At 34.7% G+C, this 61,103-nt stretch overlaps 2 protein-coding genes and 1 pseudogene across 3 annotated transcripts; all 3 read left to right on the top strand.

Annotated features, from left to right (window-relative positions):
• The first annotated feature begins 5,295 nt into the window (after positions 1-5,295).
• LOC105474197 (olfactory receptor 6C1) lies at positions 5,296-60,571 on the top strand. Of its 2 annotated transcripts, XM_071071632.1 has the most exons (3): positions 5,296-5,322; positions 18,130-18,238; positions 58,754-59,725. In XM_071071632.1, exon 3 carries the CDS (start codon positions 58,787-58,789, stop codon positions 59,723-59,725), a length of 939 nt encoding a protein of 312 aa, XP_070927733.1. In that variant the 5' UTR covers positions 5,296-5,322; positions 18,130-18,238; positions 58,754-58,786. The 2 variants fall into 2 exon arrangements, with proteins under 2 accessions (XP_070927733.1, XP_070927734.1); XM_071071633.1 differs by lacking the exons at positions 5,296-5,322; positions 18,130-18,238 and adding an exon at positions 52,624-52,881 and having other exon boundaries at positions 58,754-60,571.
• LOC112425262 (olfactory receptor 6C6-like) lies at positions 5,302-29,307 on the top strand. The gene is made up of 3 exons (XM_071071631.1): positions 5,302-5,322; positions 18,130-18,238; positions 28,263-29,307. The coding sequence occupies exon 3, from the start codon at positions 28,284-28,286 to the stop codon at positions 29,238-29,240; it is 957 nt and encodes a 318-aa protein (XP_070927732.1). The 5' UTR covers positions 5,302-5,322; positions 18,130-18,238; positions 28,263-28,283; the 3' UTR covers positions 29,241-29,307.
• Positions 50,089-51,012, top strand: LOC105474198 (olfactory receptor 6C3-like; annotated as a pseudogene).
• Positions 60,572-61,103: the final 532 nt, after the last annotated feature.

Genomic DNA, 61,103 nt, shown 5'->3' with positions numbered 1-61,103 from the left:
AAGATACCTGAAAATATGGAAGGGACTTTGAAACTAGGTAACAGACAGGGGTTGGAACAGTTTGGAGGGCTCAGAAAAAGACAGGAAAATGTGGGAAAGTTTGGAACTTCCTAGAGACTTGTTGGATGGCTTTGCCCAAAATGCTGACAGTGATATGGACAATAAAGTCCAGGCTGAGGTGGTCTCAGATGGAGATGAGGAACTTGTTGGGAACTGGAGCAAAGGTGAGTCTTGTTATATTTTAGCAAAGACTGGCAGCATTTGCCCCTGCCCTAGAGATTTGTGGAACTTTGAACTTGAGAGAGATCATTTACAGTATCTGGCAGAAGAAATTTCTAATCAGTAAAGCATTCAAGATGTGACTTGGGTGCTGTTAAAGGCATTCAGTTTTATAAGGGAAAGAGAGCATAAAAGTTTGGAAAATTTGCAGCCTGACAATGCAACAGAAAAGAAAAGTCCCTTTTCTGGGGAGAAATCCAAACTGGCAGAAATTTGCATAAGTAATAAGGAGCTGAATAAAACAATGGGGAAAATGTCTCCAGGGCATGTCAGAGGTCTTCATGGCAGTCCCTTATATCAAAGGCCTGGAGGCCTAGGAGGAAAAAGTGTTTTTGTTGGCTGGGCCCGGGGTGTTCTTGTTGTGTGCAGCCTAGGGATTTGGTGCCTTGTGTCCCAGCTGTGCCAGCCATGGCTGAAAGAGGCCAATGTAGAGCTTGGGCTGTGGTTTCACAGAAGCCTTGGCAGCTTCTGTGTTATGTTGAGCCTGCAAGTACACCAATATCAAGAATTGGAGTTTGGGAGCCTCTGCCTAGATTTCAGAGGATGTATACAAATGCCTGGATGTCCAGGCAGAAGTTTGCTACAGGGGTGAGGCCCTCATGGAGAACCTCTGTAGGGCAGTGTGGAAGGGAAATGTGTTGTGGGAGCCCCCACACAGAATCCCTTCTGGGGCACTGCCTAGTGGAGCTGTGAGAAGTAGGCCAGCATCCTCCAGACTCCAGAATGGTAGAGCCACCAACAGCTTGCACCATTCACCTGGAAAAGCCACAGTAACTCAATGCCAGCCTGTGAAAGCAGCCGGGAGAGAGGCTGTACCCTGCAAAGTCACAGGGGTGGAGCTGCCCAAGACCATGGGAACCCACCTTTTGTATCAACATGACCTGGATGTGAGATATGGAGTCAAACATCATTTTGGAGCTTTAACATTTGACTTCCTTGCTGGATTTCAAACTTATATGGGTGCTGTACCCCCTTTGTTTTGGCCAATTTCTCCCATTTGGAGCTGCTGTATTTACCCAATGCCTGTACCCCCACTGTATCTAGGAAGTAACTATCTTGCTTTGGTTTTACAGGCTCATAGGCTGAAGGGACTTGCCTTGTCTCAGATAAGACTTTGGACTGTGGACTTTTGAGTTAATGCTGAAATGAGTTAAGACTTTGGGAGACTGTTGAGAAGGCATGATTGGGACATGAGATATGGGAGGACATGAGATTTGGGAGGGGTCGGGGCAGAATGATATTATTTGACTGTGTCCCCACCCAAATCTCATCTTGAATTCCCATGTGTTGTGGGAGGGACCTAGTGGGAGGTAATTGAATCATGGAGGCAGGTCTTTCCCATGCTGTTCTCATGATAGTGAATAAGTCTCATGAGATCTGATGATTTCATAAGGAGGAGTTTCCCTGCACAACCTCTCTGTCTCTTTCTACCTGCTGCCATTTAAGATGTGACTTTCTCCTCCTTGCCTTACACCATGATTGTGAGACCTTCCCAGTAATATGGAACTGTAAGTCCATTAAACCTCTTTCTTTTGTAAATTGCCCAGTCCTGTCTATGTCTTTATCAGCAGTGTGAAAACAGGCTAATACAACACCACACCTAAAAAGAGTATAGTGAAACTGTTTTTAACATAACATACACAGAGATCTTTGTTGAAAAATCCTCATTGAGAACAGTAAGATTGACAGCTCAATTTTCAACAGGAAAGTGAATGATACAGTATCAAGAGAAGTTTGAAAGATATTTAGAAATGGAACACACAACAATGCAAAATAAAAGTATTAAATGAATAAAGGCAAGAATGATAGCTCAAGAACATTAAAATTGACCCAAAATAGTTTTGAAAAATGGATTGTGTATATTATTTATTTGTAAACTGACAAAGACAGTGCAACAACAAAAACAACAACAAAACCCAGAGATCAATATATAACATAGATGTGTATGCAAAAAGTCTAAATAAAATTTTAGTAAAAACATTCAAAAACAAGATAAATAAAATAAACCAAAGAGAACTTATTACTAGACATAAACTAAAACTCATATTATTATTCACATGGAGGCTTAAAAGGGTCTTAACAGTTTGAAACATTATTTCTGATGAATAGAAAACAATAAAGAAAATGTAAATTGATTATATTTTTCATAACAAGTGTACACTCACACACACACACACACACGCCCGTGTATTAAAACTAGATTTTTACTGATTATGCAAATGGTCGATACATTTTCACTAAAATGGCAAACAAGGAAAGAATATCTTCTATATCCACTTTTATTTATCATGGTGTAAAAAGGTAAAATTACAACAAATTTAGTTCAAAGATCTTAACTGGCTTTCTTGCAGTTCTAGAATCTGGCAACACTTCATTTCATAAAACAAAATACGAGTTCCAATGAGACCAGTGGAGAAGATTGACTTTCTAAACAGAAAAAGGGCTGAGGAAAACAGAAACAAAGAACAGAAAGCAGATTGGTCATTTCAGAGCCTTTCCTCGTAAGTTGGGGACAGGGAGACAGAACAGTAGAAAGATTACTGACTGACTAACATCAGGTTACTTCAGGTTACTTTTTGTTGTAAAGACTAAAACAGAGGGAACTTAATTATCATCCGAATCAAAGATTAAACCTGGACTGTTTGGAAAACTCGCTGTTATCTCTCTCTCCTAATTTCATAAAGTCAAGTAACAACTTAGGTTCCCTTTGTTGATTTGGATCTTTAGCATGAATGACAGCAGTCTGATTTGTAGTGTGTTGTGTTAGGGCCTAGGGCAAAGCTTAATCTAAAAAAGTAACTTCCTGTAATTTTTAGTTAACAATTGTAACAGAAGTATTAGCCACTGCTATTAGACAAGTGAACTTAATCAGAGGATATATTATTAAATAAGAAGTATTTTTAAAAATTTATTTTTATTGTATATATTAAATACATACAACAGGATGTTTTTATACATATAGATAGTGAAATGATTACTAAAGGCAAGAAAATTAAAATATACATCACCTTTCACAGTTATCTCTTGTTTGTGGTAAGACCACCTAAAATCTACTGTCTCCACAAATTTTCAATATACTTTACAATATTATTAACCATAGTCCTGCTGCCCCTTAGACCTCTAGATTTATTCAATCTACATAACTGCAAGTTTGTACCCTTTGACCTACGTTTCTCCATTTCCTTACCCTCACCATCCCTGGTAGCCATTGTTCTATTCCATAGTAAGTATTAATAATATCATGCAGTATTTTTCTCTCTATGTCTGGCTAATTTCACTTAGCATAATGTCCTCTAGGTTTCTCCATGTCATCACAAATGACAGTATTATTTCTGTGTGTGTGTGTGTGTGTGTGTCTAACAAATTTCCTTATCCATTCATCCATTCATATTCACTTAGGCTGCTTCCTAGCTATTGTGAATAGTGTGGGAATGAACATGAGAGTGTAGATATTTCTATGAGGTGTTTATTTTATGTCCTTTCATTATATACCCAGAAGAGAGAATGCTGGATTATGTGGCAATTCTACTTTTAAATTTTTGAATATCCTCCCTACAGGTTTTTATAATGGTTGCACCAATGTACATTCCCACAAACAATGTACAAGGGTTCTCTTTTCTCCATACCTTCACCGACACTTGTTATCTCTTGTCTTTTTGATAGCAGACATCTTAACAGGTGTGAGGTAATGTATCATTGGTGTTTGGTTTTACACTTACCTGATGATTAGTGATGCTGAACACCTTTTCATATACATGTTGGTCATGTTTACGTCTTATGGGAAATGTCTATTCAAGTATTTTGCCCATTTTTAAATTATTTGTTTTCTTTCTATCGTTACATTTCTTTATAGATTTTTTATATTAACTCCTTATCAATATATAGTTTGCAAATATTTTTCTCATTCTGTATGTTGTCTTTTCATTCTGTAAATTGTTTCTTTTGTGGTACAGAAGCTGTTTAGTTTAATTAGATCCCACTTGTCTAGTTTTGCTTTTGTTGGCTGTGCTTTTGGTGTCGTATCTAAAAATATTATTGCCAATGCCAATATAAAAGTGATTTTCTCCTATGTTTTCTTCTAGAAATTTAAGATTTAAGGTTTTTCATTTAGGTCTTTATCCATTTTGAGTCTTTTTTGTGTGTGTTGCAGGATAAGGGTTGAGATTTTTTAAAGATCTGTACACTGAATACTATAAAATATTGATAATAGAAACTAAAGAAGAGACAAATAAATAAAGATATCTCCTGTTCATGGACTGAAAGAATTCATATTGTAAAAATGTCCATAATACTCAAAGCAACAAACAGATTCAATGAAGTCTTTATCAAAATTCCAAAGGTATTTTTCATGGAAGTAGAAAAACTGTTCTAAAATTCTTATGGAATCATAAAAGAAACTTTGTACATTCTCAGAAAGGACTACGCAGCTGTAAAATATTTAGGAATATCTCCATAAATTGATATGTAGTGCTTGATTGGATATATTGTTAAGTGAATAAACAAAAAGGAAATAGGTATTTATAGTATAGCACATTCAGCTTTAGGTCAATTGGTCTTCATATTTAGGAAAGTATACAATATTTAATATTAGTAAATTGTATAAAAAAGTTATTTGATAAGCTTTCCTAATAATATACAATAAATTATTTTAAAATAATATTTATAAGATAATCATTTAAGCTGATCATATTTTGGGGTAGAATGAAATATCAATTTTTCCTCTTCACCAGGATTATTAGTTTAAGTATTGAAGTACAGAAGATTTGCCTGAATCTGTGTATATAACTTATTAAAGAAAGTGGTTAACCTATTAAGGAGTTAGTCTTTTTACCTCCTTTTACATTTTAACTTGTAGATAATGATGAAAAATTATAAATAAAAAACAATAATTACTTAGATTTGAAAGTTTTAAAATTATTGATAATTTATGTTACAATATTTAACAAAAGTAAATATAATTGCATTTATTTGTCTGTGTTATCTTGATTTCATAATGTGATTTTTGTGTGTGTTCTTTTACAGTGCATGTTGGATGGATAGATGGTATGTATGATTGTTGAAATGGAACAAATCAATGGTTTGATATGATAAAATTCTAGTTTATGAAGCATATCACTGTGCATTTGTATTAATGTTGTCAGTAGCATGATTCGTATAAATGAAAAACATTTCATAATTCATTTTTTTACAATTACCTGAATGTGCTAGATTAGAAAACTCCAGGAGGTAAGGCCACTTTTCTTTCAACTAGTTTAGGGGTTTATCAGAGATTACTAAGTAGAACTCTATTTTTTTCTAACTACATCATGATTGAGCCATTCTTTTTACTTTTGCTTATGCTACTTTGTCTGCCTTCAATATTTTGTCTCATCTCTTTGTCTTTTCGTAGGACTTATGAGATCATTGCATAGAGCAGGGTCATATGATGAGATAGGGTCATGATAACTAAGTGGTACACAGTTACTTTTAAGGTGATGAAAATGTTCTAAGATTGACTGTATACCTGTGAACATACTAAATGCCTTTGGATTGTACACTTTAAATGTATGGATTGTATAGTATATGTACAGTATCTCAATAAGCCTGTTTTAGGTTTTATATAGTTGTTCATTGAGCAGTGCACTTTTGTTTTCAGCACTAGTGAAAATGCTATATGGATCTGTATCCACTACATCAAAGTATGGTCTTTGTAAATAGTTTCCTTTTGTAATAAAAAGTATGATAAAAAATATGACATACGGTTTAAATGGTTGCCTAAATTAAAGGGTGGAAATGGGCTGTGTTTTTTTCTAGGGATAAAAAAATAATAATTTTCAATTATTTCAAGTTATTTAATTTTGTACCCCTATCAATTAAATTTCCTCAAATATGTAGATATCCCTCATCAGCCCATACTTTTAAAAACAAAAACACCAGAGATCACTCCATATTTTTTAAAGGTGCACCATTTCATTATTAATTAAATACATTACAAATTAGGACACAAATAACGCTTACCAGCAAACAGATTGAACTCTTGCTTAAGACAATTTATTGCAAAATCATTTTTATTAATCACTTCTTAAAATGCTGAATAATGTGGGGAGGTGGAGGAGTGAATAGAGAAAGTTGCCTGCCTGGGCAACACAGCCCAGCTGGTAAATTCACAAAATGCCCAGAATTTCAGACAGTTGATGTTTTTGTTACCTCATTTGTAATTTTTAATCATTCACAATGCTCTTTTAAGAAAGTTATGACTTCTCAACCTTCATTAAAAGCAGTGTACAGAATTGCAATTATTTTTTCTCAATGCTAGTCTCAAGAAAATATTCTTTTCCTTTATTCTTTGTACTTTGGTTGATTCCTTTAAGTTTTAGTGTGAAAAAATGAGAAAGCATATTGGCATCATGACATTTCTTTATATGTCCCAAAACATTCTTCTCTTACATCTTTGTTATAGTATCAAATTGCATAGAAATTATAATATAGTTTCTAAGTTTTAGGTAATATTAATCTCAGATTGAATTTCTCTGGATTTTTTTTTATTTTTACAAAAGAAAAGATTAGAAGATATAACAATTATTGCATAAGTTAGACTATCCCAATAGATTTTTTTAAACACCTGTGTCCTGAAGTTTTTAGGTGACTGAACTTGTATGTGGGTAGAAAATATTTACAGAGGTACAAGTTTCGTTTATAAATCTTTGCTTGTAATCCCTTCCATGAAAATCATGAGAATTCAGTTTTTTCCTCTAAAAATTTAATAAAGTGAGTAAAATTATAAACGTTTGTTACAATTATTTTGATATTATCTCAATCATGTTTTCATAAATTAAACAGAATAGCTGCAGATACTTCATGAAAGGTACATTTAATGTATAAAATTTGATGAGTTTTTACACACATATACAACTGTAATACTATCCCCAGAATCAAGTAATAAATATAACCATCACATCCAAAAGTTTTGTTGTGTCTTTTTGCAATTATTCATGTGTGGTTGCATATATGTGGTAATAACATAACACAAAATCTACCTTTCTAATGAACTTTAAGGGCACCATACCATGTTAACTATAGTCACACTGTTGTACAGAAGATCTTTAGAACTTTATTCATCTTGCATAACTGTTTAATTTGTGAAAATTGAACAACTCCTCATTTTCCCCTACTCTTAATTTTTGCCAACCACCATTCTATTATCTGTTTCAGTGAGTTTGGCTATTGTAAATAACTCATATATGTGGAATCATGTAGTAATTGTCTTTCTGTGACTGGATTATTTCACTTAGCAAGATATCTTCTAGGTATATTCATATTGTTGCAAAGGGCGGAATTTTCTTCTTTTTAAATAATAATATTACACTGTATGTATAAACTACCTTTTCTGTACTCATTTGTTTGTCAGTGAGCATTTGGGTCAACTTCATATCTTGGCTGTTGTAAATAATGCTGCAATGACCATGGGAGTGCAGACATCACTTCGAGATCCTAATTTTAATTCTTGTATATATATGATGAAAAATGGGATTGCTGGATCATGCAGTAGTCCTATTTTTAATTTTTTGAGGAACCTCCATACTATTTGCCATAGATGTTGTACCATTTTATATTCCCACCAACTGTGTGTAAGAGTTCTGATTTCTCCACAAAGTTGCCAACACTTATTATCTTTATAAATTTTTTTACGACAACCATCCTAAGAGGTGTAAGGTCATGTCTCAAATGGTACAGGAAAAACAGAATAGGCACATGAAAAAGAATAAAATTAGACCTCTATCTTACACCATACACTCAAATCAACTCAAGATGGGTTAAAGATGTAAATCTAAGACCTGAAACCATAAAACTCCCAAAAGAAACCATATGCTTGAAAAAACTTTATGACATTGGTCTTGGTAACGATTTCATAGACATGACACCAAAATCATAGGCAACAAAAGCAAAAGTAGGCAAGTGGTACTACATTAAATTAAAAGTGTCTGCACAGAAAAGGAAACAATCAACAGAGTGAAAGGCAATCTACAGAAATGGATACAATATTTTCAAATCTTATATCTGATATGAGATTTATTTCCAAAGTGTATAAGAAATTCCTACAACTCAACAGCCAAAAACAAAAATCAAAAAAGGACAAAGGACTTGAATAGATATTTCTGCAGGGAAGACATAAAAAAGAATAAAAGGTAATGTAAAGGTGCTCAACATCACTAAATGTAAATCAAAATCACAATGAGATTTCATCTTACACCAGGATGGTTTTAATTATGTGGTTTTGATAAGGTTCACTAAAGGGTAATAATAACCAGTTAATGAAGATGAAGTTCATTGGACTTAGACTGACAAATGATCTTTGATAATATACTGTGATTTTTCTGTTTGAATTTCTCAAGTACATGTTGAGTATGATGCAAAGCTTATTGTCTTCTTCACCCAGCTGAACCCTGCCTCAAAATGCCAATGTATTTCTTCTTTCAAATCTTTTTCTTGAAAATCTTTGTATTCCTAAATTTCTTGTATTAGTCCATTTTTATGTTGCTAATAAAGACATACATGAGACTGATAATTTATACAGGAAAAAGGATTAATGGACTCACATTTCCACATGGCTGGGGAGGCCTCACAATCATGGTGGAAAGCAAGGAGGAGCAAGTCACATCTTACATGGGTGGCAGCAGGCAAAGAGAGAGCTTGTGCAGGGAAAGTCTCCCTTATAAAACCATCAGACTTTATGAGACTTATTGACTATTGCGAGAACAGCATGGGAAAGACCTGCCCCCACGATTCAATTACCTCCCACCAAGTCCCTCCCACAACATGTGGGAATTCAAGATGAGATTTGGGTAGGAACACAGCCAAACCATATCATTTCTATATTCCTAACTTAAAACATTTCGTACCAGGGTTACACAACTCAGTTATTTTTGTTTTCATCTTTTTGAGAGCTTCAGAATTTTTTATTCTTTGTCCTATGACTACCGTGTTGCCATCTGCAAACCTCTAGAATATCCAATCATTATAAGCAACAAATTTTGCTACCAACTTATATTTAGCTCTTGGTAATGGTATTATTAATTATTTTTTCATGATTGTTTGTAGAACTCAATCTGGATTGCAGTGTTTGTAAAACTATTTTGCACTTCATGTGCAAAACTTCTTCCTGCAAATCCCTTGCACGGATTTCCTGGGGTTGATATATTCTGTTTTGCTTTGTTGTGACCACTTGTGGTCACTTTGGTGTATATGATTCTCTCTTATACATATATCATCAGGATTATTTTGAAATTCTTTTTTCCAGCTAAGATCAAAAGTTTGTCAGCACTTAATCATCTCATATCATTACAATTTCTTTTCCTTAGAGTAGCTGTTTTATTATTTGTATTAACCTGTCAGAAAAAAAGAGAATGACATTAACAAAAGGTGCAGTTGTGCTCACTACCTCTGTTCTTCCTCTACCAAACCCCTTTATTTATACTTTAGCAAATCAAAGAGTGAAATTAGTCTTCATTAATATATTCTAGTTTATTTCAATATATAAAATAAAACTGATGTTAATTTCAAACCTGAAATAAAAGTGAATTATATTTTAGTCATTTTCCTGATAATTTTTATTAATAAGTCTTTGATAATTCATTTTAAAATATCAGATTTGCCAATTCTCCTATATTTGTGTTTTATCTTTGCTATGCCATCTTTAATTTTAGTTTTCTCACTCAGTAGTTATAAAGCCCCTTTCTTTGTTCCTAAAAGAGCATGTAAGTCAATTTTATCTCTGCCAAAGTGTATTACTTTCTACATATTGTGACTTTGTTCTATTTATGTTTTGTACAAGTATATTTTGCTTTTCATAATTACTGAATTACTTCAATCAACATATTATGAAGCCTATCATATCCCAGTCACTATGCTAGATATATGCTACAAAGCTGCTGTTAATGTTTGTATTATTTATACTGTGCAAGACTGCGTGGAATCCATTTTAACTCTGTGATCCCAAGGAAATTCCTCATAGTGTTGTAGAGAAGACTAAATTTTTCAAAATACGCATGGCAAGTTAAATGTCCTGGCTAATAGTGAATTCTTTTTTTTTTTTCTTTTTTTTTAAATTTATTTATTATTATTACACTTTAAGTTGTAGGGTACATGTGCATAACATGCAGGTTTGTTACATATGTATACTTGTGCCTTGTTGGTGTGCTGCACCCATCAACTCGTCATTTACATCAGGTATAACTCCCAATGCAATCCCTCCCCCTTCCCCCCTCCCCATGATAGGCCCCGGTGTGTGATGTTCCCCTTCCTGAGTCCAAGTGATCTCATTGTTCAGTTCCCACCTATGAGTGAGAACATGCGGTGTTTGGTTTTCTGTTCTTGTGATAGTTTGCTAAGAATGATGGTTTCCAGCTGCATCCATGTCCCTACAAAGGACACAAACTCATCCTTTTTGATGGCTGCATAGTATTCCATGGTGTATATGTGCCACATTTTCTTAATCCAATCTGTCACTGATGGACATTTGGGTTGATTCCAAGTCTTTGCTATTGTGAATAGTGCTGCAATAAACATACGTGTGCATGTGTCTTTATAGCAGCATGGTTTATAATCCTTTGGGTATATACCCAGTAATGGGATGGCTGGGTCATATGGTACATCTAGTTCTAGATCCTTGAGGAATCGCCATACTGTTTTCCATAATGGTTGAACTAGTTTACAATCCCACCAACAGTGTAAAAGTGTTCCTATTTCTCCACATCCTCTCCAGCACCTGTTGTTTCCTGACTTTTTAATGATCGCCATTCTAACTGGTGTGAGATGGTATCTCATTGTGGTTTTGATTTGCATTTCTCTGATGGCCAGTGGTGATGAGCATTTTTTCATGTGTCTGTTGGCTGTATGAATGTCTTCTTTTGAGAAATGTCTGTTCATATCCTTTGCTTCAGAATAGTGAATTCTTAATAAATGTTAAGAACTCTGACATCAGAATCCAATTTGTCATACATTTCCGGGAAACACAAACCTTATCCAGCAATAAGCATTACTCATTCTTTTAAGGGTATAGGAAAGATGCCAGTAGCCATTTGTGCCACAACATCTATATCAGTGGGTAGGATCCACAAATCCTTCAGATGCTGCTCTCCATTTCCCTGTTTTCCATATAGGAAAACACCTTGGGTTTCCATATGACAAGTACTATTTTTGTGTGACAGAAGATTTAAAACAGGTGGTGCACTAAGTTATCCTTTCCCCAGTGTTTACTTTCTCTTGTTAGATAACTAGAGAGGTTATGTGACTAATTTTTACAGTGAAGTTGAGACTGATCAAATCATAAATGTTAGGTTTAATTCTGAAAATATCCACACTGATCTGACAAAAGGATCTCTTATATTAAAAAATAATCAATACATAGTCCCCAGAAAACCCTCATTTTACCTTCTAACTAGTAAAGTATATCAATATGTTCCTGAAAATTCTAGTAGTGGTAAAAGTGCCTCAGGTGGTCATTAGAGAAAGAGAAAATGCCTATTAATAAACATTTTCTTCTCTGCCAAGATCAGCTCCATCGTGGAGACCCTCACTCAGTGGTGCTAGAGGAATTAAAGACACACACGCAAAAATATAGAGGTGTGGAGTGGGAAATCAGGGGTCTTACAGCCTCCAGAGCTGAGAGCCTCGAACAGAGATTTACCCACGTATTTATTAACAGCAAGCCAGTGATAAGCATTGTTTCTGTAGATTATAGATTAACTAAAAGTATCCCTTATGGGAAACAATGGGATGGGCTGAAATAAAGGGATGAGTTTGGCTAGTTATCTGCAGCAGGAGCATGTCCTTAAGGCACAGATCACTCATGTTATTGTTTGTGGTTTAAGAATGCCTTTAAGCGGTTTTCCGCCCTGGGTGGGCCAGGTGTTCCTTGCCCTCATTCCAGTAAACCGACAACCTTCCAGCGTGGGCGTCCTGGCCATCACGAACATGTCACAGTGCTGCAGAGATTTTGTTTATGGCCAGTTTTTGGGTCAGTTTATGGGCAGATTTTTTGGGGGGCTGTTCCCAACACTTCTCCTTTTGGTTTAAAGAAAAACAGGTCATTTAGTGTAACTAATATAGGAGGTTCCTATGTAGCTATACTAGTTAATAGTATAGATAGCATAGGCTAAGACAAAAAGGCCTTATGTTGTCTGGAGAAACTGCTTGGATTTAATTTAGGTTAGTAGTTCTCAAAATTTAGTGTACATAGGAATTACTTCAGGACAGCCTAGGCACGAATTCCAAGATTTCTATCGCTAGGAATCCTAGTTTATTATATTATTATGACTGTGAGCAGTCCACATGTCTTTACTAGTTTGATGGTTCATGCATCATATATACATACAACTTGATTTAAATTAAGGGTTTCTTCCCCTTAAGCTGGGGAGTTATCCTATATTTATTTTTAGAGACAATTTCTTAGTCAATAATTATAAAGGTAATTTGTAGCTATTTGGAGTCAGGAAGTCAATTGAAGGTATATTATGTTAATCTATTTTAGACATTTTGAAGATTGAAAGTCAAGTAAATGCAAGATATCTGATGCATATGGAAGAAAATTCCAAAAACATTGAGGAAACAAATAACTTTGAAAATATTGGAATTTAGGAATAATGGAGAAGGAGTACTTGCGGAGGGGGGCAATCATGTCCCTATGCTGCTCTCCACTTATAACCATTAATCTATACACACCATACAAATATGCATTGATGTGTTTCATAAAACAGAGTTATCATTATTGCTGGGGAGATTGAATCATATTATCAGCCTGATATTCTTAAAAAGGCAAATTACCCCCAAAATGGAAATAAGGCAGAATAACCAAGAAATGGAGATACACAAAATTGTTTGATTGGTTCAAGTATTAACCACTGTGTTCCTGGGTGGAAGCAATTGAAGCCTAGGCTTATCTGGTATTCTTTGTTGGTTTGTTTTAAATATCACAAGCCTTTGCAGGATGACATCACAAATGTCTTTAGAAAAAAAAAAAAATTGTCATGAATCAGTTCTGAAATGCCGTTTCTTACCCCTACTCCAATTTACTTCTTAGTATATTTAGGATGTTCCTTGAAACATGTATTAACACATGGATTTGAATTGAAAAATTAAGTTAACATTTTTACCTGAAAATAATTCTGATTTTGTTGTAACTCTGATTTTGATAAAAATTCAGCCTATAGAAAAGCATTTTATTAAAATATGTACTTGCAAAGATGCAATGACATTATGCTTTGATTTTTCCAAATTGTGTATATATATGTCTAGTTAAATATGGCACTTCTAAATCCCATGAGTAAAATTAGAAGTTTCATTAATGTTGGTAAAGTCTTTTTCAATACAAATAACAGAAACTAAGACACGAAGTGCATTAATATTTGGTTAACATATGCCTTCTTACAACAGGTGATTTCCAGGTTTGTTTTAATTAAAAATTTGGTAAATGCCATGTGAGTTTAACAAGTTAACTCAAAAAAAGTTCAAATAACTGTTATACTCCTATACTAAAAATTTCCTCCATCCTAATCTATTTACTCATGTATCCAAGATATTACAAGTTATGTATCTTAAATAGTAAAATAGGAATAAAATTAATGTTGAATTCCTTCTTATTCTATAAGCGATACACTATCATGTTAAGAAATATGTATTGAATATAATTTGATTGATTCTATGATGTTTCTGTATATTTATTTTGAACTGGCAAATTATAAACCAATAATAATCTTCATAAAGCATCAGCCCAGGTGAAAAATTTTAACACTTAGAGAATTATGGTCACAGAAAATAAAACAAAGTTTTAAAATACAGTTTTATGTGTGTATATATGTATACATACACACACATAATAAGAAACCCTAGTTTTGGTTATATATACATATATATGTTGTTAGACAGAAATATGCTAGCATGAGCAATACAATCTTTTCATCCATAAGATAAAAAGATAAATTATACAAAAAGAAAAGCCTGGAAGATGTTGAATAGAAATATTAGTGCAAGGGAAAAGCATAGAATTTGAACATTAAAAAAATGCATGTATACATATTTCTAAAAATATTGACATTAGGTATGAAATCATTGTTATTAAATTTCATTTTATGGCATAATAATTATTTTTAAAGGATAATATTAAAATTTGTCAAAAGTTATATTAGTAAATTTTTTTAAAACTTATGGTAACAATTTCAAATAATTTAAATGTTTAAATGTGCACAAGAAGAAAAGAGGGACTCCCCCCTCAAAAAAATTTATGAAATACAAGAAAAATAGTTTTTTAATCTGGCTATGTAGAGGACCTGAAAGGAAAAACTGGAAACTCCCATGTTATTTCTCTCAAGGTCATTAAAAGGGACAGATCTAACATCAGTGGTTCTTGGGTCTCTGCAAAAACTTACAAGAAAATTGAAAAGCTGCAAGAACTCCAGAGTTGCAAACTGTTAGAACATATCACCTTTAAAGAGTATTGGTGAAGTTGTCATCAAATGTAGATGATAATCCATTTCTTAAGGGTTCTTCGGATATACACAAGATCCAGGAAGAAGGTAGATACTAGGTAGAGTTAGTGATTTGAATTGTTCACAGACTACTATATTAGCAGAGCCTTGGCATTGCTATATCATCCATGTAGTGAGAAGCCTGGAGTCTAAATCTCTGAGGAAGGCGTAAGAAAGCAACAGAATTCTCAGAGCAATTCATATTGTTTTGAATGTCGGAGACACAAATTATTTTAATAAATAAAGTCTAACATATCCAAAGACTCAGCTTAATTAAATATAACAAAACATAGTGAAACATGACAGGTTGAGTGCCATCATTAAAATGGAGACCGGGGAATGACTGGGAAAAAGTGATTAGTGAATGGTACAAAGAGGCACTATGGAAGCACTTTGACCTGCGTCACAGCAACTAACATGACAGGCGGAATAATTAGATTTATCACACAGGAAAAAAATTCTTACCTTGTCCCACATCAGAGGAGATGTGAAAAGATGCCATTTGAATCAGAAAGAAGGGAGAGGGCACTCAGGAAAGCCTGAGGGATAGTATTTTTATTTTCTTTCTCAAGTAGCCAATTATACCTTCACAACTTATGAAAAAGCATCCTCTCTTCACCTATTTGAAATGCTAACTTTATCAAATATTAGTTTTGTAAGTTTTTTGGGTGTATGAATAGCAATCAATGTATCTATTGATAGATCCATCATGTATAATCTATCTACCATCTATTTGTAAAATTTTGAAAACTTTTACCTTATTCATCTTCATTTCTCATTCTTTTTCAGTATCTTCTTTTCTTTCACTACATCACTTACTTTTAATGCAATCTTTATGAAAATAAAATTGGTTATTTATTTCATTATTCAACTTCTTTAAATTATTTTTCTTTTTTTATAATGAAGTATGAATTATCTTAGAATAAACCAAAATCCTTTAATGGTTATTTCGTGTCATATGAATATCCACTTATTTCAGCACTGTTAGCTGATATAAAAACTAAAAATTTATTTAAACAGTCATAGATAATAATATCATATATCCAGTAAATCAGCAGAATAGGATTCCATAAGACAAAAAGCAAACAAATAAAACAAATTTAAACCAAAAACCAACAATAATAAAGAACAATGAAGGCAAAAAGCAATTCTTTGAGGTGGTAAATATAATTGATATAGCTCTAGTTAGAATGATCAGGGAAAAATGAAAAGGAACAAATTACTAATTTTAGAATTGAGAAAGATGGCATTACTACATATCCTACAGATATTAAAATAATGTTGATACTATGAACAACTTTATGCCAAATAATAGACAATTTAGATGAAATTGACAAAATCCTTGAAAAACACTAACTGCCAAAGGTCACCCAAAAAGAAATACATAAGTTGAATAGTCTTCTATCTGTTAAAGTAATTGATTTGTATTTTAAAAGCTTCACATAGGAAAAAAAAGATCTAGGACTGAATAGCTTTCCTGGTGAGTTATGCAACAAATTTTTAAAAATATCAATTATATACAAATTCTTCTAAAAACTTGAAGAGGAGAAAATATTTTCCAATTCATCTTCAGGCAGTGTTACTCTGACACCAAAAATGGACAAACACATTAAAAAATACAACCACAGTTAATATTCCTCATAAGTATACATACAAAAATTCTAAAAACCAACCAAAATGTATTTAATAATATTACTATATAAAATGGTAATATATAATGAAAAAAGTGAGTTGTAGCTCAAGAATAAAGATAATGTTTAGTTTAACATTAGGAAAAAACTAATGCAATTTACTGTGTGTTAGAAAAAACTAAAAATTTATTTAAACATAGATAAATAATTTGATAAAATTCAATATTTATTGCTAAGAAAAACTCCAAGCAAGCTAGGCCTAGAAGGGAACTGCTGCAATTTGATGAAGGGTGACCAAATAACCTACAGCTGACACTGAAGCCAAAAAACTGAATGTGGCCAAGCATGGTGCCTCATGCCTGCAATCCCAGCACTTTGGAAAGCCAAGACAGGAGGACTGCTTGAGCCCAGGAGTTTGAGACCAGTCTGGGCAACATAGAGAGATTCCCATCTCTACAAATAATAAAAACCAAATTAACCTGGCATGGTAGCATGCTCCTGTGGTCTCAGCTACTTGGGAGGCTGAGGTAGGAGGATCACTTTAGTCCAGGAAGTCGAGGCTTCAGTGAGCGAAGCCATGATCACAGTACTGCACTCCACTGTGGGTGACAAAGAGAATGTATCTTAAAATACAAAACAAAACAAAAAACCTGATAGCTTTCCCACTAAGATCAGGAAAAAGACAAGGATATTCACTCTCCTCATTTCTATTCAACTTGATACTGGGAGTTCTAGTCACTGAAATAAGTCTAGAAAAATAAATAAAAGATAGCCAGATTGAAAAATAAGAAATAAAACTATCTTTATGTGCAGACAGCATCATCATGAAAGTAGAAAATCCAATGAAATCTACAAAAATTGTACTAGATTTAGTAAATGAGTATAGAGAGTTTATAAGATATAGTATCAATCCAAAAATTAATCATATTCCTGCACACTCTAAATTTAAAAAAAAAGTCAAATACCATCTTAAATTTTAAAACCCTACATATTTAGAGACAAATTTGACAAAAGATGTGTATGATGTGTACACTGAAAACTATACAACATTGTCAAAATAAATTAAGAAGATCTTTAAAAATGAAGAGATACAGTGTGTTCATGGGTCAAAATGCTGAATATTCTTCCGTTGTCTATTCTTCTGAAATTGATATATAGGTTCAATGCAATATCAAATCAAAACTCCTGGGGCTTTTTTTTTTGGAGAAGTTGACAAATTGATTCTTTTTTTTTTTTTTCTTGAAGTCTGTTTATTTTTTTCAAAAGGAGAAAATAAAAAATGAGTCCTTATGCACCCATTATCCCATCTCACTAATTATCAACTTATGTTCCATCTTGTTTTCTATCTCTATTCACAACATCCTGCTCACATAATTTTGAATAAAATACCAGACATAGTTTTGGTATCATTAAATATAAACAATCAAGTGTGTAAGTTTTTCATAATTATTTTTTAAATTAAACTGGAATTCAAATAAGGTAATATATTGCAATTTGGTTGATTTGGTTCTTAGTCTTATGAATTACCTTTTTATCTCTTTTTTTGTTAATGCAGTTTATTTCTGGAAGAAATGGAATCATTTGACTTGTAGAGTTCCCATAGTTTGTATTTTATTTTTTACAACCCTATTGTGTTCAATATGTCCATCTGTCCCTACTTTTGCCTATTATATGTTAGTTCTAGAGGTATGATCAGATTCAAATTCTATTTCTCTAAGAATACTTCTCGGGGGGGCGGAGCAAGATGGCCGAATAGGAACAGCTCCAGTCTCCAACTCCCAGCGCGAGCGACACAGAAGACCCGTGATTTCTGCATTTTCAACTGAGGTACTGGGTTCATCTCACTAGGGAGTGCCGGACAATCGGTGCTGGTCAGCTGCTGCAGCCCGACCAGCGAGAGCTGAAGCAGGGCGAGGCATCGCCTCACCTGGGAAGCGCAAGGGGGAAGGGAATCCCTTTTCCTAGCCAGGGGAACTGAGACACACAAAACCTGGAAAACTGGGTAACTCCCACCCCAATACTGCGCTTTAAGCTAACGGGCACACCAGGAGATTATATCCCACACCTGGCCGGGCGGGTCCAACGCCCACGGAGCCTCCCTCATTGCTAGCACAGCAGTCTGTGATCTACTGGCAAGGCAGCAGCGAGGCTGGGGGAGGGGCGCCCGCCATTGCTGAGGCTTAAGTAGGTAAACAAAGCTGCTGGGAAGCTCGAACTGGGTGGAGCTCACAGCAGCTCAAGGAAACCTGCCTGTCTCTGTAGACTCCACCTCTGGGGATAGGGCACAGTAAACAATAACAAATGCAGCAGAAACCCCTGCATATGAAAACGACTCTGTCTGACAGCTTTGAAGAGAGCAGTGGATCTCCCAACACGGAGGTTGAGAGCTGAGAAGGGACAGACTGCCTGCTCAAGTGGGTCCCTGACCCCTGAGTAGCCTAACTGGGAGACATCCCCCACTAGGGGCAGTCTGACACCCCACACCTCACAGGGTGGAGTACCCCCCTGAGAGGAAGCTTCCAAAGCAAGAATCAGACAGGTACACTCGCTGTTCAGCAATATTCTATCTTCTGCAGCCTCTGCTGCTGATACCCAGGCAAACAGGGTCTGGAGTGGACCTCAAGCAATCTCCAACAGACCCACAGCTGAGGGTCCTGACTGTTAGAAGGAAAACTATCAAACAGGAAGGACACCTACACCAAATCCCCATCAGTATGTCACCATCATCAAAGACCAGAGGCAGATAAAACCACAAAGATGGGGAAAAAGCAGGGCAGAAAAGCTGGAAATTCAAAAAATAAGAGCACATCTCCCCCGGCAAAGGAGCGCAGCTCATCGCCAGCAACAGATCAAAGCTGGATGGAGAATGACTTTGACAAGATAAGAGAAGAAGGCTTCAGTCCATCAAACTTCTCAGAGCTAAAGGAGGAATTACGTACCCAGAGCAAAGAAACTAAAAATCTTGAAAAAAAGTGGAAGAATTGATGGCTAGAGTAATTAATGCAGAGAAGGTCATAAACGAAATGAAAGAGATGAAAACCATGACACGAGAAATACGTGACAAATGCACAAGCTTCAGTAACCGACTCGATCAACTGGAAGAAAGAGTATCAGCGATTGAGGATCAAATGAATGAAATGAAGCGAGAAGAGAAACCAAAAGAAAAAAGAAGAAAAAGAAATGAACAAAGCCTGCAAGAAGTATGGGATTATGTAAAAAGACCAAATCTACGTCTGATTGGGGTGCCTGAAAGTGAGGGGGAAGATGGAACCAAGTTGGAAAACACTCTTCAGGATATCATCCAGGAGAACTTCCCCAACCTAGTAGGGCAGGCCAACATTCAAATCCAGGAAATACAGAGAACGCCACAAAGATACTCCTTGAGAAGAGCAACTCCATACATACATAATTGCCAGATTCACCAAAGTTGAAATGAAGGAAAAAATCTTAAGGGCAGCCAGAGAGAAAGGTCGGGTTACCCACAAAGGGAAGCCCATCAGACTAACAGCAGATCTCTCGGCAGAAACTCTACAAGCCAGAAGAGAGTGGGGGCCAATATTCAACATTCTTAAAGAAAAGAATTTTAAACCCAGAATTTCATATCCAGCCAAACTAAGTTTCATAAGTGAAGAAGAAATAAAATCCTTTACAGATAAGCAAATGCTTAGAGATTTTGTCACCACTAGGCCTGCCTTAAAAGAGACCCTGAAGGAAGCACTCAACATGGAAAGGAACAACCGGTACCAGCCATTGCAAAAACATGCCAAAATGTAAAGACCATCGAGGCCAGGAAGAAACTGCATCAACTAACGAGCAAAATAACCAGTTAATATCATAATGGCAGGATCAAGGTCACACATAACAATATTAACCTTAAATGTAAATGGACTAAATGCTCCAATTAAAAGACACAGACTGGCAAACTGGATAAAGAGTCAAGACCCATCAGTCTGCTGTATTCAGGAGACCCATCTCACACGCAGAGACATACATAGGCTCAAAATAAAGGGATGGAGGAAGATTTACCAAGCAAATGGAGAACAAAAAAAAGCAGGGGTTGCAATCCTAATCTCTGATAAAACAGACTTTAAACCATCAAAGATCAAAAGAGACAAAGAAGGCCATTACATAATGGTAAAAGGATCAATTCAACAGGAAGAGCTAACTATCCTAAATATATATGCACCCAATACAGGAGCACCCAGATTCATAAAGCAAGTCCTTAGAGACTTACAAAGAGACTTAGACTCCCATACAGTAATAATGGGAGACTTCAACACTCCACTGTCAACATTAGCCAGATCAACGAGACAGAAAGTTAACAAGGATATCCAGGAATTGAACTCATCTCTGCAGCAAGCAGACCTAACAGACATCTAGAGAACTCTCCACCCCAAATCAACAGAATATACATTCTTCTCAGCACCACATCGCACTTACTCCAAAATTGACCACATAATTGGAAGTAAAGCACTCCTCAGCAAATGTACAAGAACAGAAATTATAACAAACTGTCTCTCAGACCACAGTGCAATCAAACTAGAACTCAGGACTAAGAAACTCAATCAAAACCGCTCAACTACATGGAAACTGAACAACCTGCTCCTGAATGACTACTGGGTACATAACGAAATGAAGGCAGAAATAAAGAAGTTCTTTGAAACCAATGAGAACAAAGATACAACATACCAGAATCTCTGGGACACATTTAAAGCAGTGTGTAGAGGGAAATTTATAGCACTAAATGCCCACAAGAGAAAGCAGGAAAGATCTAAAATTGACACTCTAACATCGCAATTAAAAGAACTAGAGAAGCAAGAGCAAACACATTCGAAAGCTAGCAGAAGGCAAGAAATAACTAAAATCAGAGCAGAACTGAAGGAGATAGAGACACAAAAAAACCCTCCAAAAAATCAATGAATCCAGGAGTTGGTTTTTTGAAAAGATCAACAAAATTGACAGACCGCTAGCAAGACTAATAAAGAAGAAAAGAGAGAAGAATCAAATTGATGCAATAAAAAATGATAAAGGGGATATCACCACTGACCCCACAGAAATACAAACTACCATCAGAGAATACTATAAACACCTCTATGCAAATAAACTTGAAAATCTAGAAGAAATGGATAATTTCCTGGACACTTACACTCTTCCAAGACTAAACCAGGAAGAAGTTGAATCCCTGAATAGACCAATAGCAGGCTCTGAAATTGAGGCAATAATTAATAGCCTTCCAACCAAAAAAAGTCCAGGACCAGATGGATTCACAGCTGAATTCTACCAGAGGTACAAGGAGGAGCTGGTACCATTCCTTCTGAAACTATTCCAATCAATAGAAAAAGAGGGAATCCTCCCTAACTCATTTTATGAGGCCAACATCATCCTGATACCAAAGACTGGCAGAGACACAACAAAAAAAGAGAATTTTAGACCAATATCCCTGATGAACATCGATGCAAAAATCCTCAATAAAATACTGGCAAACCGGATTCAGCAACACATAAAAAAGCTTATCCACCATGATCAAGTGGGCTTCATCCCTGGGATGCAAGGCTGGTTCAACATTCGCAAATCAATAAACATAATCCAGCATATAAACAGAACCAAAGACAAGAACCACATGATTATCTCAATAGATGCAGAAAAGGCTTTTGACAAAATTCAACAGCCCTTCATGCAAAAAACGCTCAATAAATTCGGTATTGATGGAACGTACCTCAAAATAATAAGAGCTATTTATGACAAACCCACAGCCAATATCATACTGAATGGGCAAAGACTGGAAAAATTCCCTTTGAAAAATGGCACAAGACAGGGATGCCCTCTCTCACCACTCCTATTCAACATAGTGTTGGAAGTTCTGGCTAGGGCAATCAGGCAAGAGAAAGAAATCAAGGGTATTCAGTTAGGAAAAGAAGAAGCCAAATTGTCCCTGTTTGCAGATGACATGATTGTATATTTAGAAAACCCCATTGTCTCAGCCCAAAATCTCCTTAAGCTGATAAGCAACTTCAGCAAAGTCTCAGGATACAAAATTAATGTGCAAAAATCACAAGCATTCTTATACACCAGTAACAGACAAACAGAGAGCCAAATCATGAATGAACTTCCATTCACAATTGCTCCAAAGAGAATAAAATACCTAGGAATCCAACTTACAAGGGATGTAAAGGACCTCTTCAAGGAGAACTACAAACCACTGCTCAGTGAAATAAAAGAGGACACAAACAAATGGAAGAACATACCATGCTCATGGATAGGAAGAATCAATATCGTGAAAATGGCCATACTGCCCAAGGTTATTTATAGATTCAATGCCATCCCCATCAAGCTACCAATGAGTTTCTTCACAGAATTGGAAAAAACTGCTTTAAAGTTCATATGGAACCAAAAAAGAGCCCGCATCTCCAAGACAATCCTAAGTCAAAAGAACAAAGCTGGAGGCATCACGCTACCTGACTTCAAACTATACTACAAGGTTCCAGTAACCAAAACAGCATGGTACTGGTACCAAAACAGAGATATAGACCAATGGAACAGAACAGAGTCCTCAGAAATAATACCACACATCTACAGCCATCTGATCTTTGACAAACCTGAGAGAAACAAGAAATGGGGAAAAGATTCCCTATTTAATAAATGGTGTTGGGAAAATTGGCTAGCCATAAGTAGAAAGCTGAAACTGGATCCTTTCCTTACTCCTTATACAAAAATTAATTCAAGATGGATTAGAGACTTAAATGTTAGACCTAATACCATAAAAATCCTAGAGGAAAACCTAGGTAGTACCATTCAGGACATAGGCATGGGCAAAGACTTCATGTCTAAAACACCAAAAGCAACGGCAGCAAAAGCCAAAATTGACAAATGGGATCTCATTAAACTAAAGAGCTTCTGCACAGCAAAAGAAACTACCATCAGAGTGAACAGGCAACCTACAGAATGGGAGAAAATTTTTGCAATCTACTCATCTGACAAAGGGCTAATATCCAGAACCTACAAAGAACTCAAACAAATTTACAAGAAAAAAACAAACAACCCCATCAAAAAGTGGGCAAAGGATATGAACAGACATTTCTCAAAAGAAGACATTCATACAGCCAACAGACACATGAAAAAATGCTCATCATCACTGGCCATCAGAGAAATGCAAATCAAAACCACAATGAGATACCATCTCACACCAGTTAGAATGGCGATCATTAAAAAGTCAGGAAACAACAGGTGCTGGAGAGGATGTGGAGAAATAGGAACACTTTTACACTGTTGGTGGGATTGTAAACTAGTTCAACCATTATGGAAAACAGTATGGCGATTCCTCAAGGATCTAGAACTAGATGTACCATATGACCCAGCCATCCCATTACTGGGTATATACCCAAAGGATTATAAACCATGCTGCTATAAAGACACATGCACACATATGTTTATTGCAGCACTATTCACAATAGCAAAGACTTGGAATCAACCCAAATGTCCATCAGTGACAGACTGGATTAAGAAAATGTGGCACATATACACCATGGAATACTATGCAGCCATAAAAAAGGATGAGTTTGTGTCCTTTGTAGGGACATGGATGCAGCTGGAAACCATCATTCTTAGCAAACTATCACAAGAACACAAAACCAAACACCGCATGTTCTCATTCATAGGTGGGAACTGAACAATGAGATCACTTGCACTTGGGAAGGGGAACATCACACACCGGGGCCTATCATGGAGAGGGGGGAGTGGGGAGGGATTGCATTGGGAGTTATACCTGATGTAAATGACGAGTTGTTGGGTGCTGACGAGTTGATGGGTGCAGCACAGCAACATGGCACAAGTATACATATGTAACAAACCTGCCCGTTAAGCACATGTACCCTAGAACTCAAAGTATAATAATAAAAAATAAATTAATTAATTAATTAATTAAAATAAAAAAAGAATACTTCTCTAGTGATGTCGTGTTCTTCCGTTGGGAGGCATAAAATATCTACTGATCTCTTAATTTAATTTTACTATTATTTGTAGTGATGTTAACAGCTGCTAATAATCTTCACCCTCATCTGTCAGTTACTTAAAGGTTGCAAAATTATGACTTTCTGTTATTCATTTTTTGTTTTTTTCTTTTTAGCTAGAATATTCCTATAAAGAGGAATGTTTTCTAGTCAACTAGTTGACAAATTTTAGGACTAGTGGGTACAGAAAAAGCAGGGTAAATTTGTAGTTTCTATTCCTTTATATTTCATTTTAATTTTTATTAAACTGACATATAATAATTGTACATATTTATGATGTACATAGTGATGTTTTTATACATATAATTTATAGTGATCAAGTCAGTGCAGTCAGCATATCCATCATCTCAAATATTGATCATTGATTCTTAAATTCATATGGAAATGTGCAAAAGACCTGGAATTGTCAAACATCTTTGGAAGAATATAATAAAGTTGGAACATTAAAACTATCTGATTTTAATACTTGGAATAATGGTACAATGTAGCATTGCCCTAGTTTAAACAAGTAGATCAATGAAACAAAATAGAGTATAGAAATACAGCACACCTATTATGTATAGATAACTGATTTTTTGACAAATATTCAAAGACAAATTAGTTAAGAAGGAAGAAATTTGTGTTTATTTTTGTTTTCCCAAGGAATTGTTCTGATGTATTTCATGTTTAAGAGTAGTAGGTATGGACTGTTTTTAAACTCTGAATTCCTATAGTAGACCTGATGCTTTCTTAAGAATGGATGACGGTGAGCATTTTTTTTTTTTTCATGTCTAAACATTAGTAACTAGACATTTGGATTTGTTTTCGATGACATTTGTTTTGAGTCTTGTTTCATGGTCCTTGGAGAGGGCTTTGTTTAATACCTTTTAGAGCTTGGTTACAAAGACAATATACACGACCAATCCTTTTTACTCATATTGAGTATAGTCTTTATATTAACACGATTCACGGGCTTCAGATATTCAAATTATCCTGCACCTGCATGTCGCAAACCAAATGCAATACTATTGATTTTTTCCAAATTTATAAAAAGCACACTTTTAAAAATCATTAAACTGATTACCCTTGCATACCCAATATCCTACCAGTACACAATTGAAACCTCATTTTAAATTTGAATTTGTTTGGCAATATTCAAACCTGCTGTACACTTGTTTTGAGTTTCTTTTTTTTTTTTTTTTTAGTGAAAGTAACAGAAAGGTTTTTTTTGTTTGTTTGAAAAAACTAGCACAGTGGATTTTCTCACGTTGCCTTATGAGTGAGAACAATTAGTGTTTTGTTGCATATTGCCCAGATTTTAAAAACAGACAGTATAGATTGTTATATGTATAAATAAACTTTTTGAACAGCAGTCTCTAAGGAATTTTTTCTCTATTTTCTTTTGTTTTGTAGTTTCAATAGATTCCCTTGTGTATTTACTGAGCAAAAAGATAAATCTGTAACTCTAGCCTAATTAGAATAATGAGATACATGACATTTCTCTACTTAAAATCTGTTCTTTTTCCTAGGCTTTCATCTTTGGTGTAACGAGTCTAGTTAAGTATTAATGAAAACTTTTAGAAATTTAACCAGACTGTAGAGAATGATAGAGATGCATTAGAATTTTTTTTGTGTGTGTCTGAGATGTGTAGTGAATATGAACTTAAGTAAAAGTAGAAAATATTTAAACAAAATATTCTCTCATTTTATCTCTACATGGATTCTTCTGAAGAAAACTTGGTATTTAATATCTCTTTAATATTGGAACAATGTATTGAAATGATTATAAGTGCCCTCAATTTAGTTAGCCTTTGCATTCTACCATGTACCATAATATAAAAACAAATCCAATATACCCTGCGTAAGGTAAGAGCCTTTTTAACTTATCTTTTCATGCAACCAAAGCTGGGGCAAAACTTTGGAAATCCATGTCAGGGAATTAAATTTGCCCTTAAATTGTCCTATTTCCTTTATTCCTTCTGACGAAGAAGTAAAACTTTCTAATATATATATATTATATATTATTATACATATATATATATTACAAATTTCTAATATATATTTCTATTATATAGAAGAAATTTTTACTTCATTTATGTTTTCATAATTTTACCTCATATATATGTTATATATAATGTAATAGAATGCATTTTTTAAATGTACGAATAAGTCTAATTTTTTTTTCTTCAGCTTTTATTTTAAGTTCTGGGGTACATGTGCAGAATGTGCAGGTTTGTTACTGTAATTCATTTTTTAATCTATCTCTATGAGCTTGTAGTTGCATTGAATGAATCATAGAGGGAAATTAGAAAGCAGCTATTTCCATGTTGAGAAAATCTACAAACATATTTACATCCAGTTTAAGATCAAAGACAGCTATTTTGTTTAACAAAGCCCAGATTTTGATCAGTAGAACAACGATGAAATTTTTAAAAAGTCTTCACTATTATATTTAGTCTACCACATCATACAAATTTCACAGATAATACATGAAAAAGGTAAATTTATATTTATTACATTATATGTAATAATATGTAGTTATATGTAAAATATGTATTATAACACATATACACATAAAACTACCTGTAGATCTTGTTATACTAGAAAAGCAGTGGCTAATGAAAAACCCAAGAGATAACAAAAATAGAAATATTTTGATGTTGCAAGTACTATTATGCATGCATTAACTTACTATTTATGAAAGACACACAAATTAAGATTACTAGAGAGCAATCACTGTTTAAAACAAAGATTCTAGGGATTCATTAATTAAAAACAAAGGTTTTATAGGGATTCAGTAATTTTAAAATGAATATATATAAATAAAAGAATATTAAGCTTTGTAGAAAAGCAGAGAAATATTTAAATATTTTAATCAAAAAGAAAAGGTAACTTCATGATATTTGATTTTTTTATTATAGCCTGTATGTTATAAAAGGAAGCCAGAAAATGGAAAAAACGCCCTTTTGAATATTGTCTGGGAATTCTGAAAATTGGCTAAGACGAAGCAGCCTTTCTTTAGCAAAAATAATTAACTAAAAATAAATTATAATCAGTTACTATGGAATATAACTGCAATACTAGTCAGTAAGAAGACCTGCAACTAGTACTTAAAATCATTTTGCATTTAAAATAAAACAATATATAGCTTCTTACTGTATTTGCAAAAGAAAGAAATATGAAACCATTATAAACAGATTAAAGAAAAATGGAAGATAAAACATAGAAAGACCAATTTTAGTTTTTCTGTTTGATATACTTCAGTCATATAGAATTGAGGCACTGAGGCACTGTTAATGACTTACCGGAAAAGTGGTGAATCTAAAGGCAATTGATAAAGTACGAATAGGCACCTAAGTGGAGCTACAAAAACTGTAGGAACGTAAACACAAAAACTAAGTAAATAAAATATAAAATTGAACTTGATGATGGATAAATATATATCAATGAATAAATATGAAATGGAACGTGATGATGAATAAGAGACTCTCTTAAGTAACAAGTTACTTGAAGTGTTAGCTAAATTCAGAAATTTCAAACTACTATTTAAACTGCCTTTTGGGATAAAGTGCTTGAAAGATGAATCAAAAGTTAACGCTAACCGAAGTATGAAACTTATTTCAAATGAGTGAAAAGTTTTCAGTAACGTGGCAAGTAGGACTTATTTAACTCTGGACAAGAGAAGAATCTTTTAACATTCTTATAAACATGACTGATGAATTGGTGGATGTGTTCATTTTTATGAAATCTAAGTTGACTTGTGAAAATATTTGTTCATGGGTAACTTTCTAAATATGAAACTTTCTAGGGCTGAGAATGAAGTAATGTATTTTCTTACTTGTGATATTAGTTTTTATTTTCTGCAGATTTCACAGGACAAAAGAAAAATGAAGAACCAATCAATGGACATAGTGTTCACTCTGCTTGGATTGACAAATGACCCTCTACTACAGATTGTGATTTTTCTGTTTCTATTTTGTAATTATATCCTGAGCCTGATGGGGAACTTAACCATCATTCTCCTCACCCTGCTGGATCCACGGCTCAAGACTCCAATGTATTTCTTCCTCCAAAATTTCTCCTTCTTAGAAATTTCATTCACAACTGTTTGCATTCCACGATTCTTGACAAGCATTCTGACTGGAGACAAGACAATTTCCTACAATGCTTGTGCAACTCAATTATTCTTCTTCCTTTTATTAGGAGTTACTGAGTTTTACCTCCTGGCTGCCATGTCCTATGATCGCTACATTGCCATCTGCAAACCACTGCATTATCCAATCATTATGAGCAGCAAAGTGTGCTACGAACTTGTATTCATCTCTTGGGTAACTGGATTCCTAATCATCTTTCCCCCTTTGGTCTTGGGACTCAAGCTGGATTTCTGTGCTTCCAAAACTATTGATCACTTCTTATGTGACACTTCTCCTATTCTACAGATTTCTTGCTCAGATACACGTTTTATAGAATTAATGGCTTTTATCTTAGCTGTGCTGACACTCATCATCACGTTGTTGTTAGTGATCTTCTCCTACACATACATCATCAAAACCATTCTAAAATTCCCTTCTGTTCAACAGCAAACCAAGGCTTTATCCACTTGTTCTTCACACATGATTGTTGTCTCTATTACTTATGGGAGTTGTATCTTTATGTATATGAAACCATCAGCAAAAGAAAGGGTGACTTTAACTAAAGGAGTAGCTGTGCTCAATACCTCTGTTGCCCCTTTACTCAATCCCTTCATTTATACTCTAAGGAACCAGCAGGTGAAAGAAGCTCTCAAGGATATGCTTCAAAGATTTTGTTATTTTCTAAACAAGACAAAATTTGGATATAAATAATATACTGTTGGAACATGAATGGGAAAATTGAATGCAGTCTTCAATAAATTACCTTAGTTCAGAGTTATTCCATTTCTCCGCTTGAATAGTATCGTATTAGGTTTACTGCATCTCTGTGTTCTCTGCAGCTCTCTTGTTCTTTCTGAGTAGATCTTCCTACTCTCTAGTGATAAACTACCTTCTTCAATCTAAAATATCAAATTTCCTCTATGCCTAGAAATAGCTCTTCCATAAATAATAGTTTTATGTACTGAATGTTTTGTACCCGTGAACATTGCTAGATATACTGAGACAATTACTTCAACATGTGTGTTAATTGCTAAGCATCGTATCTGCTCTTAAGTATCTTGCATTCCTAAAACAGTCAAAAACACAGAATCTGATAATTATTATATTATGTAATTGATGTTGCGATAAAAACGAGGTAGAAAACCTGATTAATTTTAAAGATCAAAGTAGCCACTCAAGAAATCATTGCTTATGATGGACCTTGAAAGATGAAGAAAAAAATTAAAGGTTCCAGGATGCTGTAAGCAGAGTATAAAATAGGCAAATAAATTAGTCTACTATAGAAGATTCACCTGGAGAGTTTCAATGATTAAGAATATTAGTAAACATTTTTGGTTGTTTTGGGGGATAAAAATAATTTAATTTGGCCAGGTGCAGTGGCTCATGCCTGTAATCCCAGCACTTTGGGAGGCTGAGGTGGGTGGATCTTCTGAGGTCAGGAGTTTGAGACCAGCCTGATACGGTGAAACTTTGTCTCTACTAAAAAAGACAAAACTTAGCCGGTGTTGTGGCATATGCCTGTAATCCCAGCTATTCGGTGGCTGAGGCATGAAAATCACTTGAACTAGTCATTCTCCATCTCCCACCTCTAATCCCATCTGTCACCGGATTGAGGTATTCGCTGGTGTTCTTTCAGTCACTATAGACTTGTTTTGTCTTTTCTGGAATTTCTTAATATATTTTATATAATATATATATGTATATTTAAGACAATGTCTCAGAGGCTGGAGTGGAGTGGCATAATCATGGGTCACTACAGCCTCAAACTCTTGAGCTCAAGCAATCCGCCCACCTCAACGTCCCAAGTAGCTGGGACTACAGGTGCACACCACCACACACAGCTAATTTTTAAATTTTTGTAGAGATGAGGTCTTGCTGTTTCCCAGGTTGGTCTTAAATTCCTGAGCTCAAGCAATCCTCCTGCCTCTGCCTCTCAAAGTGTTGGCATTATAAGCATGAACCATGGTACCCAGCCTGGAATTTCTTATTAAAGAGGGCATACTGTGTGAACTTTATGTATGGCTGCTTTTGCTCAGCATAATATTTTTTGAGTTTCATTCATGCTATTGCATGCATTCATAGTTCATTCCTTTTTGTTGATAGAATTTCACAGAATATCTAGTGTCCTTTTGTGACAGCCAGCATTTTCTCCTTTATCCCATACTTTGGTATTTTTATTCTCTGAGGAATATCTTCACATAACTGAACCATTTAGTTTGATCAGTGTGAAAACTGATTATATTCCATACTCTGAATTGCCAATCCCTGAAGCCTCTATCCTCCTATAATGTCTTTTAGAAATAAGCTGATCCAACAAATGAGAGTTAGTTGGAAGGAATTTTTGCCCTATATCTTGGTGACTCTACTTCTCAATCCTATCCTCTGAGGCAGTGGAGCTTCAAAAATTGTCTCTAAAGGGACAAAAAAAAGAAAACGGATACACATGGAGGATCTCAGTTCCTCATTTTGTTGCTCATTTTAGTGGCCCATTTCTACCTAAATTAACTTACACTCTTTTTTATGCAGCAGGCTCCAAGACTCAACCTTCTTTTGAAGAGTGGAAGGGAAGCAAAAGTCTGAGAACCAGAGATGAAGGTTGAGGAAACTAGAACTAGAGATTTCAGCTCAAAGCCCTACAGAGAATGATTCAGGAAAGCTCAGTGGGAAATGGCAGTGACTTTCAGTAATTTCTGGGAAAGTTCTAACCAATAGCCTTAGCAGTAAAGCATGTAGTTCTCAAACACTCAATAAGAAGTTGCTATGGATCTCACCTTGCTCTGCAGTTTGACTATAAATACCTCTGGAAAATAATGGCCTCTGCTTCTCTTACAACTTCCAAATTTTGAGCAAAATACTCTCACTGAAAAACTTTAAGATAGAACTATACTGATAAGGGGATTCTGGAAAATGGCCTCCCAGTGTCTTCTCTGCATTTATAGAACAATTAAAAACGTCAAATACGAGAAAACTGCAGAATCATAAAAAAATAAATAAATCATGTCTCTTGCAGCCATGTGGATGCAGTTGCAGGCCATTATCCTAAATAAATTAATGCAGAAACAGAAAACCGAATACTGCATATTCTCACTTACAAGTGGGAAGTAAACACTGGCTACACGTGGACATAAAGATGGGAACAATAGCCACTGGGGACTACTAGAGAGGGAAAGGGGAGTGATGGTTTAAAAATGACCTATCAAATACTATGCTCACTACCTAGGTGATGGGATCATTTGTAGCCCAAACTTCAGCAACGTGCAATTTACTCACGTAACAGACCTGCACATATACCCCTTAAACCTAAAATAAAAGTCGAAAAAAAAGTCGTATGTGGTATTGAGTTGGCAACATACAATTCAAAGTAGCTTCTTTGAAAAAAACCAAAGCCATGGTTTCAGAAATTCCAAATCATCGCTTCTATCACTGGCTCTACCCAAAGAGTGATACCAGTGTTGGAGACATGTTAGGAGAAATTGAAACTATCTAGGGTCAATGGTCTCGTTGTCTAAAGTGTTATCTGAGCTCATTGTCTCACAATCAAGAAAATTAGTAAGTGTGGACACAAGGGTGAGGTTTGAGCGAAAGTAATAAGCAAAAGAAAGCTCTCCACAGTAAAAATGAGGCCAAAATGGATTGCCGTTTCTACAGTTGAATCCAAAAGCTTTTATGAGAAACTCCCCTCGTCTCTGTAGTTGTTTGTGTAACTTCCCATATCTGTGAAGCTGTCTGTGCAACTTTCCTTATCTGCAAATCTGTGGTTATGTCTCGGGTAGCACAAAGTACAACTTCTGTTGTTTGTGTAACGGTAGTTCTGTTTCAGGTAACTCCCCACCACCCCTGTGCGAGTTCCTAGGAAACCCACTATGTATTGCCTGAAAGCATGAGGAAACTTTTTCCTGGGAGCTTACTAATCCACAAAGAACAAAAGGCTTCTACGCTGGGCCTTGCTTTCTCATCAGTGCAGCCGCAGTTTGGTTTTTCTTCAGGCTACTCTATTCGTCCCTGAAACTGTGATTTTTCAGGCTGTTTCACCGAGGACTAGCTTTAGCCGTCTGCCTGATTTTTCCTTTTCTTCTCCCTCGAGATGAGACTCATTTTGCACCTTCTTGTTCAATTTATCCCCATTATACAGGACTGTTTGAAGTTCCTGGACATTATGGACACTTAAATCCATGAGATCCATTCATGTTGGTTCAGACTCCTTTGGTGCCCTGGTTAGAAAGCGCGGTTCTACAGGGCGCTGTAATTTCGTTTCTGAAGGAGTAAAGAATTAAGAAAGAGCAATAAACATAAGAAGATATGTTCTATTACTATTAAAGTAATTTAATTTTCCTACGAGGTGAAAAGTAGATCTATATGTTAAGATGTAGGTTTATGTCCCAGGGTGAATAAGATCTGTACTACATGGTTCTTTAGGATAAATTCTTTTTTACTTACCAAATCCCAGAGCCTGGAAAGAGAAGTATATTCATTCATTCATTCATTCATTCATTCATTTATTACCTCAACAAACAGAGCTCTAAGAACTTGCAATACTTAATAGAAGTGGATGTAACTGGCATGCTCCTGGAAATTAAGTGTTTGTAGTTTCATTGATTACAGAGAATGAGATCTATACATTGGAAGTTTCAGTGAGGAAGTACATTTGGATCTTAAAACATATAATAGGGGATTCTAAGGGTTCAGCGGGTAAAGGATGCTTTTCTTTATAAACTTTCCTCTACTTATTTCTCACTGACAGCATTAAAACTCCCAAAATCAGTCAACCACAAAGAATTTAAGTTTCAACAACCAAAAAATTAAAGATCTTTTCCAGTCTAGGAGGGTATTTTTAGGACAAGCGGGCTTGACCCTCTAGGTAAATGTTTTATCTTTGGCCTGTGGCTTCATAAATTATGGGCAGACTTCTTTTTTTCTTTTTTCTTTTTTTTTTTCAAAGATAGAGTCTTGCTCTGTCGCCCAGGCTGGAGTGTAGTGGTGAGATCTCGGCTCACTGCAACCTCTACCTCCCTGGTTCAAGCAAGTCCCCTGCATCAGCCTCTTGAGTAGCTGGGATTACAGGCATGTGCCACCATGCCTGGCTAATTTTTTATTTTTGTATTAGTAGAGACAGAGTTTCACCATGTTGGCCAGACTGGTCTCAAACTCCTGACCTCAGGCAATCCGTCTGCCCTGGCCTCCCAAAGTGCTGGGATTACAGGCATAAGTCACGGCGCCAGGCTTGTTTAACATTCTCGTAGTTATACTTTAACTAATTTTAATAGTGTAACTCTTATAAATGAATACAGTGGTTCAATGCAGGATTACTCTTTTAATTATCAAAACAATAATGTTGTTTTTGGGGGTAGTGGGGTGTGAAATACGAAAAGATTAAGCTTTCAGAACAAATGGAAATTAAGATTCTAGGAGCAGAACATGGAAAACGATTTTTTTAATAATTTAAGAGTCTCAGAATCATTCAGTGATAATACTAGTATCACATTTTTGGTAATAAATAAAAGTAGCTTGCAAATTTGGATATTAAATGAGAATTTCATATTGCCCATGAATTGCCATAAAGGTTCAAAATATAAGGCATTGTATGTCAGTCTAAGCATTGTCACCAACAACTGGAAGTAGATGCATTTATATCATGCTTACAAAGAGCTGGAAGTATTGATTTTAAAACCAGAAACAAGAGGAGTGGGATAGAGAAAAGAAAAACTGTGGTTTGATTACCTTCCTGAAGCCAAGTTGAAATCCCTACACAAAGAATTTGTTCTTTTCCTGGCTTGGAAGCTTGCTGAATGACTGAATGTACTGACCCACACTAGTGCTGCTCAAGGAGAAGACTGTGCCTTATTTCCCATGATCAGAATTACTTAACATAAATTTGCTATGTAGAAAAGGAACTAGAATTGAGAAAAATACTTTGAGATAAACCTTATATTAACCAACCTATATTAACCAATGGTTTTAATGACATTATGTTGATAAGGAACAACTCTAGATTTGTTTTCATAACAATTTTAGAAAACCACTGGGTCTTATACACAAAAAGCACATGTTTATTATATGCAGTATTTATTCAGCATAATGATTCATTTTGAGTCAATACACATTTTAAAAGCTTTATTGAGGTGGTATGCAAGAAACTGCATAGATTTAAAGAATGTAATATCAGCTTTGACACGTACAAAATATTTTATATTTTCTTTTTCTTTCTTTCTTTTTTGAGTCAGAATCTCTCTGTGTTGCCCAGGCTAGAGTGCAGTGACATGATCTCAACGTGCGTGAACTGCAACCTCCGCCTCCCAGGTTCAAGCGATTCTTGTGCCCCCGCCTCTGAAGTAGCTGGGATTACAGGCATGCACTACCACACCTGGCTATTTTTTCTATTTTTAGTAGAGTCAGAGTTCGCCATGTTGTCCAGGCTGGTCTCAAACCCCTGGGCTCAAATGACCCACCCACCTCGGCCTCCCCAAATGCTGGGATTACAGGTGTGAACCACAGTGCCCAGCCTTATTTTATATTTTCTAAGAATTATATAAAGCTGAATTCATCACTGCAAATACAATATTGAACATATCCAACACTACCAAAAGTTTCCTGGTGCAACATTGTATCCCTGCTTACTATACCTCTGTCACTATCCTTCAGGAATCACTTGCCCGCTTTATGTCACTGTAGATTACATTTCTATTTACTATCATATTTTCTAGAATGTTATAGGAATGGAATAATGCAGTATTCTTTTTGACTAGGTTTCTTTCACCCAGTCTAATTATTTTGAGATTCGTCCATACTATTGCCTATATTAACAGTTTCTTTCTTTCTTTCTCTCTCTTCCTTTCTTTCTCTCTCTCTTTCTTTCTTTCTCTCTCTCTCTCTTTCTTTCTTTCTTTTCTTTTCTTTTCTTTTCTTTTCTTTTCTTTTCTTTTCTTTTCTTTTTTGAGACAGGGTCTTGCTCTGTCACCCAGGCTGGAGTGCAGTGGTGCAATCTTGGCTTACTGCAGCCTCCACCTCCCAAATTCAAGTGATTCTCATGACTCAGCCTCACAAGTAGCTGGTTGTCTTTCAACTAGTAAATTCTATCTGAGCATTTGCAAGATTTAATCTAAATCAAAACTACCTCATGCATCATCAAGGATGGAGAGAAAAATTACAGATCTGCTATTAATGCTTTCATTCTCAGCAATTTTGATTTTGTACAATGATCATTCCCTTTCAAAACCGATAATGTGTTATATGAAAAAAGTTATATATGGAATCATTAGAAACATTACAACTGAATATTTAATTTTTTCTTAATTTTCAAGGTGCCTATTTGATTCTGTAATTGAAACAGAACCATAAAAATACTTCATTAAATGTCTTCTACATGCTTAAGATGTTATCATAGCTATCACTTCATAATTTTCTAGCAATGTATTATTAAAACTGAGTGGTAGAATAAAGGAATTGAACATAAATTAAGATTCGATACAGTACTGTGGTAAACAAGAATAGCTTTTGCCTGCTTTTGTCTATATACAGGAAACCAGAGAATGAATAAAGATGATAATAACATTCCTATGTCAATAAGAAATATAAATCAGTTCTGTTCATACATTTGAATGTCTTAGATATGTGATCATGACAATGATGACAATGACAAAAAAAGATGAAGATGGTGATAAAAATGAAGATACAATGATGGTCCTGGGGATGAAAGTCTTATACCATTAACCAATTACATCACCTGAAGAAAGTTATCTGAGATCATGGGGCCTGAGTTTTCTCAGAGATAAATGAATACATGAAAGGATATTTTCATATTTCATACTGAAAATCAAGTGATACTATAATTTTGTATTATGAAGATATAGTCTAGATTTTCAGAAAGTGGAGATGAGATTTGTATACAGAATAAGAATTAACGCCTAAGCATTAGGCTGTTTCAGAACTTCTGAAGAAAAGTAAATCTCATTTACTTGGGATCAAATCTCTCTCCCTTTCCCTCTGTGTCTCTCTCACACTGTCTTCCTCTTTCTCTCTCTCCTTATCTCTCCCCATACTGTTTTTATCCAGATGCATGAATATAATAAGATTAAAACTAGTGGGCAAATTGTTTCTCTGGAGGACATCAAACGATTATCTTAATTCAAAAGCACAATGCAAGAGTCCGAATTGATGTATACTGTGGAGTAAAATGACCTTCCTTAAAATCATTTACTGTATATGTGGTTGGGAGTGAAAATGGAGAATTAAGCCCAATCCCTCCCATTCAATTATTCTCACAATCCAAAAGTTTATTAAAATCTCTAATTTCTTTCTTGCAAATATCTTTGACTCTTTACCTGTATTCTAGTCCCAATGTCACATTTATACACTAAGATTTAAAATTTATAAATAGTTTAAAGTAAAGGCCTCCTCACCTACTCCCTGTTAATAAGACAGCCCATATTCCATATCATTTCCAGGAGTAATCTCCCTAAAAACAAGAGGTTAATGTTAAAATTTTCATCTTAAATACACTTTCAATGACTTCTCTCTAGTTGGAAATGTCAATGAGATTGTAGTCTTTACTTGACATTTAACATGCACGTTATCTACAGTAACCTGGGGTGCTTTTTTTTTTTTTTTAGACGGAGTCTTGCTTTGTCACCCAGGCTGGAGTGCAGTGGTGTGATCTTGGCTCACTGCAACCTCCACCTCCCGGGTTCAAGCAGTTCTCCACCTCAGCCTCCTGAGTAGCTGGGATTACAGGTGCCCACCACCACACCCAGCCAATTTTTTTGTATTTTTAGTAAAGACGGGGTTTCACCATCTTGGCCATGCTGGTCTTGAACTCCTGACCTCATGATCCACCCACCTCAGTCTCCCAAAGTACTAGGATTACAGGTGTGAGCCACCGCACCCGGCCTCCTGGGCTGCATATTAAACATAGACCACATTAACTCTATCCCAGAAATATTGACTTCAGAAGCAGTAAAAATGATAACTCAAAATTACATTTACAAAACTCTCTAGGTCAAGCTTGTCCAACTCACCGCCCATGGGCCATATGAGGCACAGGACAGCTTTGAATGTGGCCCAACATCAATTTGTAAACTTTCTTAGAACACTGTGAGATGTTTTTGCAATTACTTTAAACTTCATCAGCTATCATGAGTGTTAGTGTGTTTTATGTGTGGCCCAAGACAATTCTTCTTCCACTGTGGCCCAGGAAAGCCAAAACATTGGACACCCTGATCTGGGTGATTCTTGAAAATCAAACCTTTGAAAATTTCTGATATGATAGATTTAAGTCCGAAATACTATCCTGGCAAACAGGTCCCTTTATGCTTTCACCCTTCAACCTCCCCAAACTTATTGTTGACTTTACTTTCATCAGCACACAAAAATATTAGTTGTACCACATTCTTGAATTGTTCAAAAATTTAAGTGCTATCCTTTATTGAGTGACAAATAGTTCTAATAGCATATATTTACTGAGCAATGAGGTATAGGGTACATTTCTCCCACTCTACATATGGAGAAAGTAAGGCATAAAAAGTGTGCAAGATCTGCGTAGTATTCCAGAGTTGTAGAAAAACTTTTACTGAACCTAATTGAATATCCTGAAGCCATTTTCTAAATGTGGTTATCTAATACCGCTGTGTTATTTGCATATATTTATATCTCAGTCATCTTTCCTTATGTATATTTTTAGTCTTAGCATAATTATTACTTTCTCCTGAAAGGCCTCTCATCTCCAAAATTCCATGAAAGCCATCCTTTCTGCCCCATAAGTGTTTTTGTAGACCTTTATTACAACGTAAATTAGCGGCTGTATATCAATACAGTCATGTCCCACATAACATTTTGGTCAATGACAGACTGCATGTACAATATGGCCCCATAATATTATAATACCTTATTTTTACTGTACTTTTCTGTATTTAGACATGTGTAGATGTATAAGTACTTACCATTGTGTTACAATTGCCTACAGTATTTACTACAGTAACATGCTGTACAGGTTTGCAGCCTGGAAACAACAGACTCTACTATATGGCACAGGTGTGTAGTAAGCTGTACCACCTAGGTTCCTGTAAGTACACTTGGATGTTTGTACAACAGAATTGCCTAGCGATACGTTTCTCAGAAGTATCTTCATTGCTAAGTAATGTTTGATCGTATTTTATGTGTTTATGTTCTTTAAACACTGAAAGTTTCTTAAAGGTACTGATTGAACAGTTCACAATGTCTGCAATAACATAGATTAAAATAAATACATGGTGAACTAGTTATCAAATTACATATGCCAAATTACATTTATACAAGGCATATTTTATTCAAAGTCATGGTTTCTGGAAACTGATACGCCATAAAGAGGTGTTATTTAAAAGCTGGATTAAAGAATTGAAGAAAGTTATTGTAGCAGTGTGAAACATTTCATGAGAAAGAATATAATGTAAGAAGAGAACTGAGCTATAAAGTTCTTCAGGAGACTATCCTATGTGAGATAACTCTTAAGGTGGGAGAACATGATCAAATAAATGTACCAAACATGTTTTCCAGTTTTTCTACCTTATCAGTTATCAGTTATAGGATAGTCTCTTAAAGAACTTCACGGCTCAGTTCCACTCTTTCTTCGATTCTTTAATCCAACTTAATTAATTAATTTATTTATTTTTGAGACAGAGTCTCACGCTTGTCACCCAAGCTGGAGTGCAGTGGCGCCATCTGGGCTCAATACAACCTCCGCCTCCCGAGTTCAAGCGATTCTCCTGCCTCAGCCTCCTATATTCTTTATAACACCATTGAAAATCCCTGAAGAAATATTACTTTCGATCCTTTCTACATATAAGAATTCTATTTAGTCCCAGTTTGTATTATTTTTCTGTTATATCAAATGCGTAAGTCTACTTCATTATATTGATGCAACAGTATATTAATAAAATAGATTTCAACACTTATTAGTATATAACTATAAAATTAATGTATTAAAACACATTTATAAAGCATGAAAATTCAGTAGCCAAATTTAACTCCCTGAATTGCATTTACTGTGCATTTGCCTTAATTTCTGATTTTAGACTAAGTTAAAATTATAGCTTACCTTTTTGGATCTATTATTCATTTCTTTCTATGTGCATGGAAGAGACGCATGCTAACATAATTAGTGACAATTTTACTCATTTTATGACCATATTTTGTTATCCAATAGGCAGATTTATTACCAATGATTTTTGTGGGAGAGGCAATGGGTACATATTGTGTTTCTGTAGAGAATTTCCACATTTCCTCAAGTTCATCCTCACTATGAAGATTGAGACTTGGGTATTAATAATTTTAATGGGTATCTATCTTTCATTCCAAATAAGTTAAACTTTGTGAAATTTTGTTATTACAATTGGGATTGCCATCACTCAAAGCCTCAAACAAGATAGATACATATTCTTTGAAATATAATAAAATTAGGAAGTGAAAATTAAAATCAAGGCATTATTTGATGAAAGATAAACAATTCTTGCAAGAAAGAGATATTGTATATTACCAATTGTACATTTATAAAATGCTGCAGTTTCAGTGTTTTTACTTGCTACTCAATAGTAAGTAAAAACTTACTATTGAGACTCAAGGGAATCTTGAGTCAAAAAATAAGAGCACATCTCCCCCGGCAAAGGAGCGCAGCTCATCGCCAGCAACGGATGAAAGCTTGACGGAGAATGACTTTGACGAGATGAGAGAAGAAGGCTTCAGTCCATCAAACTTCTCAGAGCTAAAGGAGGAATTACGTACCCAACGCAAAGAAACTAAAAATCTTGAAAAAAAAATGGAAGAATTGATGGCTAGAGTAATTAATGCAGAGAAGGTCATGAACGAAATGAAAGAGATGAAAACCATGACACGAGAAATACGTGACAAATGATGAGATTGCTGGGTCGGTGCTGGGACAACTGGCTAGTCATATGCAGATTGAAACCACATCCCTTCCTTACACTATATACTAAAAACAACTCAAGATGGATTAAAGACTTAAATGTAAAACCTAAAACTACAAAAACCCTGGAGGATAACCTAGGAAATAACACTTTGGACATAGGCCCTGGCAAAGATTTGATGATGAAGACACCAAAAACAATTGGAACAAAAACAAAAATTGACACGTGGGACCTAATTAAATTAAACAGCTTCTGCACAGCAAAAGAAACTATCTTTTGCTTTTTGATAATAGCTATCCTAACAGATGTGAGGTGATATCTCATTGTTGCTTGAATATGCATTTCCTGATGATTGTGATGCTGAAGATATTTTCAAATACCTCTTTGTTATTTGTGTGTGTGTGTGTGTTTTGTTTTTTTTTTTTTTTTTTTTTTGGAGAAATGTATAGTCAAGTCCTTTGCCCGTTTTCTAATTGAGTCATTATTTAGGGTTGTTTACCTAAATTTAGGGTTGTTATTTAATTGTAGAAGTTTAATTTATATTTTGGAGATTAATCTTTCATCAGGGTTTTACAATTACAAAAACTTTCTCCAATTCCATAGGTTGCCTTTCCACCTTATACATTGTTTGCTTTGCTGTGCAGAAGATTTTTATTTTGGTGTAATTCTACTTGTCTATTTTTTTATTTTAGTGCCTGTGCTTTTGGTGTCATATCTAAGAAATCATTGCCAAGACCAATATCACAAGCTATCTTCCATGTTTTCTTATAAGTTTCTTCTAAGAAGTTCAGGTTTTATGTTTACATATTTAATTTATTTTGAGATGATTTTTGTGTATGGTGTAATATATGCCTAATTTCATTTATTTCTATGTGGATATTCACTTTTCCCAACACTATTTGTTGAAGAGACTATCCTTTCCACATTGTGTGTGTGTGGCACACTTGTCAAACATTCACTGTATATGTGTGGATTTAGTTCTGGGCTTTCTATTCTGTTCCATTGTCTACATGTCTCATGTCTGTTTTTATGCCAGTCCAGTACTCTTTTAATCACTGTGGTTTTGAAATCTATTTTAAAATCAAGAAGTGTGATGTCTTCAGCTTTGTTTCATTTTCTCAACAGTGGTTTGACTATTTGGGGTCTTTTGTGGGTCCATGTAAATTTTAGGATTGTTTTTTCTATTTCTGCAAAAAAGTCAATGAAATTTTGATAGAGTTTGTTTTGAATGTGTAAATAATTTTGCATTAGTATAAAATGTTTGATGGAATTGCCCAGTAAAGCGATCAGGTCCTGAGCTTTCCTTTGTTGGAAGCGTTTTGAATACTGATTCAATCTCCTTAATCATTACTGTTCTGGTTAGGTTTTCAATTTATCCTATGATGATGTTTATGTGGGCAATAAGCACATGAAAAGATGCTCAAAATCATTAGATATTAGGGAAATGCAAAATCAAAACCACAATGACATACATACCACTTTACAGCCACTAGAATGGTTACTGCGCGCGCACGCACACACACACACACTCATATATATATAAATTGTCTTGTTTGTGTATATATGTACATATATATATAATTTCTCTACCAGCAATGTATAAAAATTCCAGTTTATCTATATCACCAATGCATGCACACACACAAATATATATAACATATAATATGTAAATATATATAATACACAAATATATATATTATATATGTGCATGGATTGCACATATATATGTGCATGCATGGTGATGTAGAGAAATTGGAACCCTCATACATTGCTGGTGGGAATGTAAAATGGTGCCAATACTATGGAAAACAGTGTAGCAACTTCTTATAAAGTTAAATATAAGGGTTGGGCATAGTGACTCACACCTGTCATCCCAGCACTTTGGGAGGACAAGTCAAGAGGATTGCTTGAGCCCAGTAGTTCCAGACTAGCCTGGCAACACAGCAAAAACCCCATCTGTACAAAAAATAAAAGTAATTAGCCAGAAACAGTGACGTGAATCTGTAGCCTGTTACTCAAAGACTGAATGGGGAGGATCCCTTGAGCCCAAGGACTTGAAGTTGCCATGAGCTATGATCACACCACTGCATTTCAGCCTGGACAACAAAGTGAGACTCTGTCTCAAAAAAGAGAAACCAATGAACAGTTAAATATAAACTTACCTATGTCCCACAAATTGTATTTCTAGCAATTGAAAACATGTTCACAAAAAAATTTGTACATAAACATCAATAGTTTAGAGAAGAACAGGAATGACCTGATAGAGCTGAAAACCATAGCACAAGAACTTCGTGAAGCATACACAAGTGTCAATAGTCAAATCGATCAAGCAGAAGACAGGATATCAGAGATTGAAGACCACCTTACTAAAATCAGGTGTGAAGACAAGATTAGAGAACAAAAGAGTGAAAAGGATGAACAAAGCCTCCAAGAAATATAAGACTATGTGTAGAGACCAAACCTACGATGGATTGGTGTACCTGAAAGTGATGGGGAGAATGGAACCAAGCTGGAAAACACTCTTCAGGATATTATCCAGGAAAACTTCCCCAACCTAGCAAGAGAGGCCAACATTCAAATTCAGGAAATACAGGGAACACCACTAAGATACTCCTTGAGAAGAGCAACACAAAGACACATGATTGTCAGATTCTCCAAGGTTGAAATGAAGGAAAAAATGTTAAGGGCAGCCAGAGGGAAAGGTCAAGTTACCTACAAAGGGAAGCCCATCAGATTAACAGTGGAACTCTCTGCAGAAACCCAACAAGCCAGAAAAGAGTAGGGGCCAATATTCAACATTCCTACAGAAAATAATTTTCAAGCCAGAATTTCATATCCAGCCAGACTAAGCTTCACAAGTGAAGGAGAAATAAAATCCTTTACAGACAAGCAAATGCTGAGGGATTTATGTCACCACCAGGCCTGACTTACAAGAGCTCCTGAAGGAAGAACAAATATAGAAAGGAAAGAGCGGTACCAGCCACCACAAAAACACACCAAAACATAAAAACCAATGACACTATGAAGAAACTACATCAGCTAATATATAAAATAATCAGCTAGCATCATAAAGACAGGATCAAATTTACACATAACAATATTAACCTTAAATGTAAATGGGCTAAATGCCCCAGTTAGAAAACACAGAATGGCAAATTGGAGTCAAGACCCATCAGTGTGCTGTATTCAGGAGACCCATCTCACGTGCAAAGACACACATAGGCTCAAAATAAAGGGATGGAGGAATATTTATCAAGCAAATGGAAAGCAAAAAAGAAATCAGGGGTTGCAATCCTAGTTTCTGATAATACAGACTTTAAACCAACAAAAATCAAAAAAGACAAAGAAGGGCATTACATAGCGATAAAGGGATCAATGCAACAAGAAGAGCTAACTAGCCCAACTACATATGCACCCAATACAGGAGCACCCAGATTCATAAAACCTTCTTAGAGACCTACAAAGAGACTTAGACTCACACACAATAATAGTGGGAGACTTTAACATCCCACTGTCAATTTTAGACAGATCAACGAGACAGAAAACCAACAAAGATATTCAGAACTTGAACTCAGCTCTGGAGACATCTACAGAACTCCCTACCCCAAAACAACAGAATATACATTTTTCTCAGGGCCACATAGCACTTATTCTAAAATCGACCACATAATTAGAAGTAAAACACTCCTCAGCAAATGTAAAAGGACAGAAATAATAATAAACAGTCTCTCAGACCACAGTGCAATCAAATTAGAACTCAAGATTAAGAAACTCACTAAAAACTGCACAACTACATGGGAATTGAAAAACCTGCTCCTGAAAGACTACTGGGTAAACAACAAAATTAAGGCAGAAATAAATAAACACGTTCTTTGAAACCAATTAGAACAAAGAGACAATGTACCAGAATCTCTGGGACACAGCTAAAGTAGTGTTAAGAAGGAAATTTATGGCACTAAATGCCCAGATCAGAAATCTGAAAATATCTGAAATTAATACCCTAACATTGCAATTAAAAGAACTGGAGAAGCAAGAGCAAACAAAATCAAAAGCTAGTAGAAGACAAGAAATAATTAAGATCAGAGCAGAACTGAAGAAGATAGACACACGAAAAACCCTTAAAAGAACTCAATGATTCCAGAAGCTGATTCTTTGAAAAGATTAACAAAATAGATAGACTTCAGCTAGACTAATAAAGAAGAAAAGAGAAGAATCAAATAAATACAATTTAAAAATCATAAAGGGGATATCATCACTGATAGCACAGAAATACAAACTAACATCAGAGAATACTATAAACACCTCTATGCAAATAAACTAGAAAACCTAGAAGGAATGGATAAATTCCTGGACAAATACATGCTCTCAAGACTAAACCAGGAAGAAATTGAATCCCTGAATAGACCAATAACAAGTTCTAAAATTGAGGCAGTAATTAATAGCCTACCAACCAAAAAAAGCCCAGAACCAGACAGATTCACAGCCAAATTTTGCCAGAGGTATGAAGAGGAGCTGGTACTTCCTTCCAAAACTATTCCAAACAAAAGAAAAAGAAGGACTCCTCCCTAACTCATTTTAGGAGACCAGCATCATCCTGATGCCAAAACCTGGCAGAGATACAACAAAAAAAGAAAACTTCAGGTCAGTATCCCTGATGAACATCGATGCGAAAATCCTCAATAAAATACTGGCAAACTGAATCCAGCAGCACATCAAAAAGCTTATCCACCACAATCAAGTTGGCTTCATCCCTGGGATGCAAGTCTGGTTCAATGTATGCAAATCAATAAACATAATCCATCACAGAAACAGAACCAATGACAAAAACCACATGATTATCTCAATAGATGCAGAAAAGGCCCTCGATAAAGTTCAACACCTATTCATGCTAAAAACTCTCAATAAACTAGGTATTGATGAAACATATCTCAAAATAATAAGAGCCATTTATGACAAAACCCATAGCCAGTATCATACGGAATGGGCAAAAGCTGGAAGCATTCCCTGATAAAACTGGCACAAGACAAGAATGCCCTCTAACACCACTCTTATTCAGCACAGTTCTGCCCAGGGCAATCAGGCAAGAGAAAGACATAAAGTGTATTCAGATACGAAGAGAAGTCAAATTGTCTCTGTTTGCAGATGACATGAATGTATATTTAGAAAATCCCATCATCTCAGCCCCAAAACTCTTTAAGCTAATAAGCATCTTCAGCAAAGTCTCAGGATACAAAAACAATGCAAAAATCACAAGAATTCCTGTACAGCAACAATAGACAAGCAAAGAGCCAAATCATGAATACACTCCCATTCACAATTGTTACAAAGAGAATAAAATATGTGGGAATACAACTTACAGGGGACGTGAAGGGCCTCTTCAAGGAGAACTACAAACCACTGCTCAGTGAAATAAAAGAGGACACAAACAAATGAAAACAAGTTCCATGCTCATGGATAGGAAGAATCAATATAGTGAAAATGGTCATACTGTCCAAAGTAATTTACAGATTCAAAGCTCTCCCCATCAAACTACTATTGATTTTCATTACACAATTAGAAAATTCTACTTCAAATTTTACATGGAACCAAAAAAGAGCCCGCATAGCCAAGACAATCCTAAGCAAAAAGAACAAAGCTGGAGGCCTTATGCTACCTGACTTCAAACTCTACAAGGCTACAGTAACCAAAACAGCATGGTGCTGGTACCAAAACAGATGTATAGACCAATGGAGCACAACAGAGACCTCAGAAATAACACCACACATGATGTACAACAATCTGATCTTTGACAAAGATGACAAAAACAAGCAACAGGGAAAGGATTCTCTATTTAATAAATGGTGCTGGGAAAACTGGCTAGCCGTATGTGGAATAAGACTTAAATGTAAAACACAAAATCATAAAAATCCTAGAAAAAAACCTAGGCAATACCATTCAGGAAAGACTTCATGACTAAAACACCAAAAGCAATTGCAACAAAAGCCAACATTGATAAATGGGATCTACCCAATCTAAAAATCCTCTGTACAGCAAAAGAAACTATCATCTGAGTGAACCGAAATTTTCTCCCATTCTTTAGGTTGCCTGCAATCTACCCATCTGACAAAGGTCTAACATCCAGAATCTACAAGGAACTTAAACAAATTTACAAGAAAAAAATAAACAACCCTGTCAAAAAGTGGGCAAAGGATATAAACAGACATTTCTCAAAAGAAGACATTTATGCATCCAGGATATATATGAAAAAAAGCTCATCATCACTGGTCATTAGAGAAAAGGAAAAAAACACTGCAATGAGATACCATCTCATGCGTTAGAATGGTAATTATTAAAAAGTCAGCAAATAACAGATGCTGGTGAGGGTTTGGAGAAATAGGAACGCTTTTACACTGTTGGTGGGAGTGTAAATTAGTTCAACCATTGTGGAAGACAGTGTGGTGATTCCTCAAGGATCTAGAACCAGAAACACCATTTGACCCAGCAATCCCATTACTGGGTATATACCCAAAGGATTATAAATCATTTTACTATAAAGACACATGCACACATATGTTTATTGCAGCCCTATTTACAATAGCAAAGACTTGGAACCAACCCAAATACCCATCAATGACAGACTAGATAAAGAAAATGTGGCACATAAACACCATGGAATACTATGCAGCCATAAAAAAGGATGAGTTCATGTCCTTTGCAGGAACATGGATGAAGCTGGAAGCCATCATTCTCAGCAAACTAACACAGAAAACCAAACACTGAATGCTCTCACTCATAAGTGGGAGTTGAACAATGAGAACACATGGACACAGGGAGGGGAACATCACACACCAGAGCTGGGCCTGTTGGGGGGTGGTGGGAAAGGGGAGGGAGAGCATTAAGAAAAATACCTAATGCATGCAGGATTTAAAACACAGACGACAGGTCAATAGGTGCAGCAAACCACCATGAAACATGTATACCCTATGTAACAAAACTGCACTTTCTGCACATGTATCCCAGGAAAAAAAAAAAGAATGCCCTGTAGCATTGTAACTAATGAAAATAGTAACAATAAAATTCCCTAAATTTTAATCAATAATATTATTAAATTACATGTAAGTATTTCTCTGGTATTCTATGCAACTAATACACAAAGATGACTCTGTTTAGATAACTTGAGAAGGAATGATATTCATTATATCTGGTTAACTAAAAAATGAAGAAAAAAATACAGCATATTTTCTGTAATAAAAATTGCATAACTGTACAAAGAAAAAAACTCTTCTCTCTGAATGTGTTACTGTGACTGTTTATTGATGAATATACAGAACAATACCTGGTAGAACATACTATAAATGCTTAAGACTGGTTTATTTGAAAACTTGAGGGAAAATGAAGGTTTGATGGGAAACATAAGGGCCATTCCATGTACGTGATATACTGCTGTGACACTTGATTCTCATAACCTTAATCATAAATTAGTTTTAAAATTAAAAATGAAAATGCTGACGTTTTAAATACCTTTATGATTTTTTGTAATATTAAAATGTTTTATTTAGTCATTCATTCTGCTCAGTGCATATAGAGATGTATGAATGAATAAAGCATTGTTGGTACTACCCTCAAAGAGTGGTCCACTGTTGAGTAGTTCAGCTCTGGAATTAACCAGCCCCGAAGCAATGGAGAATAAATTATCTCCGGAGTGTAGACTCTGAGTGCCATGTGGGTATCAGGAAAATTAAGCATAGCCAAAGGGAAAGCAGATTGATTGTATAAGCTGTTGGTACATTTTTATCTTGTTACATTGCTTGGCTTTCCAAAATGGTATGTGATGACTCATTACTTCTTTTGAATGTATCTCTCCATGCATCCTTCCTTTCTTCACTCTAGTCTCCCAGGGATCTATATGGTGACCAGAGAAGGTAAAATAGTGTTATCTTGGTTTAGTATTCAATCTTTATCTTATTCAGAGACCTTTGAACTGTTTTATCTTCCAATTTCTTAAATATTCCCTGAAAATTTACTTAAAGTCTCAGAATTACAATAATAGTTTCTTGGAGTTCAGGCCAGAGCAACATTTACATTTGTATGCAAAGATAAAAGATAAATTTATTTTTATTAATAACAGAGGCTGCTAAAAATCTTACATGTAATTCGGCCTATATTTTCTCAATGCGAGAGATTTTTACATAATAGAGACAAGGGTAAACTAAATGACAAAAAAAGTCTCCTGAAATGTATTATAAATGCATTATAGTTCATATTTTTAAATAAAATAAGAAAAATCTGTAATTATATTTATGACTAGCATAATTATACCTATCACAAAGTATTTTTCTTATTTGTCAATAAATAGACAAAGTTTTATCTTTTTTATCCAAAAGTTTATTTTGTTGCAATAAATACCAGGGATTCCCAAATTATCATTTTAACATCTTTACTACTCTTAATTTTACATTTAATATGTTTCAGCATTGTTCAAATCACAGTAACAATCTCTGTCTTTTGATCTGCCAGTTTTGCTGATATGCTAATGAACAAACGTGTATTTTCTTGAAAGAAAAGAATGCTAATTAACAGAAAAATAAAACGAAAAGTAGGAAAAAATGCACAGTAACAGCTTTGATACTTATCACCCCCTGAGTGACTCAGTTCATGCTACAGAAAGAAGGTGATACAACAAATATTCAGAACTCATATCACAGACACAATGCCATTTGCTAAGGATAAGGAGAGAACAAGACAGGTAAAAGTCATATAGATTACATTTTAGAGATTTGTGGTTTCTGTAAAGTAAATCCTACATAAAATTTATTCAATTATTTAGTCTTCAAAAAAGGAAGCCATGTGATTGTATGGCATCAAAAAAACTCCCTTATGAGTTGCTTCTTGTCATCAGGCAAGTTTAAGATTAAAAAGATTAAGTTAATATAGTTTTTTTAAAAAGTCAATTTTTAATTTAAATAACAAGAAAATTATATACATGGATCATCAGTATGTTTAGAACTATATTATTGAACTATATCTATGTGACAATCAATTTCTCTGGCTTGTGTTTTCTTTCCCATAAGTTAAAAACTTTACTCTGTTTGCAACCACAGCAACTCTAGTCTTATATTTCTGTGACTGCAAACACATTTATTTTTGTTGATCATATTTAGAAGAATATAAGTTAAGAATAAAAATAATCATAGCTACTATTAAGCTCAGAAATTGTGATTAGGTAATAAATTTAGACCAATAAAATTTATGTTTGTAAATAACATTGGAATTCAAACTAAAATCAGATATTTCAGTCCTAAAAACACTGGAAACTGAAAAATCATGTGTAAAAATTAAAATGACATATATAATTTAAAAATATTGCTGTAGAAATCTGTAATTCAAAGATAGATTACACATGTGGAAGATTTTATTAGATGAAGAGGTTTTATATAAATCACCAATAAGAAGACTTCATATATGTGAATACATGTTTTCATTTTAATAGAGGCTACGTAGAATTTTTCTGCTTTAATAGGAATGAGTGGATATTGCAAAAATTACTACAAGGAAAAGCATCCATTGGTTCATGTCACTGAAGCCAGTTATTACCAATATTTAAATTTTACTTCCTTTAAATTTCACTTATTCTTTTTGTGTGTTTTATTTTTCACCAACAGATCTTCTTGAAAGAAAAAAATCTCAGCATGAGAAACCACAAAACAATTACAGAGTTTGTACTCTTAGGCATATCAGACAGCCCAGCTTCAGATTGTAATTTTTATCTTTTTATTTAAAACTTACGTATTAAGTGTGACTGGCAATTTAACCTTTATCATCTTTGCCTTGATAGACTCTAGTCTAAAGATTCCTATATATTACTTCCTCCGGAATTTCTCCTTCTTAGAAATTACATTCACCAGTGTTTCCATCCCCAAATTTTGGGGGGCAATTATTACCAAAGTCAAGACCATTTCCTATAACAACTGTTTAGCTCAATTATTTTTCTTCATCTTCATGGGTGCGTCTGAATTTTTTCTTCTAGCTGCAATGTCTTATGATCGTCATGTGGCCATCTGCAAGCCTCTCCACTACACCACCATCATGAACAAGAAAATTTGCACCCTGCTTGTCTTTAGTTCATGGCTGGGAGGATTTCTGACCATTTTTCCACCACTCACACTTATCTTCAAATTAGATTTTTGTGCTTCCAATGTCACTGATCACTTCTCTTGTGACTATTTCCCCATTTTACAACTCTCATGCTCAGACACGTGGCTTTTAGAGATGATTGGTTTTTACTTTGCCTTTGTTACTCTGCTGATTACCTTAGCATTCGTAATTCTGTCCTATGTGTGCATCATTTGCACTATTCTGAGAATCCCATCTGCCAATCAGAGGAAAAAGGCTTTCTCCACTTGCTCCTCTCATATGATCGTCATCTCCACCTCTTATGGAAGCTGTATATTCATGTATGTCAGGCCTTCAGCAAAAGAAACAGCATCATTGACCAAAGGAGTAGCTATTCTCAACACTTCAGTTGCCCCCATGCTGAACCCTTTTATTTACACCCCGAGAAACCAGCTTTTAAAGATTTGGTTCACAAAGTAGTGTTTTATAGAAACAAATGAAAGTATGTACTAACACGAATGAATGTCATCATAAAGATTCAATAAAGGAAAAATGAAGTTTTAACTTGTCCACTATCCTCCTATACCCATCTCACAACTACCAGAAATGCTGAGTTCATTTGCTTCTGTTTTCTTTTTAACTTGAAAGTGACTGTGTTGTGTCTTCCTTTAAAACCATCTATCAGTTCCATGTAACCACTAATTTCCAATTTTAGTTAAAAAGTCAGCGGCTATTGAGCATAAATCACCTCGTTGATTATTCCGAACAATAAAAATGGTTTATACCATAGTGACTTAAAGAAGTAAACACTTTTAATCAACTTACTCTTAAAATTTATCTTCTTGGTTACTAATATAACAATTTTTTTCAAATGTTCTCCATATATGATATATGAAATGATATACGAAATAAATTACTATCTGCAACAGACGTTTTTTGCAAGCAGTTTTCATCCAATTCTTCCCACTCATCTGATGGACTTGAGTATTTATTTTCCTACTCACGAGTAATTGGAAGTTCATAATATACTCTATTCTCTCGTTATGCTGAAGGTACACACTAAGTCTAATTTATATGTTCTCCTATTCATTGTGTTTTTGGTTTTGAAAATGCATAAAAAGATAAATATTTAGGCAGCCATCATTGCTCTCGGGCATGCTGAGAATCTAATATAAACTTCCTAAATAATAATAGCTCCTCTATAGAGAGTACTTATTCTGTTCCATATGCTGGGGTAGGTACGTTCCATCTCATATCTCATTTAATCTTTATAGCTACATGCAAAATAGACATGGTTATCTGCTTTGTATAAATGTGTAAATCGATACTCAGAAAAGTTGTGTAATTTGCCTAAGGTAACTGAGTTGTAGTACACAATATAATAGTCTATTTTAAAAAGCAAACCAAAAAACTGGTCTTTGCTCTATTTTTACACATAGTGGAAACTCTGCAAGGACTTGCAAATTTTGCATAGCTTTTACTAAGAATCTGCACAATTTTGTTGTGTTGTTCAGTTATACTATCTCATTTGGGCATGATTATACTATTATAGTCTAGACAGACACTAACTCCTAAAAATATATTTGGTATATAAATGGTAACATTAATCAATCAAAACAAGAAACTCTTCAACTGCCATTGCTAGTGAGCAATATAGTGAGCAGAGAAAAGGTGAGCAGTATTACAGTAGTAAAAGTTACTAGAAGGCAGATTAAAAATAGTGGAGGTAATGAAGTATGTAGTACAATGCAATAGTTTCCCAGTTTTACAAATGGCATAGAGTATTGCGTAGAGATCTGCATTAAGAATTAAGATATTTGATTGCTATCTCTATATGCCATATAATGTCAAGGGAAAAAAAATCTTCACACTTAGTATTGTTTTGTTGTTGTTATTTTCTTTTCTGTCTCATTGGACACTGTCCCCCAAGCTTCCCTTTCCAATTTAAATACTAATGTGCATTATGTTTTATATTCCTTAGTGTTTCGTGTACATTTCTCTTCTGGCAATTTTGATTCACTGAATTAGTCCCCTTGAGCCAGTGGCAGAGAGACTAGATAAAACATTAAGTCTCTCGTGGTGTCTAATATCTATGTAGAAACCATGCCAGACAGTTCTAAAACACTTTCAGATACTTTCTCTATTTTGTATTTTTGCTCCTTTCTCACTCTCTACTATCAAAGAAACATATCCCCTCTGGATAAAATGGGAAAATTAAGACAAAAACAGTGAAAATAGGAAGAAAATTTGTTCAATGAGAAAGTAAATGTTTTCAGAAATCCTGGTTTTACTGGATAGCAATGGCATCTGCTAATATTTTTACTATTCCAGCCATTCTGAATGTTAGTGAAACTATATGAAAATCAGAGGTAAGTAAAACCTATGGAAGGCAATGGAAATCTCTCAAATCATAGCATTGAATCATTACTTAACAGCTCAACTTTTAATCAATGTAAATAGGTGTTATACTTTGAAACCTGACATATTAAAGTGTATAAAAAGGATTAGCATGTCCTAGTATACCAGCTTATTCATTCTCTAATAATTAAAAGCAGGAAATTACTATCTCTGTCTCTGTGTTTTTAATCAAATATAGCTATACAGTACTGTGCTTAAGAGAACAGGCTAAGTAGTCTGAGTCTATACTTAATGTTTGCTAGCTATATGAATTAAGTTATATAATTTCTCTGAGCCTCAGCTCTTCATTTGGGAATAAGGATAAAAACTTCAGAAATATGTTATAAAGGCTAAGTGAGATAAAGAAAAAAAGTCCCTAGTTCCGAATAGATAGTGCCTTTAATAAATCAAAACTACAATGAATATTTTCCCAAATTAATTTCCAATAAACAAAAAATAAATAATATAACTATTCCTAGAGCCTACTAAATGCTGCATGATTTATGGAACACTTATTTATAGTATTTCAATTAATTCTCAAAAACATCCTTGAAGTTTCAACTCTGTTTTAAACAGAGAAAACTGAAGTTTAAAGACATTAAGTAACTCACCCAAAGTCACAAATCCATTAAATGTCTCATTCATATCTCTCTAATGTTAAAGCTCATACTTTCTGTGATAATAAATTGGCCTTATAGGTCATAAATAAAAAATTAATAGTATGTTAATACCACAATTTTCTGTTAATTTATGTCCTTTTCCTATCTTGTTTAAATTATAAATGGCTAGCTCATGAACCGAAGGAATGAGGTTATGAGTATTTGTTTTCCAGAAAACTTTACAGAAATGAATGTTAACTATTTATGAAAGTAAGTGTGATTTGGTGACACCTCTTTTCCCTTGATTTGTTTCTATGCACACTTGTATGAAGGTTGAGAATTAAACCTGCCCATCGTTATCGAAAGGAAGAAATATAAATTATTCATATTTCTCCAGGGAAATAGTCATCTAAAACTATAATAAAAACAGTCAAAAACAGACTTAGTAAAATAATTCTTTCAACCACTCAATGACTTTTCCTGAAGAGCCACTGTTTCACTCAGGCCTACAGAATTTCTCAAAGTAATCCTTGTGTCATGGCCCACAACCTAGAATAACTGAGCAGTACCGAAGTGTATTTTAGCATAATTATAAAACTGAGCTATATATTGCCCACAACATTTAGCTAAATAATTTTCTTTTTCATTAGTATATTAACCTAAGCTCTAAATAAATCTTTAAATTTATAAAGTTGAAAAAAACACCAGGCTGATACGAGTAATATAGGTTTTGAAGATACGCTCTGCAAAATTTTTTCAGTGATCTCTATTAAGGTAAAGAAGAAATAACTGAGTAAACACAGAAAAATTTAAAACTAGATTTTCAAAGTATTTGCATTGCTAAGGGAGGTCTCAACTCAGTGTAATTTAAAACCTTATTAAACAGTACACACACACACACAGAGAGAGAGAGAGAGAGAGAGAGAGAGAGAGAGAGAGAGAAATAAAATGGAACCAGTCAGCCCCTTATCTCAGTCTCTTAAAAAAAGCACATCCCTAGATTCTTCAAACTGATTTACTCTCCAATAGTCCCTTTCTTACCAGGCACATCAAATAATTACCAATATCTAACCTAGTTTATTTAAAGGGTCATCGTTAATATTTACTTGATGGCAGACCAAGATATAGGGTTGTTTTTAGAAAGCTCTGAAGATGCTTTGTAGTCATTTTATTTAGCAATTATTAAGCATCACCCTTAATTTTCATTTTAAATGGCTCAAAGGATTTGTTGCAGGAATCTTTAGAAAACAAGTAAGTAATTTGTTGAAATGGTGGAAGGAAGTGAAAACTTAATAAACTAAGCCATATTCTTCCAGGAGAAAATATGGATTTGTATTCAGATATAAAAATCCAAGATAATGAATTAAATGCTTGGAGCTATTCCTCATTATCTGTATGAATACGTCCTGAGATCTTTTAATTCTCTAGGAATTGATTGCAACTTGTTAAACATTGAGGTTCAACCCTCTCAAAGGAAATGGATACTGATAATTTTTATCAAACTTGTTTTATATTGGCAAATGAATATAATTCATGAAACTTTCATAAACATTTCTACGTAAAAGCATGATATACCACATCCAGTTCTTGTTATTGGATCACATACGACTAGAGCTTCTTTAAGCCTGTTTCCCTTGTCTTTGAAGACCAGCTATAGAAGTGTCTATTTTTTTGTGAAGTCTCTCATGAACCCTTCAAATAACGACTTACACCTTCCATCATAGCTTTTCCTATGTTCCCTCACAGCTTTCATCTGAAGCAAAAGAATGAGTCATGGTATTGTTATTGAGTAAAGTGTTAAAAAAAATAGCAGGGAATTTAAGAGGAAAACAGATATACAAAAAAGTTGAAATAAGGTGAATAATACAGTGTAATAGACCAGTAATAATATGATATATATATTTTTAAAACTTGAGTCTCTCATGTCAGTAAGTTGTTGAATAAAATTGAATCTTCAGATTGAATCTAAATCTTGTATATTTGATATGAATGTATTTTGTGACTTCAAAGTGTTAAGAAAAACTCAAGCTTTTAATGAAAAATAAACCCTGATGAAATAAGAGTGATGTTGCTGGAGCTGGAGTGAAGTGAATTGAAAGGATGAATTGTAAAAAAATTTAAAGACAGTAATTGGAAAATAACGTTTCTTGAAGTTTTCTTTAAACTTATGTATCAATGAAATGTGATTCCCTTTACATATCTTTTGTTTTAAATTTAGTCAATACGGTGAACTTGATCCAAATATGTAAACACATCTCACAAGGTAAGACATGTAAGAAAATACATCTTGTAAAACAAAGATAAAAAACTAAGTAAAATCCAGGCTAGAATATCAGCATAAAATAGCAAACTGCACTGATGGCAGCATGTGATTCAATAACAAACTCAACTTTAATTAATTAACTAATTAACTAGATGAGTGTTTCCTTTAAACCTACCATAACTATACTAAATACTGGATTATGCTGAAATAGCTTTGAAGATAAAATCCTGTTCTAACTCTCAAGAATGCACAGAATAACGGAGGAGTTAACAGGAGATTTCAGCCTATTGTAAGTGTGATGAGTTAGGAAGAATGAGCATAAGATTCTCATGCAATGCACACAGTGGGTATTAAACCTAGTGTTGTAGAAATAAGGACAGAGGTAATTTGGGATGTCATTACAATGTATTGCCCACAATGCTTATACACACACACACACACACACACACACACACATAAATACGCACATTCATATATGTATGTGTAATATATATGCACATATAATTTACTGCAAGCTTCAAGCACTTTTAGAAGGGTTATTACTAATGAAGAGCAGAGAAAATAACTGGCTATGAGTAGCAATGTTGATAAGCTATGAACATCACAGTGATCTAATCCTGGTTGAAGATAAGAGAAGTGGAGTGTGTGTGTGTGTGTGTGTGTGTGTGTGTGTGTGGTGGTGGTGGTGGTGATGAGGTGGAAGAGGCAGATACACCATGGTGGGAGAGGTCAGCGCCATGTAGACAAGGAAGAGCAAAGATTTATTTGCCTAGAATGCCTGACAGGTACTATGAAACCTGGTGACTTTTTTCCTATTGCTTTGTTGTTATTGTTCTCATGTGACTCTCTTGGTGCCAAATATAATTATTACTACTTATTTAAGACATAACGTTTTGGACAGGACACCTTCCCATTCCCAAAGATTTTCAGCTCAATGGTTAGGAAATACTTTCTCCATAGAACAAAGCCTCATACAGCTTTCACTAAATGCTTTAGCTTTCACTAAATTTCACTAAATATATTATATATATTTATTTATGTAAATATAAATTATATAAATATACATATTTATAAAGCATTTAGAAAGATCGTAAGTTAATACATATTAAGTTATATAAAAGTTATTAAGTTAATATACATATTAACTTAATGCTCACAATAGCTCTATGAGATGCACTTGTATACAGTGGAAGAAACTACAGGTGAGGCTAATGAGACAGAGAAGTGTTAAGTGATTTTCAGATATAGTAAACAGGTTGGATTCATAACTAGATAACCTCACTGTTTTCTATGGAAATGTTTATGACAATATCATTTGTACTTTATTTTCAAAAAGAAAGAATTAAAAATTGCTATTTCAAAGCATGAGTAAATAATTAAACAAATCTTGGAGAATACTTATGTATCATCTTTTTAACTGAGGGCATCCTTCTCAAATTAATATTATATTATTTACTTATTTATTTCAACTAGGAAGCAAAATGGCTTCTATAGGAATAAAAGTCATAAAATGACACATAGGTAGGCTGAAATATCATGAAATATTGTAAGATATTCACATGCAATAAACTTCAGTTTTGGGCTCTTCCAGCTTACATTATTCTATACTTCTTCCTCTCCTGTATTCCAGACATCTGAAGTTGTTCATGGCAATGGCTTAAGTATTTCCAGCTTTCAATAAAGTGGACATGGGAGTTGGAAAATCTGAATATTCACGAAAGTTGATCAATGGCATTAAGGTTAAATAAAATATGGAGACAAATCTCTAAAATTTAAAACATCTTAGGTGGTAACCAAAAACTTCAACTCAAGGCATATACACAGACCAGGTGGTTTTTCAGTATGTCCAAAGAACGAAGAGAAGGTTAGAAGCTGTATAAAAAAGAAACGTTACTTATTACTCTTCAAGAAAGTTCATTGACACTGGTAAGGTTTAGGGGAGCTGCCAAGTTTTGATTGGTAAGTTAAGGCAATGAGTAAAACTACCCATAGGATCACAGCAGGTAATTTCAGCAGCTATTAGATAACACTGATTTCAGGTTACAGCAGGCAATTTCAGCAGTCAGGCTTACACAGAATTACATTCTTAGAGCAATGCCACGTTCCCTCTGTGCTTCTTACCCCCTGGCATCTTGAACCTGTGGTGGTTGGGTAAGACAAAAATGACCCAACCCAATCCATACAATCAACTTTCACAATGGCTAAGGACAAAGAACTCACTTTAAAAAAAAAAACTAGGCCAGGCGCAGTGGCTCATGCCTGTAATCCCAGCACTTTGGGAGGCCGAGGCAGGCAGATCACCTGAGGTCAGGAGTTCGAGACCAGCCTGGCCAACATGGCAAAACCCTGTTTCTACTAAAAATACAAAAATTAGCAGGGCGTGGTGGCACATGCCTGTAATCCCAGCTACTTAGGAGGCTGAGGCAGGAGAATCACTTGAACCCAGGAGGCAAAGGTTTCAATGAGCCAAGACCGCACCAGTGCACTCCAGCCTGGGTGGCAGAGTGAGACTCTACCTCAAAAACAACAACAAACAAAACAAAAAAACAAAACAAAACAAACAAAAAACCTCAAGTATCTTCTCCATATTGAGAATTATCAGAGTAATCAAACTTTTACATAACTTGGAAACTTGTATAGGGATTGGTACAAGGATACAAAGGTGGTTCTGATTACAGAGGAAACTTATAGGCATGTCTCAGAAAGATAACAGGTGTTAAGTGGAGTCAGCAAAGTCTGGTTTCAAATTCCTCCCCTACCATTTCCAACTGTGATACCAAACTTTTATTTTTAAACTGTCTTATGTGAAGAGTTTTCACCTGTAAAGGAGTGGAAATTAAAGGACCACTGTTATTATCGGGTGGTGTTAAATTTCCCCTTGAAGTAGAAATGGCATACTATGTCAACCAAACTCCAGCTCCATATTTGGATATTTGTTCATCCATAACTCTTCAAGTGTGTTATTTGTGCTTTCTCTTATAGGTCTGGCAGGGGAAAAAAGTAAGCAACTGAAGAATGAGAAATCATACAGAAATAACAGAGTTTATTCTTCTGGGATTGACAGATGACCCAAAGTTTCAGGTTGTGATCTTTGTCTTCCTGCTTATCACCTACATGCTCAGCGTCACTGGGAACCTGACCATTATCACCCTCACCCTGCTGGATTCCCACCTGCAGACCCCCATGTATTTCTTCCTCAGAAATTTCTCCATACTAGAAATTTCATTCACAACTGTCAGTATACCCAAGTTTCTGGGTAACATTATTTCAGGAGATAAAACCATTTCCTTTAATGATTGCATAGTTCAGTTATTTTTTTTCATTCTCTTGGGAGTCACAGAGTTTTACCTTCTGGCTGCCATGTCCTATGACCGCTATGTGGCCATCTGCAAGCCTCTGCATTACTTGAATATCATGAATCGAAGAGTCTGCACACTGCTTGTTTTTACTTCTTGGCTGGTTTCATTCTTAATCATATTCCCAGCACTCATGTTGCTCTTAAAGCTTGATTACTGTAGGTCTAATATTATGGACCATTTTACCTGTGATTATTTTCCCCTGCTGCAACTTGCTTGTTCAGACACAAAATTCCTAGAGGTGATGGGATTTTCTTGTGCTGTGTTTACTCTAATGTTGACTTTGGCATTAATATTTCTGTCCTACATATACATTATCAGAACAATTTTGAGAATTCCTTCTGCTAGTCAAAGGACAAAGGCCTTTTCCACATGTTCTTCCCACATGATTGTCATCTCCATCTCTTATGGCAGCTGCATTTTTATGTACATTAAACCCTCAGCAAAAGATAGAGTGTCCTTGAGCAAGGGAGTGGCAATACTAAACACCTCAGTAGCCCCCATGCTGAACCCCTTTATTTACAGTCTAAGAAATCAGCAAGTTAAGCAAGCTTTCATTAACATGGCAAGGAAGACAGTATTTTTCACAAGCACATGAAATGGTATGACGTGACGAATTAGAGGCACAGGAAAGGATAATACGAGTTTTCAGTAGCTTCTTCCAATCAAAATGGCCTCTTTGCACTCTTCTGCATCATTTTCTTTTTCCTAAAAGTTTGCAAGCATATTTATTTAATATATTTCTCATTTAACTGAAAATAATTTTATTGTGTCTTCCTGACATCCCTTCCTTTGAACAATTTTTTAAAATTACAAGATTCAAAAATATTTTGAAAACTAAAATTATTCTTGAGTTTTCTTCAAGAAATAAAATTATACCTAGATACATTGGAATGGCTTTATAAATATCAATCTGATATTCTACTTGTTATACACAGAACATACAGTTTTATAATTTTAATTTATTCTTATAGAAATTCCCTTCACTATGCTACTGGTGTTCTAGGAAATATGTAAAAGATATGATATAATTTTTTTAAAATGTAAGTTAATTCATTTGAAAAGCAAAAAAACTTTCATTACTCATTTTAATTTGGTATGTTTGTGAAATTAATCTATTAATAAAGAAAAGAAGCCTAGACCATTATCAATATATACTTTTTTGTTATAAGTGCTAAGTGGATCTCCATATTTGTGAATCCCATAATATTCTCTCTATAGAATGACAGATGATGAATAGACACATACACAAATACATATACAGATTTCATCCAACATAGAAGTATAGTTATTTATATAACTATATATAATATATTACTAAGAAATGTTAAGTTTCTGTGAGTGGAAAATAAGCTTCTTTCTATCATTACCTAAAAGTAATATGTAAATCTTCCTACATTTTAGACTAGTTTAAAACAGGATATGCATTCAAACTATTTTGTACCTGAACAAAATTATGTAAGGTTTAGTTTTATACAAAATAAAAGCTTCACAATGAAGCAAAAGTTTTTTAGTATATCTAAAATTATGATTTTTATCTGTTAAAATTTTGCTTCCTTGTACTTAACATATTAATAAATGTCTAAAGTATGCAAGCAAGATGAGTGTGTGTGTGCCCATGATTTCAAAAGCTGAAATAAGAAGTAATGAAATAGAAAACAAATTATAATTTTAATCAGTGATACAAATTTTTTTAAGATTTTTGTGCAATATATTCAACTGGGAGACTAAGAACAAGGTTTGCTGAGGAAAAACTGTCAAAGAAAACTGAAATGAATTCAAAATGTTAAACAGAAGATAGAAATGGTTTCTTAATTTTATTACTTCCTATTAGAAATAACATTTTCATGTTAAACAAGAAAAATGATAGAAAGCCTGTGGTCTCTATGCCCTCTGAGCATATATTTTCTCATGTGTAAACCAGTCATAACATCTTAAGTTAAGTTACTATAAGAATGGAAATCAATCTGTAAAGC

The sequence above is a fragment of the Macaca nemestrina genome, chromosome 10 (genome assembly GCF_043159975.1).
Source record: "Macaca nemestrina isolate mMacNem1 chromosome 10, mMacNem.hap1, whole genome shotgun sequence".
Classification (NCBI taxonomy): Eukaryota; Metazoa; Chordata; class Mammalia; order Primates; family Cercopithecidae; genus Macaca; species Macaca nemestrina.
This window is presented reverse-complemented; position numbering and strand designations above follow the sequence as displayed.

What these genes read in the sequence shown, in the direction of transcription:
- LOC112425262 (XM_071071631.1), top strand. Translation starts at nt 28,284, where the DNA reads ATGAAGAACCAATCAATGGACATAGTGTTCACTCTGCTTGGATTGACA.
- LOC105474197 (XM_071071633.1), top strand. Translation starts at nt 58,787, where the DNA reads ATGAGAAATCATACAGAAATAACAGAGTTTATTCTTCTGGGATTGACA.